Source organism: Lolium perenne, chromosome 7 (assembly GCF_019359855.2).
Source record: "Lolium perenne isolate Kyuss_39 chromosome 7, Kyuss_2.0, whole genome shotgun sequence".
Taxonomy (NCBI): Eukaryota; Viridiplantae; Streptophyta; class Magnoliopsida; order Poales; family Poaceae; genus Lolium; species Lolium perenne.
Genome location: NC_067250.2, coordinates 186,959,054 through 187,031,142, shown reverse-complemented (window position 1 = coordinate 187,031,142; position 72,089 = coordinate 186,959,054). Strand labels below are relative to the sequence as shown.

The 72,089-nt window shown below is 45.4% G+C and overlaps 2 long non-coding RNA genes across 2 annotated transcripts; both read right to left on the bottom strand.

Annotated features, from left to right (window-relative positions):
- Positions 1-29,023: 29,023 nt before the first annotated feature.
- Positions 29,024-31,883, bottom strand: LOC139833440 (uncharacterized). Its single transcript, XR_011749223.1, has 3 exons — positions 31,760-31,883; positions 30,581-30,665; positions 29,024-29,254 (listed from the first exon to the last, which is right to left on the bottom strand). It is a non-coding gene; the product is annotated as an uncharacterized lncRNA (long non-coding RNA).
- A 1,470-nt stretch (positions 31,884-33,353) lies between these two features.
- LOC139834106 (uncharacterized) lies at positions 33,354-36,160 on the bottom strand. The gene is made up of 3 exons (XR_011749463.1): positions 36,087-36,160; positions 34,913-34,997; positions 33,354-33,584 (listed from the first exon to the last, which is right to left on the bottom strand). It is a non-coding gene; the product is annotated as an uncharacterized lncRNA (long non-coding RNA).
- Between the last annotated feature and the right edge of the window lie 35,929 nt (positions 36,161-72,089).

The window sequence follows — 72,089 nt, the reverse complement described above, 5'->3', positions numbered from 1 at the left end:
TCATGCACTCGTAACGTGAAACAATTTTGTTTAGAAAGAGACAACGTGCCAGCATACTAGGGTGTGGAGGCATGTCGGCAATAGTCGGCCCTGCCTTGCGTGGAGCTGTTTTAGCTCAGAGAAAGAAAGAGTCAGCTCTTTCGTGTCGTCTAGGCAGAGAAAGCAAATACTGATTGACATGGGCATACCCTTCGGGTACCCATTATTAGTATACCTGGCTCAGCCTAATATGGAGGAAACCCAATATGGAGAGAAGGCCCAACAAGGCAACCCGAAGAAGTAGTCGACTAGGACTCTTGTAAAACCCTAGGCTGGTTGCATATATAAAGCTAGCCAGGGTACCCGAAATATAGAGGCCAACATATAGACATAGAGATAGACAACATAGCTCCGCATATGGCGGCACCCTGTAACACATCTATGATCATATACTGGATTGCTAGCAGCACGTAGGGATCCTCCACCGAGGGGACCCGAAGCTGGGTACGTCGTGTGCCTAATCTCGCTCCCGGAATCTCCATCGTCGCTCTCTCCCGAAACCCAAGTCTACAATATGTAGGCATTGCCGAGGTATTCCCTCGTCAATTGGCGCCGTCTGTGGGAATTGCGGCGACTGGATTGTGTGATCCGGGCGGGATCGATCATCATCGACAAATTTCAGATTGCATCTGGGTAGTTCATCATCAACTACTACGTCCGGCGGCCGGCCAAATTTTTTCGCGTACCTAAGCGCGTACCGATCGACGCGCCGGAGAAGTAGCTGGCAAAAAGCGTGGACTTACTCGCCTAAATCAGCTTCACGAAGAAGAAGGAGTCTTGATACCGCCGGCCGAAACCAAGTTGGTTTGTTTCAAGCCACTAGCAGGAAGCAGGGAGCATGGCTGATTGATTTCACGTGAATCACATCTCAAGAAAAGGAGCGCACGGGTTCAAGTTTCAAGGAAGAAGAAAAATCTGTCGGAAGAAGAGATTTACTGGGAAAAAAATAAGCAAGGATGCACGCGCCTTCAACAGGAGCATATACTTCCGGCGCGAGGACCTCAACAGCGAAAACTCCTGCAGCACGTTACGTCTCAATAAAGAAATACTTCGCATCAAAGCTATAAATCTGTCCGAGGGATATTACGAGGATTGTCCGGGGTGACGATAACCGCAAGATGCAAAGGAAAACAAGGCAGATCAATCGAGTGCTATCTCCATATAAGAAACAACAACATCCGCCAGGGCACAACCGCCGTCGTGCACCAGCCAGCGTGTACACTCGACATCCAATACAAGAATCATTGACTTCAACTACGTCCACCTCATCGACCGCTATTTTCCTACGTGGATCAAGTCCTCCAAGTTCATCAGCGACAAACATCCGATACAAAAAATATCAGGTGCTATGCTTCCAATTAATTACTACTTGCAAAATTTATGTACTATACCTAGGTGCGAATTCGTGCACTATAATATATCTGCAGATTGAAACAAAGTTTCGACTACTCTGCTCGGTCGACCGTGCCCGCCATGGCGCATTCGTCTTACTCGGGGGTTCGCCGGCTATGGACCCGACATCGCGGACCCGATATATTCGGGTGCTCGCCCGTCCTCTTCATCAACTATTTCCGGCCGCATATCTATTTCGACTGTGCCCACCATATGGACTATCTTTGGTGGCCAAACTATTTCGATTGCGCCCTCTTCATCAACTACTTCCGGCCAGACGCCGTGCAACTTCATCGACCGCATCCGCCACACAACCTTCTCTCACGTTGGCTCCGCCGCACACGATAATAAAGACATATTCGGTTACTTGGTGAATTTCTTTTCTTCGGCTCTGGATATATCTTCTCCGGCTCAGTGGAATTATTTTCTTCGGCTTAGTGGAATTATTTTCTTCGACTTAGTGGATTTATCTCTTCGGAACAGTGGATTTATCTTCTTCGGCTTGCTGGATTGTTTTTCTTCGGATTATTATTGGTTCACTCTTATACAATATTACCCGATGCGTTTCCGGGACAATGGATTCATCTTCTATGGTTATTACTGGAACTATTTTCTTCGGATCAATGGATTCATCTTCTATGATATCAGCGGATTGATCTTCTATGCTTACTACGGGATTCTTCGGGTCAATGGATTCATCCTCTATGATATCGACGGATCTATCTTCAATATATGCTCTATATTTAATGGCGTAATTTTCAATATGGATTCATCTTAAATACTTCATCTTGGATTCATCTTCATGGGCTCATATTATATTATGGACAATGGCTTCATCCTAAATGGCTTTACCCTATATGACGCCGCGACTCCATCAATTTCTTTCGATATCATAGCAAACACTCGGGGGCTCGACCATGATTTCGCCTCGGTCGCAACTGCGACACATCATCTAAGCAATAATCATCATATCACTCCAGCAGCGCTCGGGGACTCGGCTATTTCTTCATCAACAGTATGGCGGCATTTATTTTCGGTATTTGGTGGTTTTTACTTCAGCTCGACTTTTTCGCTGCACTCGAAGACCTCATCGCGCATCGACTTCATCGTGTCCAAAAAAGCTAAGTGTTCTTTTATTTTGCACAAAGTTGATTATCGTTTACTTTCGTCGCACCCAACACTCGGGGGCTGCGCGGCATATATTCACTTTACATATCATCGAATCCGAGCATCTGACACCGCATGCAAAAAAGAGAGTCAAGGAAAAGATAGAAAAAGTTTGTTTATTTGTGCAGGAGATAGCAAATTTCAAAGTATATAAGAGAGAACCCGACGAAATTGTTTTCAAGAGAGAACAGGACCCGACAAAATCTTCTTCAGGGAGGAACCCGACGAAATCAAAATAGCACCCGACGAAATCTTCTTCAGGAAGGAACCCGATAAAATTGTGAGAGAACCCGACAAGATTTTCTTCAAAAGAGAACCCGAAGAATTATCTCCAAGGAGGTGCCGAAGAATTATCTCCAAGGAGGTGCCGAAGAATTATCTCCAAGGAGGTGCCGAAGAATTATCTCCAAGGAGGTGCCGAAGAATTATCTTCAAGGAGGTCCCGAAAAATTACCTTCAAGGAGGTCCCGAAGAATTATCCGCAAGGTGGTCTCGAAGAATTATCTTCAGGGAGGACCCGAAATTTTTTTCTCAGGGAGGACCCGAAGAATTGTCCTCAAAGAGGACCCGAAGAAATTTTCCTGAAGGAGGAACTTGACGAAATTTTCATCAAGGAGGAACCAAAAAAAAAAAAAAAAAAAAAAAAAAAAAGGGGCGGACAAATCTTCGGGTCCATTGACCCGTCATTTGTTCTGAGCAAGAGTATCGGCGATGTGCCTGACGACAATATAGAAGAACCAATATATTCGGCTGTCTCATAAAGCCCGAGAGAAAAATATAGAAGAACCCGCAAAATGGGTCATTGCATCAGCCGAACAAGGCACTCGACAATATATTCTCAGAACGCCAAAGTTGCGATCAATTTCTGAATGCCGCAAATTTGCGAAGGTAAGACCCCAGATCCGTTCTGTCATGCGTGGCATCGCCGAAGACTGCGCTCTGCTACTTTTATCCGTATCAACAGATACGAAGAAAAATCCTAACGGACGCGTTAGGTACCCGATAAACATGACTGGGACTCGACAGAATGGTAAGACCTTAAGCGGCACCTGTCGAGTTAACACCAGTATCCCGAGATCATGTCCAGGGACGTGATCTTGAAGTAGGTTTTTGCGGATTGCCACTAGAGCAGTTAACTAGTACCTGATCCGTCAGATGAACTAGCCCCAATTACCATTATCCCTGTACAATATAGATATGGATGTCAAATAAAAATAGCAAAGACCTGGAGTCGATAAAAAAGAGGGGCTGTGCCAAGTTGTTTATTGAGTAGTACAACTCGAGCCTATGCCTAGGTGCAAGCATCTGCTCATAGGCTCGGGGGCTACTCTTATCGAGAGTATTGTTCATCCTCCCGATAAGATACAAGAAAGAGGAAAAATTGTGGTGTCGATTAAAAGCAAGTTGAGCCTACACCCAAGTGCAAATACTTGGCTGTAGCCTCGGGGGCTACTCCCATCGGGAGCGCTGGTCGCGCACCCGACAGAAAAATAACTTCGATAGCATCTACGACAATCAAGGTTTGTAGACTCAACTCGATTCTACGACTCGAGTGGAGCCTACTCCCATCGGGAGCACATGGATTTCATCAAATCCTCCAGAAATATAGTTAAGTTCTTTATCGAGTAGTACAACTTGAGTCTATGCCCAAGTGCAAGCACTTGCCCATAGACTCGGGGGCTACTCCCATCGGGAGCGCTGCCGCGCACCCGATAATTTCAAGAATCGTCGACATCATCTACGCTACACATGATCTACGACATGGACCTCGCCTTGTATTTTCTTCGACTTCGGAGATGATTATGCTTGGAGTTTCTACGCAAGTCTTCGACTTCCCTATAAACTCGGGGGCTACTGACATGGGCATACCCTTCGGGTACCCATTATTAGTATACCTGGCTCAGCCTAATATGGAGGAAACCCAATATGGAGAGAAGGCCCAACAAGGCAACCCGAAGAAGTAGTCGACTAGGACTCTTGTAAAACCCTAGGCTGGTTGCATATATAAAGCTAGCCAGGGTACCCGAAATATAGAGGCCAACATATAGACATAGAGATAGACAACATAGCTCCGCATATGGCGGCACCCTGTAACACATCTATGATCATATACTGGATTGCTAGCAGCACGTAGGGATCCTCCACCGAGGGGACCCGAAGCTGGGTACGTCGTGTGCCTAATCTCGCTCCCGGAATCTCCATCGTCGCTCTCTCCCGAAACCCAAGTCTACAATATGTAGGCATTGCCGAGGTATTCCCTCGTCACTGATGGAGCACGTATCTGCCCCAACTAATTTACTTAGGATCAAAGGTGTAGATATTTAGCTGTGCATAGCTGGTGCTATTCCGTATAAATAGCTGCTGCTATCCACTTCACACATATGTCACAACGCTTAACCGAGAGAAGAAGAGAGATCGAGAGAGTCGAGGTGAGAGCATGAAAGAAGAGTAACACCAGAGATAGTTGCCAATGAAAGTATACCATCGTACAAGCATAAGTACAAACTAGCATATATGTTGAGTAAAGAGCGAGTTGATAAGTAGCTATCGGTTTCCATCCATGCCGAGGATTATCGGTATATTGGAATCCTGTTGATATACTGAGTATGTCAAGCAGGACTATCTCTAATACAGGCAAGCAGTTCTATATTCTCTTATATATTTGTGTAAGATATGAATTTCTCTGTTAGAATTGATGATAGAATTGGTAATAGAAGTCAAATATAAACCCTAACATGTTATTCTCATGTCATGAACCTATGATCAACCCTAGTAATAACCATGTGTAGTAATTTACTATGTTATACATGTTTAACTAAATCATGCCAGTATTTGATGAATATAAACTCATCTTACTTAGGAGCAAACTAACCCATACTCAGTAAATCAAGCGTTGTTTGGAAGTACTTATTTGTCATTAAGAAATATTTTCTTTAAGAGATTATCATCTTGACATAAATATCAAGTAACCATTAACCATGTACTTTAGTACTAAAAGCTAACAACAGTTCTATACATGTGATGTCAACTACTAACTATTATGAGTTAACATGATTGATATATTTTATTACACCACTTGCTGATGATTCTAAGATAACCAAACACTAATAAGAACCTCGTTTGTGAATCACTCTAAAAGTGCAACACACCCTAAATCAATCATAACAACTCACTAATCCTAAATCATCGGGGTTAGGTTACGCTTAGAACGATTGCATCTCATATTTATGCATTATTACATCCTTGCCAATCTTTTAAACATCGTCCTTACCGGACGATGATGCTATTTCAGAATTTGGAGTTATTGCGTATCGAAGACCTTGCCTGCATAATCTTGCAGTCAAGAAAGGCAAGTTCATCACTTGCTCATGTCATTTGAGTATTTCTAGCAAATTACTTGCAAAGTATTATGGTTATCACTACTGCATAAAAATCAAAACCACTACTTTCATAACTATGAATATGACTATGTGGTGGGCAATGGAACCATGGATTGTGTTGATATGGTGGAGGTTCCATTGCACGGGTTTATATCCATCTAGGATTAAACAACAAATGTCGCCAGTGATTCTTGTGCCGTAATACCCGTGTTAACCATAAGATCCGGAGTGGGACGGAGTAGTCAAAAGTGTTTCCACCTCTCGTTCATCAACGGATGCTCATTACCGGGTGCTCATGATCTTGCGAGACTTGATGCAGGGGTGGGAACCCGTAGAAGTCCCAACGGTAATGAGGTCTATGATGGGTTGCATCTGCCGGCGTAGGAATGTATGGTAGAGCCCTGCATTGACGTCGTGGTCGGAGTCCACCCTGAAATCTATGGGAATAATGGGGCCAGCGTGGACCCAGGGTCGGAGTATGCAACAAAGGGTGGGTGTTCGAGGTAGCGGAGGAACATGATTGGCTAGACCTTATACCGGGCCTCACACCATAGGAAGTGTGGACGAGCTCGCGGCTCGGTTGGCACCAAGGTTAAGATCTCTTATGGGTAAAGCAACACACCTCTGCAGAGTGTAATGAACCGTGACCTGTCACTCCCTGTTCTGGGATATGGAACTACGAACGCGGCCGGAAAGGAGCTCCATGAAGTTCTAGTAAACCGGTGAAGGCTGTCGGACATAGTTCTTCTGAATAAAAGCAACCTTTTGAAGAAATGGTTATGAAAACTTGCATTGGTATTAGACTTTCTGGTCTAATGCCGTAGCTAGTGCATTAAACACCTCTTTCCTATAATGAACTTGTTGAGTACGCTCGTACTCATCCCACTCTTAAATCCCCTGCTTAGATATGGAGGCATCGAAGGAGAATCTACAGTGCAACTCGAAGGCCGAGGAATCAACAACTACTTCACGAGACAGGACCCTGTCAGAGGAGTCAGATACCACATCCAACAAGGAGAAAACCTAGTTTAGCCATAGAAGGGAACTAGCATCCTAAACCTAGCTCCTATTTAGCTAGAGTCTATTCTTAGCCTCTGTAGTTAGTGAAATACTCTACAAATAGAGTTCGTGATAAGACTAGACTACGAGTTGTTCTTCTGGAGTTTATTTGCAGTTTTACCTCATTGTAAAGTAGGAGGCTGTGATGATCTTATGTAACAGAGTCGATGTTGTAATTCTATAGACATGCCTTGGACCCGCATATGTTTCTGTTGTACCACTCTGAGCGATATAATACTAGTGGAACGGTGTTTCATTGGTGTTGTATCAGACTTGCATACTACACCATGCAGTGGTATGCCAGGTCACCACAATTGGTATCATTGGTTCTCTCAGTTCCTCCATCCTGTTTTAGGGCAAGCTTATCTTCGAGTCACTCCTTTAAGAGGTGTCCATCGTTTTGGTATAAAAGGCAAACTAGCTCCTCGCTATGTTGGTCCTTTCCGCATCCTTGCAAAACGAGGTACACTTGCCTACAAGTTGGAACTCCCTCCAACTTTTCCTGAAGTTCATGACGTCTTCCATGTCTCCCAACTCAAACGTTGCTTCAAAGATCCCATCCGTGGTGTTGATCACGAAACACTTGATCTCCAAGAGGATCTGACCTATCGAGAGTATCCTGTCCGTATCCTTGATGAAGCTGAGCGTAAAACTCGGCGTCAAACCATCAAATTCCTGAAAGTTCAATGGTCTCATCACTCTGAGTCAGAAGCAACCTGGGAACGAGAGGATCGTCTCCGATCTGAGTACCCTGCCTTCTTTTCTAAAACTTAGGAATCTCGGGGACGAGATTCTTGTAAGGGGGGTAGAGTTGTAACATCCCAACCTTGTGTTCATAAATAAATGAGTGATCATGTGCATCTCATGCATGTAGTTTGCATTTGAGCAAAATTTGCATCTCCATTTTCCAATTAAGCAATCAATTTCTACTTCTTCCTACATTCAAATCTTGCAAGTTTCCAAAATATACAACATGGTTTTGTTGTATGTAACAAATCCATGTATGCTATTTACTTCTCTGGCAAAATTGAGTTTCAAACAAAATTCAAACAGATTTGAAAATAGAAATTAGAAAAGAGAAACCAAAAAAAAATCAGAAAAAGAGAAAGAAGAAAAAAAAAAGGAGAAAACCCTCTCTCTCTAATCTGGGCTCAGCCCACCCCCTTCTCTCTCTTTTCCCTCACTGGCCGCAGCCCAAACATGGCCCAAGTGGCCCAACCGCACCCCTTTGCTAGCCCAACAGTTTTTCCAGGGGGCTTTTTGCAAAATTGTCGTCTTCCCCGCGCATCCAAGCAGGTGCCTGGCAGCACGCCGGCCACCCGATGGCACCGGCGGCCCAGATCATCCCCGCCGCCCCCGGCGGCTATAAAGCTCGCCGCCACCGCGCCCTGGAACCCTAGCCCCACTCTCCCCCTCCCTCGCTCTCTCCCGCGCCCCCTAGAGCCAACCCTAGCCCGCAGACGCCGGCCGGCCACCGTCGATTCCGGCGCCGGAGAGCTTCCCGGCGACCGCCGACCCCGCCGTCGCGCTCTGGTGAGGTCCCGCACCTCCCCATGCCCTCGCCTCGCTCCCTTCCCCTCTCTAGCGCCGCCGCGCGCGTGCCAATGCCCCGGCCTCCGCTCGAGCTTCGCCGCCGCCGAGCTCCGGCGGTAATAGCGGCGGCGCCGCCACCATAAACGGCTCGCCGCGTCGAGCCGCCCTTTCCCCTGCGCGCTGTGCAATTACGGGCTAAATCGCCCGATTTCATCCTCACCCGAGCTCCCAGGGAGCAATGGCGCCGCTGACGTCAGCATGACGTCAGCGTGACGTCATTATTTAATTTTCCCCTATTTTCTGTATTTTCTTATATTAATTTCTGTATTTCTTTAAATAGAAAATAATATGACAGGTGGACCCCATCTGTCAGAATTTTAAGAATTTCATAAATAATTGGAAAAGAATAAAATTATGACATGTGGGTCCAAATTGTTAAACTTTTATTATTTATTTATATAATTTTCACAAATTGTTTTAAAATGAATTAAACTTGGGAAATTCATAAATAATTCATTTTAAATCAGAAAAATATAAAATTATATATCAAAATAATCAGAAAATTAAATCCTAGTTGATTATCCATGTTTCATGCATGTTTGAAACAATTAAATGTGGAGCTTAGTAGAAACCCTAATTAACCCCTCTCATATGGCGGTGTCCGATGTCGGCACCCCTTTAATCTGATGATGCACCTAGGGTTTACCGAATTCTAATAACATGACATATCATCCATATTGTATGCGCATTGCATTATGCCATGTCGTGAATGTTTGTTTCCCTTTCCGGTATTTGGTTCTTCGCGCTAGGATCTGAGCCGGAGTCCGACGTCAACGCCACCGAAGAACAGTACTCATCCGCTGAGGGACAAGGCAAGCCCTAACCTGGTTCATCTATGTTTTCGAAATGCTTTTATCTGTGGTTCCTACATATTGCATACGATTCAACTGTCTTTTATCGATAGATAGAGTTACCCTATCTGTTGCATGTCCGACCTTTGTAGCCTCGATACCCTGATCCACTGCTCCTAGCATAACTAGGTTTGGCATGTGTGCGTCGCGAGAGCCTTTATCTCTTATGCTTAGCCATGCTTAGTTTGTTACGCTACTACTCCGGTCTTCGGACTGGAGCCTTACAATGAAATGAATCTAGCAGGACAGGTTGACGTGGTAAGTATAGAGATGATGTTGATAAACATGATTAAAGGCTCAGACGAGAGGCCACATTGGGATGTGGTGGGTTGTTTCGTTTCTGCCGACCCTAGGAACCGAGTTCTCGCCTCTTGAACCAAGACCGAGCGTACAACCACACGAGGCCCTATTATGGTACCCTCTCGACTCACTAACTTGCCTAGTAGATTCCATGAGTCACATAGTTTGCGCGTTACCTGGTCATATGCATTGCATTTTGCTTGGGGGTTCAAGGTACATAACAGGTAGGTAAGCATGGCCGTGGTGGCTGGGGGTTGCGGCCTCTGGGGAAACCCACCTCGCCTCACATCGTTAAGGACCGACTTCGGGACTTGACCCGTTACGGCGGAACAATCCTTAGCGCGTGACTCATGGTCTCGGCGACAGCAAGGTAAAGGTCGTGGTCGACCACCCTCTGCCGGCTCTCCAAGGAAGAGAGCTAAATATATATTGGCATTAAGAGTCGGTTGGCGCGTGTGGGTAAAGTTGTGCACCCCTGCAGGGTTAAATCTTTTCGAAAAGCCGTGTCCACGGTTATGGACGACTTGGGAACGGACGTGGAGATCATAGAGAACTTTAACCTAATCGTAAAACTTGGCAACCAATGTGTGCTTACGGACACCTTCTTCGGGTGTTGAGGGGGTGATCCGAGGATAGTGGTTCGAGATGATGAAGATTGGTGGATACAATATGATGATCAATAGAGATAGAGATATCGCTCTCTTATCCCCTTTCAAAGGTTCTGAGTAGTCGAGCTTCTCTTCTCTCTTATCTTACAAAGGAAAACTGGCTTTACGCAAAAGAAGATCTACCAGAAAGCCCGCATACCCGCTTTGCTAAAAGGTTGTACTAAGTCTTGCTGAGTCCCTGTACTCAGCTTTGCATGCTTTTGTTTCAGATGAAGTCGCTACAGCCGAAGGTGGTTTCTACGTTAACATCGACGGTTAGTTTGGAGTTCCCAGCAGTGACTGCGACTTATGGGCTGGGACGTCGCTTTATGTTATGGCTTCTTAAGCCCTTTGCTATCTTGTTATTTAGAATAACATATTTTGCTTCCGTTGCTTGTTGAATGTTGGGTCAGTGACCTCTGCGTGTAATAATTTGGATCTTACTCTTTTAAGAGTTGTAATATATTGTTTTGAGTCGTAGAGTCACTGTTGTGTTACCGATTCTCTCACTGTAGTCTCTCGAGCTCAAGGTTAGGCTTATGTCGGACGAAGATCTGGTATTTGTCTAACCCTGATCCCGGGGGGGGTGCCACAGGTTTTTGGTATCAGAGCAAAAATACAACTTTCGCTTAGGTCGGGGACGAGCTGGAGCAACGCCAGTTCCAGATCGACGCGGATGAGAAAGACCGGCGTCACGAGGCGGTTCGATTGCGCCCCATGGCGAGGGCCATGACGGTCGGAGTTCGCCGGAATCAGCCGGCGACGGCGAGGGCGACACAGGTCGCCAGAGAGAAGGGGATTAGGGTTCGTCGAGGCGGCGTGGTGGGAAAGGGAGTGAGCGACCGCTCGGGTCGGTTGGACCCGAGCTGGTCGAACCCAACCCACTGGGCTCCACTGACAGGCCCCGGCAAACTGATTGGGCCACTAGCAGACACGTACGTACACAGTCGGGTGATACACGTACCACCCTTACTTTTGCTCTGATACCGGCGAGATAGGCCCCGGCAAGCCATGCCGTCAAGCGCGTCGTGCTCACGGTGAGCTACCGAGTCCCCAGAGCCTCCTAGTCCTCTCCCTAGCATCCTGCAATGCCCCAGCACCGTGCACCCGCAAGTTTTTCCGCTCGGCCTCGTCGCCGGGGAAGCTCCAGTGACGATTAGCCGGCGGCGCCACCACTATTAGGTTCGCCTAGATGTCCTCTCGCGATTGAGCACACGCATGGGTCCGCGGGAGGCCTCCAACGCCGGCGACCCTCGCCACTGGCCGCCGGTGAAGGCCTGGTTGCCACCTCACCGCCACGGGGGCAGCCAGCGTGGACACGGCCCACCAGTCATGGACTGTGTGGGTGTGCTGTCCGGGTAGATTTAGGATTTTCGTTTAATTTTAAATACAGAAAATTGCTGAAACTTTGCAAATGCTTAGAAAATTCATAAAAACTCAGAAAAATATAAATGTGATATCAAAATTCTTAGAAAAGAAAACTCTATTCAATAAAAATATAAAATGAAATTTTTATTTTTAATAAAAATTTAATTGTTTAATAATGGTTATTTAAGCCTTTACTTTTATTCTTAATTGAATTAAAAAAAATTCAATAATTAGGAAAGATTATAAAATAAATAAAAACCAGTAAATAAATAAAGAAAACATTAAAACTAATTTTCTTTAATTATCAATTTGTTAAATCCTTATTAGAAGGATTTAAACTCTAATTAATAATTACCTTAATTATTGAATTCTTTAAAATTAATAAAAGGACAAATCCTATATTATTTTTATTTCATAGTTATTAATAACTTCAACTTTATTAATGAAGTTATTAATTCAAGAACTATAGAGTATTAGTAAACCCTAGTTCCATATGAAAGAAAACCAGAACCTCATCATTTCATGTGTAATCCTAAAACCCTAATGTCATTTAGCATCTAGTTCCATTATTACATGTGAACCCTAAATTGCCTCTAACCTAAACCTTAGGTTAGAACATGTGATCATAATATTTTATTTTCAATCATTGAACCCTAATAACAACTATGCCAAATATTGTGCATTACCTAACCATATTCCACTAAACCCTATTAGTATTAGACACTTCTGAACCATAGTATCCAGGAGCCAACTATACCCTATTTAAGTGGATTCCCTAATAAAAACTAGACCACCTCAACCCTAATTGTTACACTTCTTATCAATTAAGAAGTATGTTCTTCAAAAGTTATTCTTTTGAAGAAGATATGAAGTAGCCAACAACCCTGCCTAATAGGATCTAGAAACCCTAGCTATCTATCACCAACAAGATATAACAAACTTTGATAGCACCTATGTATAACCAGTTGCTTAAGATGCTTAGGCTTAACTCAACATTACAGGCCTAGGTGTTGATAAATCCAATCTTGCTTGGATCCATCTACTACTTACTCCAGAAGCAGTGGAAACCATAATAAACCCTAGAACCCCACAACCCTAATTATCATACTTGTTCTTTATTAAAGAACATGTTCTTCAAAAGTTATTCTTTTGAAGTATATGATAATTAATCATTAACCATGCTATGTAGTGTTAAAACCAACCACTGTTCATTACATGTTAAGATTATACTAAATGTTATAGTTGTGTGCTATTAATCTTATTATTATTATATATTGCAGCACCTGTTCATGATACCATGTAACCACACCTGAATAAGAACCTTGTTTGTGAATCACTCTAAAAGTGCAACACACCCTGAACTAATCATTACAACTCACTGATCCTAAATCATCGGGGTTAGGTCACGCTTAGAGCGATTGCATCTCATTCTTATGCATTATTGCATCCTTGCCAATCTTTTAAACATCGTCCTTACCAGACGATGATGCTTTTTCAGAATTTGGAGTTATCACGTATCGAAGATCTTGCCTGCATAATCTTGCAGTCAAGAAAGGCAAGTTCATCACTTGCTCATGTCATTTGAGTATTTTTATCAAATTACTTGCAAAGTATTATGGTTATCACTATTGCACAAAAATCAAAACCACTACTTTCATAACTATGAATATGACTATGTGGTGGGCAATGGAACCATGGATTGTGTTGATATGGTGGAGGTTCCATTGCACGGGTTTATATCCATCTAGGATTAAACAACAAATGTCTTGATGATTCTTGTGCCGTAATACCCGTGTTAACCATAAGATCTGGAGTGGGACGGAGTAGTCAAAAGTGTTTCCACCTCTCGTTCATCAACGGATGCGCTTTACCGTAGACACTTGTATCTGTCGGCGGCAAGCGGTAGGCTGGGGAAGCCTTAAGTCCCCACGGCAAAGTCCGTAGACACTTGTCGTTCGAAGTGCAAGCGGTAGGGTGGGGATCCCATTCTAATTCCCCACGGTATTGCGGTCTATGATGGGTTGCAGCCACCGGCGTAGGAGTGTATGGTAGAGCCCAGCACTGTTGTCGTGGTCGGGGTCCACCCTGAAATTACGGGAATAATGGGACCGACGTGGACCCAGGGTCGGCGCATGCAACAAAGGGTGGGTGTTCGAGGCAGCGGAGGAACATGATTGGCTAGACCTTATACCGGGCCTCACACCAAAGGAAGTGTGGACGAGAACTAGACTCGGTTGGCACCAAGGTTAAGATCTCTTATGGGTAAAGCAACACACCTCTGCAGAGTGTAATGAATCGTGACCTGTCACTCCCTGTTCCGGGATATGGAACTGCGAACGCGGCCGGAAAGGAGCTCCATGAAGTTCTAGTAAACCGGTGAAGGCTGACGGACATAGTTCTTCTGAATAAAAGCAACCTCTTGAAGAAATGATTATGAAAACCTGCATTGGTATTAGACTTTCTGGTCTAATGCCGTAGCTAGTGCATTAAACACCTCTTTCCTATAATGAACTTGTTGAGTACGCTCGTACTCATCCCACTCTTAAATCCCCTGCTTAGGTATGGAGGCAGCGAATGAGGATCTACAGTGCAACTCAACTGCCGAGGAGTCAACAACTACTTCAAGAGACAGGACCCTATCAGAGGAGTCAGATACCACATCCAACAAGGAGAAAACCTAGTTTAGCCATAGGAGGGAACTAGCTTCCTAAACCTAGCTCCTATTTAGCTAGAATCTATTCATAGCCCCTATAGCTAGTTAAATACTCTACAAATAGAGTTCGTGTTAGGATTAGACTACGAGTCGTTCTTCTGGAGTTATTTGCAATTTTACCTCATTGTAAAGTAGGAGGCTGTGATGATCTTATGTAACAGAGTCATTGTTGTAATTCTATAGACATGCCTTGGACCCGCATATGTTTCTGTTGTACCACTCTGAGCGATATAATACTAGTGGAACGGTGTTTCATTGGTGTTATATCAGACTTGCATACTACACCATGCAGTGGTATGCCGGGTCACCACAGCTGTAATGTCCCAGGTTTAGAGACGATCGAGGGGTAGATTTTAGAAAGGGATGTGCATTTCCTAGTAAATTCTGGGGAAATTTCGCGCTTTTAAACAAAAACTGCATCGAAGGGGAACAAGTTTCTCTCTCGACACCTTACAGGGTTAGGGTTTCGAGAGTGCGACAAACTTGCAACTCACCTAACTAAATTAGGGTTTTGAGAAGAGAGGAGAGTATTGCATTACAACTTAAGTTGCATGATTGAATTCAAACACAAGAACTTTTGAATTTCAAATTTAAACATCATATGAATATCTCATAATTCAAAATTGAGGTAATTCATTAAACAAATATTAATAATCAAGAATATAAACATTACATTTATTTAGTAAAGCTCATTAAGGAAACTTTGAGCTTTATTAATAATCACACAAGATACATTGTCTTTACAATATCCAGAATTGAAATCTAAAATATTACAACACATCACAAGAATTGAATAAATAAAAAAATAGAAAATGAAAATTACAAAGATATTGTAAATGGCTAAACTAGATAAGAAAATCTTCATGATTTTCTTGGACATCACTTGATTGAACTTCTTGAACATTTCCTTAAACCTGCATAGTAAGACAACAAAGACAAGAAAATAGGGATTATGCCAAGTGGTAAAACCACTTGGCAGGTTAGCAAATATGCTCAAATTGAGAGGATAACTCAAACACTGCCGGGGTGTCAAGCCAAAGGACCAAGTCCCAACCTATGAAGCACACAGGCAGCTCACAGGGATAGCTGCATGTCTCACAACACACACAGACCAGGGGAGAGTCACCTAAGTGACATGGTTGTGCTGTCGACCAATGAAGCAGGGTACTGGATGGTATAAAAGCTTTTCCACCAGCAAACCCTAGCTGATCATCGGCAGAATCTCCCAGGGTAAGAACTCAAGAACAGGAAGAACACATAGCTAGCCAAAACCCACCAGAGACAGTTCCACCAAGAACTGCTTACTGCTAAGCAACAAATCATGGAATAGATCAAGCATCAGCTAGCCAGGAGGAGCAGGGCAAGCAACTCAACCAGCAGATCAACACTGAAGAAAAACCTCTACACCAACATCAAAATCTAGGAGCTGGAGTGAGGTATACAACTCAACATGAACAAACCAGATGGTTTTGTTCATAAATAAGCATGTGCATCAAACACACAGAAGCAAAAGGGTGTGAGTACCCTGTTTGTGTCATCATCTGGCTACTAAGCCATATGGTGCAAGCTAGAGTAGAGAGGCCACTGGTTAATCATCTAAAGGGAACAACAGCTATGACACTTATTGCATAACTGAAGGAATCCAGCAAGAGATGAGAGCACAAGTTAGCCTAGATACACACTTAGCACCTACAGCTATTCAGGCCATCAGACTTAGACAAATCATTGTCTAATTTTGATTTCAACATCAAGAGCTACTGGTAATAATCCACTAAATGGATCACCCAGAAAGCATTTGGTGAGCCACAGCAAGCCAACAAGAGGGGAGCTACCCTGGGGCAGCACATGACTACTGCCAGGGTCACCTCAAACCCTAAAACAGCCAAACCATCAAGTCAAGCACAAATATCATCACCCAGAATGGGTTCAAAGTGGAGCTAGGGTCCCCAACTAATGTTGGCTTCCTCTAGCTCAATTAAACAAATTATAAGAGTCATCATCGCAAGTAGTTCATCTCATTTATCCAATAAACAAGGATAAGCTTTACAGATAAATGAAAGAGATAGATCACCAGTAACTGGAACACTTACTCATGATCCAATAGATCACTGGAAGCAACAACAATTGCTTGAGCCAACCACAGCACACACCAGCACAAGGCCTGGTGATGCACAGTCACCAGACTAAGCCAGACAGGCAGAGGCAGTAAATAAAGCAAGCATTGATCAAGCAGCTGTTGATCACTGGATCACCAGAGCTTGCTAAAGCATGCTAGAACCCAATTCTAAGCATTATATTGACCATATAAAATAAACAGACACATTGCCTAAGGAATTGCATCACAGATAAGCAATCAATAACCTTATAATTGTATCCAGAAGCACATCAAAGGTTTGATGAACCACTGGATCATAATAAACAAATAAACCACTTAGTGCTCATCCTTTAATCATACCAGTAAGCCAACAGCAATGCCCAGATGAGTATGCTCATGAATTTGAGCACAAGAATTAGCCACAGAAGCTCAGGCACTTGAAATTATGCACGCACTATACCCTATAATCAAGCCATAGCAATTGAAATTAACACACTTGAGGATCTGGCAAGATTATCAACAAGAACAGAGGCACAAGAATGGAATTAAGCAAGCAGTACTAGCACAGCAAGTGCTTAGGCTAGAAATTCTTACACAGAGATAGCAGTAGCACTTAGCATCATGTGCATCGCAACAGCAAGCACAGCTAGCTAGGCGCAGCAGCAGCGCAGCAGCACGGCAGGCATCTCCACGAGATGGAGTAGCCGTGGCCAGAGCTAGAGGATGGAGAAGAAGGACAGTAGAGAGAGAAAGATAGAGAGAGAGAGAGAGTGGCGCACGTACCCGAGGCGAGCAGACAATAGTCGCGGCCATGGCGGCCACGGCGGCGCGTGCCGAGTGCACGGTAGCACCTGGCCAGGCCAGGCCACGCTCAGACAAGCGCCGCAGCACCCCGCACCACTGCGGCGAGGCCCACGGCGGCGCCATCACGCCTGGAACCTCTGGAAGCAGCGAGATCGCCACGGAGCCCGTAACCCTAGCCACGGCGAGGGGGTCGGGGACGAGCTGGAGCAACGCCAGTTCCAGATCGACGCGGATGAGAAAGACCGGTTTCACGAGGCGGTTCGATTGCGCCCCATGGCGAGGGCCATGACGGTCGGAGTTCGCCGGAATCAGCCGGCGACGGCGAGGGCGACACAGGTCGCCAGAGAGAAGGGGATTAGGGTTCGTCGAGGCGGCGTGGTGGGAAAGGGAGTGAGCGACCGCTCGGGTCGGTTGGACCCGAGCTGGTCGAACCCAACCCACTGGGCTCCACTGACAGGTGGGCCCAGGGGCAAATTTGGTATTTCACAAATTCTATAAATACTGAAACTTTGAAAATTCATACTAAATGTTTAAAAGCTCCAAAAAAATAATTAAAAATATGAAAACCACTCAGTATAAAAATATCTATCATAATAAAATATGAAATAGAATTTTTGAAGTTAAACAAGAATAAGTTCAAATTTGATGATTTAAATAATCATTTAAATCACACCTTTTATTTTCAATAATGAAAATAAGTACATAAAGTATTTTGGACTAGAAAAACACCTTGACAACATTTCAAGGTTGTATTTACTCTAAATATAATATCTCCAAATTATTCTTAGTATTAACCTCTCACATGAAATAATAACGACATCTAAGGGGGAACAAACCCTAAAAATGGAATCATGCATAATTGCTTCTTTAACCATTGCCCTTATCGGACAATGATGCTATTTTTCAGAACAAGAGGACAAGGGTCAGTCCATACCTTCCAACTGCAGAACTTTGCAGTGTTCAGGCAAGTTCATCACTTGCTCATGTCATTTGAGTATTTTTATCAAATTACTTGCAAAGTATTATGGTTATCACTATTGCACAAAAATCAAAACCACTACTTTCATAACTATGAATATGACTATGTGGTGGGCAATGGAACCATGGATTGTGTTGATATGGTGGAGGTTCCATTGCATGGGCGTATATCCATCTAGGATTAAACAACAAATGTCGCCAGTGATTCTTGTGCCGTAATATCCGTGTTAACCATAAGATCCGGAGTGGGACGGAGTAGTCAAAAGTGTTTCCACCTCTCGTTCATCAACGGATGCGCTTTACCGTAGACACTTGTATCTGTCAGGGCAAGCGGTAGGCTGGGGAAGCCTTAAGTCCCCACGGCATAGTCCGTAGACACTTGTCGCTCGAAGTACAAGCGGTGGGCTGGGGAAGCCTTAAGTCCCCACGGTATTGCGGTCTATGATGGGTTGCAGCTACCGGCGAAGGAGTTTGGTTAACGAGTCCCAAAGCTGTTGTCGTGGTCGGGGTCCATCCTTAAGTGGTATAAGAGGACCGACGAGGACCCAGGGTCGGGGTATGCAACAAAGGGTGGGTGTTCGAGGTAGCGGAGGAACATGATTGGCTAGACCTTATACCGGGCCTCACACCTAAGGAAGTGTGGACGGGAAAGCTGCCCGGTTGGCACCAAGGTTAAGATCTCTTATGGGTAAAGCAACACACCTCTGCAGAGCGTAAGAACTGTGACCTGTCACTCCCTGTTCCGGGATTAAGGAACTGCGAACGCGGCCGGAAAGGAGCTCCATGAAGTTCTAGTAAACCGGTGAAGGCTGACGGACATAGCTCTTTGAAATAAAAGCAATCTCTTGAAGAAATGTTTATCAAAATTTGCATTGGTATTAGACTTTCTGGTTTAATATCGTAGCTAGTGCATAAAACACCTCTTATCTATAATGAACTTGTTGAGTACGCTCGTACTCATACCACTCTTAAATCCCATGCTTAGATTGTCTGAACCATCTGGAGGAGGACAACGACAACCATGATGGAGCCGAGATCATCGGCTACGAGGAACCAGACCTCTCAGGAGGTGTTGAAGGCGTAGACTACATCATAGTCTACGGATCCGGGGAGGCTTCCGGAGGAGAACAAGCCTAAGGATATCAGGAGGAGTAGTAGTAGCCGAGCAGCGCGAACTCTTACTATTTAGCTGCTCGTTTAAATAAATGTTTAGTTTAATGAGACAATGGTATTGTAAGTTAAGTTGGGTTCGCCTCGAACCCAGGAGTTATCCTCTCAGAACCCAAGAGGAGCTCCGAGACGACTTGTGTATGATGATTGTAATAATATGTGAATGAGTTATGGACCCTGCTATGTTCTGTTGTACTACTCTGAGGGATGTAATATTTGCGGAATGGTACTTCGCGAATGTTATATCAACGACCGGCATACTACAACATGCGAGTGGTATGCAGTGGTCACCACGCTTGGTATCGAGCAAAAGCTTTGACCTTAGGTTGGAACCTAGTAAATGGGACTAAACGTTAGGAGTCAAATAGGATTAGTAAAGAATTCTCTAAAAATATGGTGTATATTCAATTGAGAATACAACAATCATATCTTTTAGTGCGATAATTCTTTATTATCTCTATTATGATGCATTATTACTAATCTTATAATCTTTCTATTTCTACAGCCAACATGGCAAGTGCACGACCGGGAAGAAACATGAAAGTTATGGATTCCACACTGAACGAATACCAAGGAGGACTTGCTGATATCCTACGAGCCGTGTTGCTGGAATTTGGGTGTGATCCCCAGATTCCAGTAAAGAAGTACATGTTCTATGATGGACCGGTGTTGGCCAAGTGCAGAGTAGGATTTGCGACTTCCCGAATCTTTGGGAATGAGCGTAGTCATGCCAGCTGGAGAAGCTAGGACAACCAACACAGCCTATCATATAGCTGTTATGAGAGCCATAACCGACATACGGGAACATAAGACAAAAGAGCTTATGGATTCCGAGTTCTCCCATATTCCCCATAATCAGGAGGAAGAAGATCCCATGCTCAACCACTACAAATACGCCAAACGCAAACCCATAGCAGCGGCAAAATATATGGATAATAGCCGTAACTTCATATCACTACTCTTTCAGCTGAACCATCATCTGATAGGAGCTATTGATACGATGCTAGAGGAATTTACCGAACCCAAGGAGGAGAGTAGGGGGAAAGAACCTATGGAGAATGTAGTGCACACACCAGTTTATTCAGCTGGTGACTACATCAGCTTTGATCCACTTGCACGTGAACCTACACCTGCTACACTGGGAACTACCCGAATAGTTCCTATGGGGATACGAAGGCGGAGCGGAATCCGGAAACAACCAGCATTCCGAGACTCCGATCGAGAATTCTAGGGGTTGGCGTTGGGGTAGTGATACTGGAACCCATAGTACTACTGAGTACTATGATGGAGAGATGAACGATGATGCAACAACCCAGAACCAGAGCTACCCTAGTAATGAAGGAGTGGATGGAGGATATCCGACACAGGTTGAGTCGGGTATGGGTTTTGGTAACCCTTATGGTGGGGCTACAGGAGAGTACACCCGATGGGTGGACTATGATGCACTCAACGATCAGTTTGTGAATACTGATTTCTCCTTAGGGTCATCATCGGATTCGGACTACAAGCCAACGGGGAGACCCTATGTTCCAGGGTCTATCAGGAGGACGACACGTTCGACCGGATGGAAGCCTGGAATGTATCGGGAGTGAAGACCGATTAGAAGTCCACCAAGGGAGGCGTAGCTATAATACACAAGTACCACGTGTATTATAGTTTGTAATATCTGTATAAATTTGTACATATACTTTAATAAGTGAGTTTGCATACTCACATCGACTCGAGTATTGTAATAAGACCACTTATGTATGTATATACAGGGTATATGTTTTGTATGATTTGGATTTGCTTCTTGATTTCCATTGCGTGACTAGTTCTGTGCACAAAGTTGAGCTCAGAAAACTTGCGCATGGAGTAATTATGAGAATCATCTTGTGTTGCAGAACTAGGGGGATTATGTCGGGAACGTTAGGAAACGAGACGGAAGCACAGCGCATGGAGCGCGAAGCAAAGGAAAAGGAAGAGGCTGAGGGTGCAGCCAGAGATCAGTTTCCACCACCACCACCCCCCATGACGCAGCAAAATTTTATCCAGTACATGCAACTTGCGGAAGAGAGGCAGCGTGTAACACTGGAGCTGCAGAACAAATTCCTTCAGGATCTGATGCAGCAGAATAGGGTGGAGAGACCTGAGAACCAGGGAGTCACATTAGCAGACTTCCAAAACACCAAGCCGATATCTTTCGCATTCGCGCCCGAGCCGATGGACGCGGAAGATTGGTTGATGGATACTGAGCGCAAGCTCAACACTGTTGGATGCAATGACCAAGAGAAGGTCCGATATGCTACCCATCTGCTATGTGGACCTGCCGCATCATGGTGGGACAACATTGTAGCCGTGTATCCGGCAGGAAAGGTATTCACCTGGGAGGAGTTTGCAAGGAAGTTCAGGGAATCCAATGTCCCTGAAAGTATTGTGGAACTGAAGCGTCGAGAGTTTGAGAGTCTCGAGCAGAAGGATAAGGCAATCCTGACTTATGTCAGGGAGTTTTCAAAGCTGTCCCGGTATGCTGTTGAGGAAGTCAATACCGAGGACAAGAAGAAGAAGAGATTTCTGAGGGGGTTAAGTCCCCAGTTTAAGGTGCAGCTACGGATGATGAGAGCAACGGAATTCCAAGAGTTGGTGGATGCAGCCATCACTCTTGAAGATGACTTTAAACAACTGCAAGAAGAGAAGAGGAAGAAGGCCAAGTATGAGCCTAAGAGGTTTGTTAGTAACAAGCCCAATACCAGCTTGAGTTTCAAGCCACGGTATAACAACAACAACAACAACAACAACAACAACAGCAATCAGAGGAGGAACCAAGGATATCGATCGCAAATCAGATTATATGCCATTCCTGTGGTTTAAAAGGACATGTCATGAAGGATTGTAAGAAACCCAAGATCATATGCTTTGGGTGTCGTCAGGAGGGGCACATGCTGAAGGACTGCCCCAAGAAGAATAGTGGTGGAGGAGGAAATCGAGGAAACACCGGAGGGAATTGGAAGAATAAGAAGCCCTTCGGCAAGCTGAACTGTACCAGTCTGGAGGAGGTGGTCAACTCTGACCAGGCGGTGATAGGTACGCTCCAGATACTCACTCATCCTGGCAAAGTACTTTTTGATACTGGTGCAACCACATCATTCATTTCTCAACAATTCATCATCAAACATGGGATTAGTTGCACTAAGTTAGATACACCCATAACCATACTTTCTGCGGGGGGAACGATATTAGTAACCCATGCCAAACAAAAACAAGTCATTATGATCAATAAGTGCGCGTTTGACGCGGACCTGTTCATTTTACCGATGAAGGACATTGATGTCATTCTTGGTATGAACTGGTTAGAAGCTAATGGAGCATTGATCGACTGTGTAAACAAGACGGTGTCATTAAAAAGTCCCGATGGAAGTAGAATGATCTACCAAGGCGACAAACATACACAGATTGAAGTGGAGCTACAGCTGAATAGCATGAAGGAGGTGAAGTTAGAAGATATACCTGTAGTAAATGAATTCCAGGATGTGTTTCCTGCGGAATTACCTGGTATGCCACCAGATAGGGAGATAGAATTCACTATCGACCTAATCCCAGGAACAGCTCCGATTGCTAAAGCACCATATAAAATGGTTCCTAAGGAACTGAAGGAACTTAAGGAGCAATTGGATGACTTAGAACAAAAGGGATTCATTCAGGAGAGTGTTTCACCATGGGGATCACCTGTGATCTTCGTAGATAAAAGGGATGGAGGAAGAAGGATGTGCGGAGACTACAGGAATCTAAACAACGTCACAATCAAGAACAAGTATCCACTTCCAAGGATACAAGATCTATTTGATCAGGTTAGAGGAGCGGGAGTCTTTTCCAAGATTGATCTAAGATCGGGTTATCACCAGATAAAGATCAAGAAGGAGGACGTTCCGAAAACTGCCTTTGTCTCAAGGTATGGACACCATGAATACCTTGTAGTACCTTTTGGATTGACCAATGCCCCAGCAATATTCATGAATCTCATGAATAAGATTTTCATGCCATATCTAGACAAGTTTGTCATCGTATTCATCGATGATATCTTGATATATTCCAAGAACAAGGCAGAACATGCCGATCATTTGAGGTTAGTATTGCAAACACTAAGGGAACACCAACTTTATGCCAAACTCAGTAAGTGTGAATTTTGGCTAGATCAAGTGGAATTTCTTGGTCATGTCATTAGTAAAGATGGAATCGCTGTCAACCCGAGCAAGGTAGCAGCAGTTTTAGAATGGGAAGCACCCAAGACTGTCAAGGAAATCCGAGGATTCCTTGGAATGGCAGGATATTATCGGAGATTCATTGAAGGATTCTCCAAGATAGCAGGACCAATGACAAAGCTGTTAAGAAAGAACACACCATTCGTGTGGTCAGAGGAATGTGAGAAGAGTTTTCAAACTCTGAAGGAGAAACTCACTACGGCACCGGTGTTAGCAGTTCCGGAAGTTGGCAAGGATTACACCGTGTACTGTGACGCATCCAAACATGGATTGGGTTGCGTACTCATGCAAGATCGGAAAGTGATATCCTATGGATCGAGGCAACTCAGACCTCATGAAGTGAACTATCCAACACATGACTTGGAATTAGCAATGGTCGTGTTTGCATTAAAAACTTGGAGACATTTTCTCTATGGAGCTAAGTGTGAGCTCTATACAGATCATAAAAGCCTCAAATATTTCTTCACTCAGAAGGAACTCAACATGAGGCAGAAAAGATGGCTAGAATTGATCAAGGATTATGATACGACAATCAATTACACACCAGGGAAGGCTAATGTAGTAGCAGATGCCCTGAGTAGGAAGAGTACCGGAGGAGTGGAACAAGAAATATCACCGGAGCTGAGGAAGGAAATAAGCCAAGCCCAAATACAACTTTGGGAGAAGGAAGCCCATGAAGGATTATCGGCGTTGCAAGTAGCCGATGAACTTAATGTTAACTTGAAGAATGAGATAATGATGGGTCAGATGGACGATCCATTCATTGTAGAGGAGATGAGGAGAATAGATGAGGGAAGACCATCAGAATTTCACCGTGGAGAATCTGGATCTTTGTGGTTCCAGAAGAGGATTTGCGTTCCGGATATTGCTGAAATTAAGGAAGTAATACTCCGGGAAGCTCATCAAACACCCTATTCCATACATCCGGGAAGTACAAAGATGTACATGGATTTAAAGGAACTATTTTGGTGGAATAACATGAAGAGGGAGATAGCACAATATGTGGCAGAATGCCATATCTGTCAGAGAGTGAAAGCAGAACACCAGAGTCCGGCAGGGAAGTTACAACCTTTACCTATTCCAGAGTGGAAATGGGAAGAGATAGGGATGGATTTCATCACCGGACTACCCATGACTAATAAAAAGAAGGACATGATATGGGTAATCGTGGACCGGTTGACGAAAAGTGCACACTTTTTAGCGGTAAACCAGCAGGATAAAGGAGAGAAACTTATCGATCTTTACATCAAAGAGATCGTGAGTAAGCATGGAGTGCCTAAGAAGATAGTGTCGGATCGAGGATCCGTGTTCACATCAGCATTCTGGAAGCAACTTCACGAAGCTTTAGGATCCAAGTTGGATTATAGTACCGCGTATCATCCACAAACAGGTGGACAAACTGAGAGAACCAATCAGATCTTAGAAGATATGCTTAGGGCTTGTGCCCTAGACTTCGGAGGATCATGGGAGGAGCATCTACCTTTAGCAGAGTTTTCATACAACAATAGTTACCAAAGCAGCATCAAGATGGCACCATTTGAAGCTCTGTATGGGAGGAAGTGTAGATCACCAATATGTTGGTATGAAGCCGGAGCAAGCAAAGAGTTCAACCCTGATTATGTCAAGGAAAAACAACAAATCATTGACATTATCAGAGACAGGCTCAAGATAGCCCAGAGTCGGCAAAAGAGTTATGCCGATCAGAAGAGAAGGACATGGGAGCCACAAGTTGGAGACATGGTTTATCTTAAGGTAAGCCCGATGAAAGGACTCCAGAGGTTTGGAGTAAAAGGAAAGCTCAGTCCTAGATATATAGGACCTTTCAAGATACTGAGTCAGAATCGAGGTTTAGCCTTTGAATTGGATTTACCCGGAAGGCTAGATCAAGTTCATAATGTATTCCATGTGTCACAACTTCGGAAATGTTTGAAGACCCCAGATGAACCAATATCACATGAGGAGCTCGAGTTACAACCAAACTTGACATACATCGAGAAGCCAGCCAAGATTCTCGAGGAAAGCTGGAAACAACTCAGAAATAAGGCGATCAAGTATTGCAAGATACAATGGAAGCACCACCCCGAGAGGGAAGCCACCTGGGAAAAAGAGGAAGACCTGAGGAAAACATACCCCGAACTGTTCAGTAATACAACCACAACTTCGGGACGAAGTTTTCTTTAAGGGGGAAAGGCTGTAATGTCCCAGGTTTAGAGACGATCGAGGGGTAGATTTTAGAAAGGGATGTGCATTTCCTAGTAAATTCTGGGGAAATTTCGCGCTTTTAAACAAAAACTGCATCGAAGGGGAACAAGTTTCTCTCTCGACACCTTACAGGGTTAGGGTTTCGAGAGTGCGACAAACTTGCAACTCACCTAACTAAATTAGGGTTTTGAGAAGAGAGGAGAGTATTGCATTACAACTTAAGTTGCATGATTGAATTCAAACACAAGAACTTTTGAATTTCAAATTTAAACATCATATGAATATCTCATAATTCAAAATTGAGGTAATTCATTAAACAAATATTAATAATCAAGAATATAAACATTACATTTATTTAGTAAAGCTCATTAAGGAAACTTTGAGCTTTATTAATAATCACACAAGATACATTGTCTTTACAATATCCAGAATTGAAATCTAAAATATTACAACACATCACAAGAATTGAATAAATAAAAAAATAGAAAATGAAAATTACAAAGATATTGTAAATGGCTAAACTAGATAAGAAAATCTTCATGATTTTCTTGGACATCACTTGATTGAACTTCTTGAACATTTCCTTAAACCTGCATAGTAAGACAACAAAGACAAGAAAATAGGGATTATGCCAAGTGGTAAAACCACTTGGCAAAGTTAGCAAATATGCTCAAATTGAGAGGATAACTCAAACACTGCCGGGGTGTCAAGCCAAAGGACCAAGTCCCAACCTATGAAGCACACAGGCAGCTCACAGGGATAGCTGCATGTCTCACAACACACACAGACCAGGGGAGAGTCACCTAAGTGACATGGTTGTGCTGTCGACCAATGAAGCAGGGTACTGGATGGTATAAAAGCTTTTCCACCAAAGAAACCCTAGCTGATCATCGGCGTAATCTCCTGTGGTAAGAACTCAAGAACAGGAAGAACACATAGCTAGCCAAAACCCACTGTGAGACAGTTCCACCAAGAACTGCCATCGCTAAGCAACAAATCATGGAATAGATCAAGCATCGACCTAGCCGGGAGGAGCAGTGGCAAGCAACTCAACCAGCAGATCAACCTTGAAGAAAAAACCTCTACACCAACATCAAAATCTAGGAGCTGGAGTGAGGTATACAACTCAACATGAACAAACCAGATGGTTTTGTTCATAAATAAGCATGTGCATCAAACACACAGAAGCAAAAGGGTGTGAGTACCCTGTTTGTGTCATCATCTGGCTACTAAGCCATATTGTGCAAGCTAGAGTAGAGAGGCCACTGGTTAATCATCTAAAGGGAACAACAGCTATGACACTTATTGCATAACTGAAGGAATCCAGCAAGAGATGAGAGCACAAGTTAGCCTAGATACACACTTAGCACCTACAGCTATTCAAAGCCATCGACTTAGACAAATCATTGTCTAATTTTGATTTCAACATCAAGAGCTACTGGTAATAATCCACTAAATGGATCACCCAAAAGCATTTGGTGAGCCACAAAGAAGCCAACAAGAGGGGAGCTACCCTGGGCAGCACATGACTACTGCCAGGGTCACCTCAAACCCTAAAACAGCCAAACCATCAAGTCAAGCACAAATATCATCACCCAGAATGGGTTCAAAGTGGAGCTAGGGTCCCCAACTAATGTTGGCATCCCTCTAGCTCAATTAAACAAATTATAAGAGTCATCACTTTATGGCAGTTCATCTCATTTATCCAATAAACAAGGATAAGCTTTACAGATAAATGAAAGAGATAGATCACCAGTAACTGGAACACTTACTCATGATCCAATAGATCACTGGAAGCAACAACAATTGCTTGAGCCAACCACAGCACACACCAGCACAAGGCCTGGTGATGCACAGTCACAGAGACTAAGCCACAGACAGAGAGAGCGGTAAATAAAGCAAGCATTGATCAAGCAGCTGTTGATCACTGGATCACCAGAGCTTGCTAACGCATGCTAGAACCCAATTCTAAGCATTATATTGACCATATAAAATAAACAGACACATTGCCTAAGGAATTGCATCACAGATAAGCAATCAATAACCTTATAATTGTATCCAGAAGCACATCAAAGGTTTGATGAACCACTGGATCATAATAAACAAATAAACCACTTAGTGCTCATCCTTTAATCATACCAGTAAGCCAACAGCAATGCCCAGATGAGTATGCTCATGAATTTGAGCACAAGAATTAGCCACAAGAGGCTCGTGCACTTGCAATTATGCAAGAACTATACACTATAATCAAGCCATAGCAATTGAAATTAACACACTTGAGGATCTGGCAAGATTATCAACAAGAACAGAGGCACAAGAATGGAATTAAGCAAGCAGTACTAGCACAGCAAGTGCTTAGGCTAGAAATTCTTACACAGAGATAGCAGTAGCACTTAGCAGCATGTGCATCGCAACAGCAAGCACAGCTAGCTAGGCGCAGCAGCAGCGCAGCAGCACGGCAGGCATCTCCACGAGATGGAGTAGCCGTGGCCAGAGCTAGAGGATGGAGAAGAAGGACAGTAGAGAGAGAAAGATAGAGAGAGAGAGAGTGGCGCACGTACCCGAGGCGAGCAGACAATAGTCGCGGCCATGGCGGCCACGGCGGCGCGTGCCGAGTGCACGGTAGCACCTGGCCAGGCCAGGCCACGCTCAGACAAGCGCCGCAGCACCCCGCACCACTGCGGCGAGGCCCACGGCGGCGCCATCACGCCTGGAACCTCTGGAAGCAGCGAGATCGCCACGGAGCCCGTAACCCTAGCCACGGCGAGGGGGTCGGGGACGAGCTGGAGCAACGCCAGTTCCAGATCGACGCGGATGAGAAAGACCGGCGTCACGAGGCGGTTCGATTGTGCCCCATGGCGAGTGTGACGCCCCAGAACCGGTACGATGAGGATCCCAGCGAATCCGCCGAAATCCGCACGATATCGATTCTAGGAGACGCACCACCAAGCGCCTCGTACACGCCGAAGCATGCACGCGATGCGGGTGGAATCAATCACGAGCAGTAGCATTACAACGGGATTACAATAGAGCCCACAAGATACAGATATATTACAACAACGACTCCAACGAGTCAAGATACAAATAGGTACATACAAAGATCCAAATCATACAGAAGATCAAATACGTCCGAGTACGGACAAGATACAAATTTGGACTAAGAGTCCTGAAGATAACCAGTGGCGTCCATAACCCTGCCCAGGCCAAGCCGGAAGGGTAACCTCGCTAACGTCGTCTTCATCGAACATATCTTCATACCTGCCCGGTTATATCCCGTAGAAGCAGCAATAAGTACGGGTTCGTACTTAACAAGACTTCAAGACGTATAAGCAATCGTCAACCAGTCGTCCTTTGTACTTGAGGCACGCAGGGGACTTAGAGGACGCAAGAGGAACGTCATAGGCAATATGGTGGGGTTAAGCGGCAGCGCGCATGCACTAAAAACCTATAGAGACACTCTACAACAGTCGTCTACCAGAGAAGGTGAGAGAGCGCACGACTAACAGTTCTATACTCTGCAAACATAACACAACCGATGTGTTCCCCCCTCGCAAGGAAGTACTTGCAAGGGCACTCACACTGTTGACAAATTTTAACCAGTTATTATTTAAGTTGTTCTATCTTACTATGCAAGTTATTAGTATTGAAACAATAGGTGTAAGTTGTCTATGATCGAGTCATACAGCTCCAAGTCGTCCATAACCGCGGACGCGGCTTATCGATAAGATGTACACCCTGCAGGGGTTGCCCAAATGTACCCACACGCACGATCAACCCAACCGAGCAAGGGAAGGATATCACGACTCGCACTCTCCTTCACGACAACAATGTCCAGGAAGCCACCTAACCAAGTTAAACCCGAATCGAAGTCCGGCCGTATCTCCGAAGCGGACCTAGCTGTTTGCGACAGCGTACTAGGTGGTTTAAACACACACTGGGGCGATAAACCACTTCGCAGCGGCTCCGCGACCTATACGTGCATACCAGAAACAAGGGATACAAGGCACCCAGGGGCTTCCCAAAGTAAATAAGTAACAAGCTGGCATGCACGCAAACAACAAATGGTAAAACATTGCAAACTAGTTGTGGCCACTGGACAAAGCTGTAGATTCCGGCAGTGGTCGAGGGGAGACCCAGAAACATACCCACGTGTGGTTAGAGCGCTCAGTCTCGGAACAGATAACAAGAACTCGGGGTCCTAGATTTCATGGAAACACAAGTGAGCCGTCATAAAACGAGCAACTGACCCACCGATGTCTCCGCTAACAACTATTAACAAGTAACCATGATACTTTCAAAATATATAACCATAAACCATGTGGCATGATCCCCAACAGATAACCCGATAAGATAGCATAACGGCAGCACGATATAAACAGCACTAGCATGCACTACGACTCGCAAGGCAGACCCGATAACCAAACAATAGCTGTAGGAGGTTGGTGGAGGCAATATAGGCTGCTTGAGGTAACAGGTGGAAGGGACACGTGACAAGAACGCAACTCAAGGATAGCATAAGGGAGAAGGCAAAATAAAATAGGTGAGCGACTCCTGCAGGGACAGGAGTATAGGGGAAATGCTTGCCTGTTAAAGCTTGCCGAGGGACATCCGGAGAACTTGTCGTATCTCACCACACCACTTCGCGATCCTATCCGAGAAGAAGCAAATGCTGGAACACATAACGGATGCAAATCTTACTACTACGGCAAAAGAATCGGCATGATCATGATATGATATGCATGGCATGGCAAACATGATGCGGCGATGCAACTTATCCAATTTAAGCGGAATCGGAATTCCGAGACACAATTATTAGGTTCAAGTTATTTATCTACCCCACATACTAAATATTGATTAGCATAGCATTGACATGGCATGGGTGAGCTACTCAATTTAAACGAAGCGGGAAACCGTATCCGGAAATCCCAATTACTCCGCATATTAGTTATTAGGTGTGATGCAAACTACCATGGCCCGACATGATGCGAGATACAAACACATACACAAATGTCATATTCTTATTCAGTGCATTTTTCTGATAAACTTTCATATATAAAATATTTTCATTTGAACTTGTATTCAAAAAGTAGAGCCAGATTTTATATAACAAAATAAAGATGTAACATGCACAGGGGACCTGGGCTGGAGTCAGAGAGAAATGGAATGATTTTGACATGTATCTGGAAGGTGTTGTTTACGTACAGGGTGCAGACAAGGTATAGTGTATGTCCGTGGTTAACTGAAACTTGACACTAGGAACTGAAGATCGTGACAGCGGGTGTTCCTGTAGATAGCGAATGTGCACAGATTTTAAAGCGAATGCAGCGGCGAAACTGTGAGTGGTTTCGAACGAAACAAAAGAGTTTGAGCAAGAGTGTGGTGCCGTGAGTTGAATGGGATAAAAAAGGTTGGAAACGGTGCACGGTGTCGACGTGGAGCCTCGCCGGAAAACGGACGGACGAAACAGCGATACAGAATTGACACGGAATCTGTTTTCTGGATCGAACTTTGGAAGACGATGGCGACGCCGATACTGCACCGTTTTGGACGAAACAAAGATCAGGAGAAAGCTGGTGGTGGCGTTCACTTAACGGAACAATAATCCCGTGCTGAGGCGACCTGGTTCGCCGGGGATGCTCGTCGGAAGTTGACACCATGAAACAGAAAGCTGGACGTTTTCATCCACCTGGTTTTCGTTTTCCTTGATCTCTTCCGAAACGGATTTCGCGGGACATGCAGGGGAGATGTAGAAGGGCTGCTCACCCTGGGGTGCTCGACGAGGTGGAGGTGGCGACGGGGAGCCAGAAAGGGCTCGACTTGGTTCAGGTAGACGCCGGGGTTGAGCCGCCGCCAAGGTCCGGGAAGAGCCGGGCCGCGTCGAGGAAGTGCGCGCTGCTGTGAGGTGAGCATGCGCGCGACGAAGCTGATGAGGTTCGGCTTGATGACGTAAGAGACGAGCGGGGGGACGCGCGGTGCGCCGGTCGCGCGGAGACGGCGTGGCGCAGAGCTTCGGGAGACGGGGACCTGCGGCAGCGGGCGGCTATCAACGCCGGTAGCACGGCAAGAAAAAGAGGGCGGAAGAGACCGAAGAGTGGTTCTAGGGACGCGGAGCTCACCGGGGAGAGTCGGGCGACGTCCAGGACGTCCGTGATGGTGGCGCTCTGCGGCGTCGGGTGAGAGGAAGAGAGGAGTGGCGGCGGGGAGGAAAGAAGGTGGAAGGTTAGGGTTTGGTAGGGATGCAGGGTAGCTCTGTTTATAGAGAGAGAGGAGCGACAAGGGGATCGCCGTCCCATCGAGCTGCATGGTTACGTGGCTCCGATGGGATGCGTGCCGTACGAAGAAGAGGATGCCAGGAGGGTCGGTCGAGGTGGGCTGAATAGAGAGATGGGCCAAACCGTGAGGCCATGTCGCTGGGCTGAGGCTCAATTGCCCAAACGTGGTTGCAGGTTGATTGCTTCCTTCGGCCATCTTTGAGATTTCAGGAATTTTCAGAAGACAAAGATGGAGAAGAATTGATCGACAAGAATATGGAGTGATGAGAAAAGGAGAAGAGGTCACGCCTTGCAACGTTTGAAATTTTTTTCGAAATAGCAGGGACACCGAGGAGGGTTTAATATATAAACCATATGAGAGGGAAAAGAAAATAAATAGTTTTTATTTCAAAATAATTTTATTTGATAAAATCTTGTGGATGATATGATGCATATGCCATGATGATGCACAAAAGAAAATAACAAACAAAAATCTAATATGGGGATTTGTTCTGGGTCGCTACAATCGACACCACTAACAAGGAATCTCGCCCCGAGATTCCACGTCAACCTAAGGGGAGGTTGGTTAAACTATCGGATCTTCTTGTGGCGTGTCGTTCTCCTCGACACCACTAACAAGAGTTATTGCTCCGTTGATGATGATGAACTTTCGTCGGAACCTCCAAAGATCGGACCTAATAGGTGAGGGGCAAGGATCGTCCAACCAACGTCGGAACCTAAGACTCAGAGAAACAGATAAGAGAAGATTCAAAACTCGCAAAGGTAAGAGGAGAAAGAATACATGTAAGGAGAAAAATCAGAGGAACTATCCAACGAATTTTATAAAATAGTTTGGACGCTTTAAACTTAACGACCGTTGGCAAGGTTATCCTACAGGCTGGACTAGTGGGGTACCGTCAACCTGATGCTCTGATACCAACTTGTGACGCCCCAGAACCGGTACGATGAGGATCCCAGCGAATCCGCCGAAATCCGCACGATATCGATTCTAGGAGACGCACCACCAAGCGCCTCGTACACGCCGAAGCATGCACGCGATGCGGGTGGAATCAATCACGAGCAGTAGCATTACAACGGGATTACAATAGAGCCCACAAGATACAGATATATTACAACAACGACTCCAACGAGTCAAGATACAAATAGGTACATACAAAGATCCAAATCATACAGAAGATCAAATACGTCCGAGTACGGACAAGATACAAATTTGGACTAAGAGTCCTGAAGATAACCAGTGGCGTCCATAACCCTGCCCAGGCCATGCCGGAAGGGTAACCTCGCTAACGTCGTCTTCATCGAACATATCTTCATACCTGCCCGGTTATATCCCGTAGAAGCAGCAATAAGTACGGGTTCGTACTTAACAAGACTTCAAGACGTATAAGCAATCGTCAACCAGTCGTCCTTTGTACTTGAGGCACGCAGGGGACTTAGAGGACGCAAGAGGAACGTCATAGGCAATATGGTGGGGTTAAGCGGCAGCGCGCATGCACTAAAAACCTATAGAGACACTCTACAACAGTCGTCTACCAGAGAAGGTGAGAGAGCGCACGACTAACAGTTCTATACTCTGCAAACATAACACAACCGATGTGTTCCCCCCTCGCAAGGAAGTACTTGCAAGGGCACTCACACTGTTGACAAATTTTAACCAGTTATTATTTAAGTTGTTCTATCTTACTATGCAAGTTATTAGTATTGAAACAATAGGTGTAAGTTGTCTATGATCGAGTCATACAGCTCCAAGTCGTCCATAACCGCGGACGCGGCTTATCGATAAGATGTACACCCTGCAGGGGTTGCCCAAATGTACCCACACGCACGATCAACCCAACCGAGCAAGGGAAGGATATCACGACTCGCACTCTCCTTCACGACAACAATGTCCAGGAAGCCACCTAACCAAGTTAAACCCGAATCGAAGTCCGGCCGTATCTCCGAAGCGGACCTAGCTGTTTGCGACAGCGTACTAGGTGGTTTAAACACACACTGGGGCGATAAACCACTTCGCAGCGGCTCCGCGACCTATACGTGCATACCAGAAACAAGGGATACAAGGCACCCAGGGGCTTCCCAAAGTAAATAAGTAACAAGCTGGCATGCACGCAAACAACAAATGGTAAAACATTGCAAACTAGTTGTGGCCACTGGACAAAGCTGTAGATTCCGGCAGTGATCGAGGGGAGACCCAGAAACATACCCACGTGTGGTTAGAGCGCTCAGTCTCGGAGCAGAGATAACAAGAACTCGGGGTCCTAGATTTCATGGAAACACAAGTGAGCCGTCATAAAACGAGCAACTGACCCACCGATGTCTCCGCTAACAACTATTAACAAGTAACCATGATACTTTCAAAATATATAACCATAAACCATGTGGCATGATCCCCAACAGATAACCCGATAAGATAGCATAACGGCAGCACGATATAAACAGCACTAGCATGCACTACGACTCGCAAGGCAGACCCGATAACCAAACAATAGCTGTAGGAGGTTGGTGGAGGCAATATAGGCTGCTTGAGGTAACAGGTGGAAGGGACACGTGACAAGAACGCAACTCAAGGATAGCATAAGGGAGAAGGCAAAATAAAATAGGTGAGCGACTCCTGCAGGGACAGGAGTATAGGGGAAATGCTTGCCTGTTAAAGCTTGCCGAGGGACATCCGGAGAACTTGTCGTATCTCACCACACCACTTCGCGATCCTATCCGAGAAGAAGCAAATGCTGGAACACATAACGGATGCAAATCTTACTACTACGGCAAAAGAATCGGCATGATCATGATATGATATGCATGGCATGGCAAACATGATGCGGCGATGCAACTTATCCAATTTAAGCGGAATCGGAATTCCGAGACACAATTATTAGGTTCAAGTTATTTATCTACCCCACATACTAAATATTGATTAGCATAGCATTGACATGGCATGGGTGAGCTACTCAATTTAAACGAAGCGGGAAACCGTATCCGGAAATCCCAATTACTCCGCATATTAGTTATTAGGTGTGATGCAAACTACCATGGCCCGACATGATGCGAGATACAAACACATACACAAATGTCATATTCTTATTCAGTGCATTTTTCTGATAAACTTTCATATATAAAATATTTTCATTTGAACTTGTATTCAAAAAGTAGAGCCAGATTTTATATAACAAAATAAAGATGTAACATGCACAGGGGACCTGGGCTGGAGTCAGAGAGAAATGGAATGATTTTGACATGTATCTGGAAGGTGTTGTTTACGTATGGTGCAGACAAGGTATAGTGTATGTCCGTGGTTAATCGAAACTTGACACTAGGAACTGAAGATCGTGACAGCGGGTGTTCTGTAGATAGCGAATGTGCACAGATTTTAAAGCGAATGCAGCGGCGAAAGCGTGAGTGGTTTCGAACGAAACAAAAGAGTTTGAGCAAGAGTGTGGTGCCGTGAGTTGAATGGGATAAAAAGGTTGGAAACGGTGCACGGTGTCGACGTGGAGCCTCGCCGGAAAACGGACGGACGAAACAGCGATCTGAATTGACACGGAATCTGTTTTACGGATCGAACTTTGGAAGACGATGGCGACGCCGATACTGCACCGTTTTGGACGAAACAAAGATCAGGAGAAAGCTGGTGGTGGCGTTCACTTAACGGAACAATAATCCCGTGCTGAGGCGACCTGGTTCGCCGGGGATGCTCGTCGGAAGTTGACACCATGAAACAGAAAGCTGGACGTTTTCATCCACCTGGTTTTCGTTTTCCTTGATCTCTTCCGAAACGGATTTCGCGGGACAGGCAGGGGAGATGTAGAAGGGCTGCTCACCCTGGGGTGCTCGACGAGGTGGAGGTGGCGACGGGGAGCCCGAAAGGGCTCGACTTGGTTCAGGTAGACGCGGGGTTGAGCCGCCGCCAAGGTCCGGGAAGAGCCGGGCCGCGTCGAGGAAGTGCGCGCCGCCGTGAGGTGAGCAAGCGCGCGACGAAGCTGATGAGGTTCGGCTTGATGACGTAAGAGACGAGCGGGGGGACGCGCGGTGCGCCGGTCGCGCGGAGACGGCGTGGCGCAGAGCTTCGGGAGACGGGGACCTGCGGCAGCGGGCGGCTATCAACGCCGGTAGCACGGCAAGAAAAAGAGGGCGGAAGAGACCGAAGAGTGGTTCTAGGGACGCGGAGCTCACCGGGGAGAGTCGGGCGACGTCCAGGACGTCCGTGATGGTGGCGCTCTGCGGCGTCGGGTGAGAGGAAGAGAGGAGTGGCGGCGGGGAGGAAAGAAGGTGGAAGGTTAGGGTTTGGTAGGGATGCAGGGTAGCTCTGTTTATAGAGAGAGAGGAGCGACAAGGGGATCGCCGTCCCATCGAGCTGCATGGTTACGTGGCTCCGATGGGATGCGTGCCGTACGAAGAAGAGGATGCCAGGAGGGTCGGTCGAGGTGGGCTGAATAGAGAGATGGGCCAAACCGTGAGGCCATGTCGCTGGGCTGAGGCTCAATTGCCCAAACGTGGTTGCAGGTTGATTGCTTCCTTCGGCCATCTTTGAGATTTCAGGAATTTTCAGAAGACAAAGATGGAGAAGAATTGATCGACAAGAATATGGAGTGATGAGAAAAGGAGAAGAGGTCACGCCTTGCAACGTTTGAAATTTTTTTCGAAATAGCAGGGACACCGAGGAGGGTTTAATATATAAACCATATGAGAGGGAAAAGAAAATAAATAGTTTTTATTTCAAAATAATTTTATTTGATAAAATCTTGTGGATGATATGATGCATATGCCATGATGATGCACAAAAGAAAATAACAAACAAAAATCTAATATGGGGATTTGTTCTGGGTCGCTACAGCGAGGGCCATGACGGTCGGAGTTCGCCGGAATCAGCCGGCGACGGCGAGGGCGACACAGGTCGCCAGAGAGAAGGGGATTAGGGTTCGTCGAGGCGGCGTGGTGGGAAAGGGAGTGAGCGACCGCTCGGGTCGGTTGGACCCGAGCTGGTCGAACCCAACCCACTGGGCTCCACTGACAGGTGGGCCCAGGGGCAAATTTGGTATTTCACAAATTCTATAAATACTGAAACTTTGAAAATTCATACTAAATGTTTAAAAGCTCCAAAAAAATAATTAAAAATATGAAAACCACTCAGTATAAAAATCTCTATCATAATAAAATATGAAATAGAATTTTTGAAGTTAAACAAGAATAAGTTCAAATTTGATGATTTAAATAATCATTTAAATCACACCTTTTATTTTCAATAATGAAAATAAGTACATAAAGTATTTTGGACTAGAAAAACACCTTGACAACATTTCAAGGTTGTATTTACTCTAAATATAATATCTCCAAATTATTCTTAGTATTAACCTCTCACATGAAATAATAACGACATCGGAAGGGGGGAACAAACCCTAAAAATGGAATCATGCATAATTGCTTCTTTAACCATTGCCCTTATCGGACAATGATGCTATTTTTCAGAACAAGAGGACAAGGGTCAGTCCATACCTTCCAACTGCAGAACTTTGCAGTGTTCAGGCAAGTTCATCACTTGCTCATGTCATTTGAGTATTTTTATCAAATTACTTGCAAAGTATTATGGTTATCACTATTGCACAAAAATCAAAACCACTACTTTCATAACTATGAATATGACTATGTGGTGGGCAATGGAACCATGGATTGTGTTGATATGGTGGAGGTTCCATTGCATGGGCGTATATCCATCTAGGATTAAACAACAAATGTCGCCAGTGATTCTTGTGCCGTAATATCCGTGTTAACCATAAGATCCGGAGTGGGACGGAGTAGTCAAAAGTGTTTCCACCTCTCGTTCATCAACGGATGCGCTTTACCGTAGACACTTGTATCTGTCAGGGCAAGCGGTAGGCTGGGGAAGCCTTAAGTCCCCACGGCATAGTCCGTAGACACTTGTCGCTCGAAGTACAAGCGGTGGGCTGGGGAAGCCTTAAGTCCCCACGGTATTGCGGTCTATGATGGGTTGCAGCTACCGGCGAAGGAGTTTGGTTAACGAGTCCCAAACTGTTGTCGTGGTCGGGGTCCATCCTTAAGTGGTATAAGAGGACCGACGAGGACCCAGGGTCGGGGTATGCAACAAAGGGTGGGTGTTCGAGGTAGCGGAGGAACATGATTGGCTAGACCTTATACCGGGCCTCACACCTAAGGAAGTGTGGACGGGAAAGCTGCCCGGTTGGCACCAAGGTTAAGATCTCTTATGGGTAAAGCAACACACCTCTGCAGAGCGTAAGAACTGTGACCTGTCACTCCCTGTTCCGGGATTAAGGAACTGCGAACGCGGCCGGAAAGGAGCTCCATGAAGTTCTAGTAAACCGGTGAAGGCTGACGGACATAGCTCTTTGAAATAAAAGCAATCTCTTGAAGAAATGTTTATCAAAATTTGCATTGGTATTAGACTTTCTGGTTTAATATCGTAGCTAGTGCATAAAACACCTCTTATCTATAATGAACTTGTTGAGTACGCTCGTACTCATACCACTCTTAAATCCCATGCTTAGATTGTCTGAACCATCTGGAGGAGGACAACGACAACCATGATGGAGCCGAGATCATCGGCTACGAGGAACCAGACCTCTCAGGAGGTGTTGAAGGCGTAGACTACATCATAGTCTACGGATCCGGGGAGGCTTCCGGAGGAGAACAAGCCTAAGGATATCAGGAGGAGTAGTAGTAGCCGAGCAGCGCGAACTCTTACTATTTAGCTGCTCGTTTAAATAAATGTTTAGTTTAATGAGACAATGGTATTGTAAGTTAAGTTGGGTTCGCCTCGAACCCAGGAGTTATCCTCTCAGAACCCAAGAGGAGCTCCGAGACGACTTGTGTATGATGATTGTAATAATATGTGAATGAGTTATGGACCCTGCTATGTTCTGTTGTACTACTCTGAGGGATGTAATATTTGCGGAATGGTACTTCGCGAATGTTATATCAACGACTGGCATACTACAACATGCAGTGGTATGCAGGGTCACCACAGTTGTAACATCCCAACCTTGTGTTCATAAATAAATGAGTGATCATGTGCATCTCATGCATGTAGTTTGCATTTGAGCAAAATTTGCATCTCCATTTTCCAATTAAGCAATCAATTTCTACTTCTTCCTACATTCAAATCTTGCAAGTTTCCAAAATATACAACATGGTTTTGTTGTATGTAACAAATCCATGTATGCTATTTACTTCTCTGGCAAAATTGAGTTTCAAACAAAATTCAAACAGATTTGAAAATAGAAATTAGAAAAGAGAAACCAAAAAAAAATCAGAAAAAGAGAAAGAAGAAAAAAAAAGGAGAAAACCCTCTCTCTCTAATCTGGGCTCAGCCCACCCCCTTCTCTCTCTTTTCCCTCACTGGCCGCAGCCCAAACATGGCCCAAGTGGCCCAACCACACCCCTTTGCTAGCCCAACAGTTTTTCCAGGGGGCTTTTTGCAAAATTGTCGTCTTCCCCGCGCATCCAAGCAGGTGCCTGGCAGCACGCCGGCCACCCGATGGCACCGGCGGCCCAGATCATCCCCGCCGCCCCCGGCGGCTATAAAGCTCGCCGCCACCGCGCCCTGGAACCCTAGCCCCACTCTCCCCCTCCCTCGCTCTCTCCCGCGCCCCTAGAGCCAACCCTAGCCCGGCAGACGCCGGCCGGCCACCTGCCGAGTCCGGCGCCGGAGAGCTTCCCCGGCGACCGCCGACCCCGCCGTCGCGCTCCTGGTGAGGTCCCGCACCTCCCCATGCCCTCGCCTCGCTCCCTTCCCCTCTCTAGCGCCGCCGCGCCGTGCCAATGCCCCGGCCTCCGCTCGAGCTCGCCGCCGGCCGAGCTCCGGCGGCCAATAGCGGGCGGCGCCGCCACCAAACGGCTCGCCGCGTCGAGCCGCCCCTTTCCCCCCTGCGCGCCCGTGCAATTACGGGCTAAATCGCCCGATTTCATCCTCACCCGAGCTCCCAGGGAGCAATGGCGCCGCTGACGTCAGCATGACGTCAGCGTGACGTCATTATTTAATTTTCCCCTATTTTCTGTATTTTCTTATATTAATTTCTGTATTTCTTTAAATAGAAAATAATATGACAGGTGGACCCCATCTGTCAGAATTTTAAGAATTTCATAAATAATTGGAAAAGAATAAAATTATGACATGTGGGTCCAAATTGTTAAACTTTTATTATTTATTTATATAATTTTCACAAATTGTTTTAAAATGAATTAAACTTGGGAAATTCATAAATAATTCATTTTAAATTAGAAAAATATAAAATTATATATCAAAATAATCAGAAAATTAAATCCTAGTTGATTATCCATGTTTCATGCATGTTTGAAACAATTAAATGTGGAGCTTAGTAGAAACCCTAATTAACCCCTCTCATATGGCGGTGTCCGATGTCGGCACCCCTTTAATCTGATGATGCACCTAGGGTTTACCGAATTCTAATAACATGACATATCATCCATATTGTATGCGCATTCCATTATGCCATGTCGTGAATGTTTGTTTCCCTTTCCGGTATTTGGTTCTTCGCGCTAGGATCTGAGCCGGAGTCCGACGTCAACGCCACCGAAGAACAGTACTCATCCGCTGAGGGACAAGGCAAGCCCTAACCTGGTTCATCTATGTTTTCGAAATGCTTTTATCTGTGGTTCCTACATATTGCATACGATTCAACTGTCTTTTATCGATAGATAGAGTTACCCTATCTCTGTTGCATGTCCGACCTTTGTAGCCTCGATACCACGATCCACCGCTCCTAGCATAACTAGGTTTGGCATGTGTGCGTCGCGAGAGCCTTTATCTCTTATGCTTAGCCATGCTTAGTTTGTTACGCTACTACTCCGGTCTTGACTGGAGCCTTACAATGAAATGAATCTAGCGGGACAGGTTGACGTGGTAAGTATAGAGATGATGTTGATAAACATGATTAAAGGCTCGACGAGAGGCCACATTGGGATGTGGTGGGTTGTTTCGTTTCTCGCCGACCCTAGGAACCGAGTTCTCGCCTCTTGAACCAAGACCGAGCGTACAACCACACGAGGCCCTATTATGGTACCCTCTCGACTCACTAACTTGCCTAGTAGATTCCATGAGTCACATAGTTTGCGCGTTACCTGGTCATATGCATTGCATTTTGCTTGGGGGTTCAAGGTACATAACAGGTAGGTAAGCGTGGCCGTGGTGGCTGGGGGTTGCGGCCTCTGGGGAAACCCACCTCGCCTCACATCGTTAAGGACCGACTTCGGGACTTGACCCGTTACGGCGGAACAATCCTTAGCGCGTGACTCATGGTCTCGGCGACAAAGAAGGTAACGGTCGTGGTCGACCACCCTCTGCCGGCTCTCCAAGGAAGAGAGCTAAATATATATTGGCATTAAGAGTCGGTTGGCGCGTGTGGGTAAAGTTGTGCACCCCTGCAGGGTTAAATCTTTTCGAAAAGCCGTGTCCACGGTTATGGACGACTTGGGAACGGACGTGGAGATCATAGAGAACTTTAACCTAATCGTAAAACTTGGCAACCAATGTGTGCTTACGGACACCTTCTTCGGGTGTTGAGGGGGTGATCCGAGGATAGTGGTTCGAGATGATGAAGATTGGTGGATACAATATGATGATCAATAGAGATAGAGATATCGCTCTCTTATCCCCTTTCAAAGGTTCTGAGTAGTCGAGCTTCTCTTCTCTCTTATCTTACAAAGGAAAACTGGCTTTACGCAAAAGAAGATCTACCAGAAAGCCCGCATACCCGCTTTGCTAAAAGGTTGTACTAAGTCTTCCTGAGTCCCTGTACTCAGCTTTGCATGCTTTTGTTTCAGATGAAGTCGCTACAGCCGAAGGTGGTTTCTACGTTAACATCGACGGTTAGTTTGGAGTTCCCAGACGGCCTGCGACTTATGGGCTGGGACGTCGCTTTATGTTATGGCTTCTTAAGCCCTTTGCTATCTTGTTATTTAGAATAACATATTTTGCTTCCGTTGCTTGTTGAATGTTGGGTCAGTGACCTCTGCGTGTAATAATTTGGATCTTACTCTTTTAAGAGTTGTAATATATTGTTTTGAGTCGTAGAGTCACTGTTGTGTTACCGATTCTCTCACTGTAGTCTCTCGAGCTCAAGGTTAGGCTTATGTCGGACGAAGATCTGGTATTTGTCTAACCCTGATCCCGGGGGGGTGCCACAGGTTTTGGTATCAGAGCAGGACTGCCTGTAGGAAACCCTTGTTCACTGGTCGATGTTGAGTCTAGTGGTTGCGAAAACTATTTGAAAGCTAAAGATTACTTGCAAAACTCTGAATAGGATTCTTTTTACTCCTTACCTGGTGTCACTCTAATGCTGAGTCATCTTACCTGGTTTTGATTGGAAAAAGATTTCACTTCTTTCCTCTCAATTCAAATCTCTGGGATACACGGGTTTGGGTTATTTTTCTCCAGTACTCCGTATATGGTTGCCTGTCTCAGAGTTTCCAGAATGCCTCAGTTAATCTGAAGCATTGTCCCTTTATTCTTTCTTCGGGTGCTTAGCATCCAATTGTTTGTCTTTATGCGACATGGTGATGCTATGTCATCTTTGCATTCCATCTTCATGGTTTGTGAGTCGGTTGGTAGTGTGTACATTTTGTATGCTTGTTTAACTACTATGATCGATACGATGATATATCCTCATATCACATGTCTTGTCTTTCAGCATGCTCATTGCATTCGGTACATGCTATCCTTCCGTTGAATCTTTCCGGTGAATCCGTGTCTCATGGTTTTTGTCTTCTCCTCAGGATGTCAGGCGGTACTAGAAGTGGTGCTGGCCGTGGTCGTGGTCATGGCCGTGGCAATGGTCGTGGAGATGGCCACGAGGAGAATCTGACCTTCCTCCTCCTCCTTCTATGGTCCAACTTATGGCCATGTATGAAGCCAATCGCGCAGACAACATTAGGCTCCTTGAAAGGATTGAGCGTAACACAGCTCAGCGTCATGAGGAACAAGTGGGGATCCGAAGCTTCATCCGCCTCACCCCACCAGTGTTCAGTTATTCCACTGAGCCACTTGATGCTGACTACTGGCTCCGTACCATCGAGCGCAAGCTTGAGGTTGCCCACGCTGCTCAAGCAGATTGGGTGAACTTTGCCACCTACCATCTTGAAGGAGCTGCTGGTTCATGGTGGGAAAACTTCCTGTTGATGCAGCCTGCCGGTCATGTCGTAACTTGGCCAGAGTTCAAAGCTGCTTTCCGTGCATATCATATCCCAGAGGGTCTGATGGATGAGAAAAGAGAAGAGTTTCTGAAGCTGACGCAGGGCAGTGGTTCTATCTGTGATTACCAAGGTAATTTCTATCGTCTTGCCTGCTATGCTCCTGAAGAAACTTCCACTGATGCCAAGAAGCAAGCCTTATTCCGCAAGGGACTGGATCCTGAGCTTCGTCGAGATCTTCATCTCCTGGACTTCCCAACCTGCCAAGATCTTGTCAACAAGGCTATGAAGGCAGAAAGAGGAAAGGTGGAGTATGAGGAAACTCGCAAGCGTCCCCGAGATACTTCTCAGTCTTCTGGATCAGGCAATCAGCGCCGTCGTGTTTTCATTCCATACAGTGCTGTGCCTCGTGCTCCTAATGCACCAAAGCCTTCTGGTTATGCTCCTCGCCCACAAGCTCCAAACAATGCCGGCGGAACAAACTATCGTCCTGCTATGGGTACTCCAGGCAGTGGTGCGTGCTTCACTTGTGGTCAACCTGGTCACTACATGAAAGAGTGCCCCCACAATACTTAGCTCGTGGTGCTCCACCACCAAAGAAGTTTACCAAGCCTCAAGTTGCTGGTCAGGGTCGTCTGACCCATGTCACTGCTGAAGAAGCTGAAGCAGATCCAAGCGTCATAATGGGTACGCTTCGAATCAACTCCATTATAGCTAAAGTTCTGTTTGATTCTGGAGCATCGCATTCATTCATATCCCAAGAGTTTGCTCAGTTGCATGGGATAACCTTTGTGAAGTTGCCTACTACTCTAATGGTTCAGTCCCCGGGTTCCACTTGGCGAACCAATATGGTTAGTCATGGGAATAAAATCGAGATTGGATATCTTCTTTTTCCAATTCCCCTCATTGCCCTCAAGTCAACCGACATTGATATCATTTTGGGCATGGATTGGCTAGCTAAATATCAGGCTGTCATTGATTGTGGAGCCAGGTCTCTTACTCTGACCGATCTTTCCGGAAGCTCCATTCTGTATTGGTCTTCGGCAGCAACATCTCCATCAGCAGTACATATTCCTGATGCTGAGTTGTATTCCCTTGATGTCTTACCTCCGCTTGAAATTTCTGATGTTCCGGTGGTTTGTGACTTCCCTGATGTCTTCCCGGAAGAATTACCTGGCATGCCACCTGATAGAAGCGTGGAGTTTGTCATCGATCTGGTTCCTGGAACTGCTCCTGTATCTCGACGTCCTTATCGTATGCCTCGAGAAGAGTTGGTTGAATCGAAGAAGCGAGTTGGAAGAGTTAGAAGGAAAAAGGTACATCCAACCTAGTACTTCTTCTTGGGGATGTCCTGCACTTTTGTCAAGAAGAGGGATACCAATGTTCCGCGTCCGGTTGTTGATTACCGGCCGCTCAACGCAAAGAACCATCAAGAACAAGTATCCTCTACCTTGAATCAATGATCTTTTTGATCAATTGAGTGGTGCCACAGTCTTTTCCAAGATGGATTTGAGATCAGGCTACCATCAAATCAAAATCCGAACGGAGGACATTCCAAAAACGGCGTTCATGACTCGTTATGGTCTTTACGAGTACACCGTCATGTCCTTTGGCCTCACAAATGCTCCAGCCACTTTTATGCGGCTCATGAACTCAGTGTTTATGGAGTATCTTGACAAATTCGTCATTATCTACATTGATGATATTCTGGTCTACTCCAAAACCGAAGAAGAACACACCGAACACCTACGTTTGGTGCTGACCAAGCTTCGTGAACATCGTCTCTATGCCAAGTTTTCTAAATGTGAGTTCTGGCTACAAGAGCTCATCTTTCTTGGCCATGTGGTCTCTGCAAAAGGTGTTGCAGTTATTCCTGATAAAGTTCAATCCGTTCTTGACTGGAAGACTCCTAAGTCAGCCAAAGAGATTCGGAGTTTTCTTGGATTGGCGGGTTATTACCGTCGATACATCGAGAATTTCTCTAAGATTGCCAAACCAATGACTGATCTTCTGAAGAAAGATAAGAAGTTTGAGTGGTCAGAAAAGGCTGAAGAAAGTTTCTAGACACTGAAAATAAAGCTGACTACCGCTCCGGTACTTGTCCTTCCAGACACAAGCAAAGACTTTGTCATCTTCTGTGATGCCTCTCTTCAAGGGCTCGGATGTGTGTTGATGCAAGATGGCCATGTAGTGGCTTATGCCTCTCGACAGTTGTAACCACATGAGCTCAATTATCCAACTCATGATCTAGAGCTTGCAGCTGTGGTCCATGCTCTTAAGCAATGGCGACCTTACCTTTACGGTAATTGTTGCGAGTTATACTCGGATCATCAAAGCCTAAAGTATCTCTTCACCCAACCAGATCTGAATCTCAGGCAGACAAGATGGTTGGAACTCATCAAGGACTATGATTTGGGTCTTAACTATCAGCCCGGCAAGGCCAACGTCGTTGCTGACGCGCTAAGTCGGAAGTCATATTGCAACAATCTGATGCTCAAGCAATGTCAACCTGCCCTCCATGAGGAATTTGCAAGACTCAATCTTGAAGTTGTTCCTCAAGGATTCCTTGCCAACTTAGAGGTGAAATCCTCTCTTGAAGACCAGATCAAATCCGCTCAGAAGCGTGATTTGGGTATCACTAAGATCAAAGAGAACATTGTTAGCGGAGATGCTAAATGTTTCTCCGTCAACGATCAAGGTGTTGTATACTTTGGTAACCGCTTGGTGGTGCCGAAGAAAAAGAACCTGAGAGAGCTTATCCTCCGAGAAGCTCATGAGTCTCCTCTATCTATTCATCCTGGAAGTACAAAGATGTATCAGGATCTTCGCCAAAGGTTCTGGTGGACCCGGATGAAAAGAGAAATTGCTCGCTTTGTAGCTGAATGCGACGTTTGTTGTCGTGTAAAAGCTGAGCATCAAAGACCAGCTGGTACTCTTCAACCTCTATCTACTCCTGAATGGAAATGGGATGAAATTGGCATGGATTTCATTACCGGACTTCCCAAAACTCCAAAGGGAAATGACTCCATATGGGTAGTGGTGGATCGTCTATCCAAGGTTGCTCATTTTCTTCCTGTTCGGGAAAGTATTCGTGCTAGTCAACTAGCAGATCTCTATATATCCCGGATAGTCTCTCTTCATGGTGTTCCGAAGAAGATCATCTCCGATCGTGGAAGCTTGTTTACCTCGAAATTCTGGGAAAGTCTTCAAAACTCCATGGGAACAAAACTTTCCTTCAGCACGGCCTATCATCCCCAAACCGGTGGTCAAACCGAAAGGGTGAATCAAATCCTTGAAGACATGCTCAGAGCCTGTGTTATATCCTTCGGCAAGAATTGGGAAAAGTGCCTTCCATTTGCTGAATTCTCCTATAACAACAGTTTCCAATCTAGCCTGGGCATGGCTCCTTTTGAAGCTCTTTATGGACGGAAATGTCGAACCCCTCTGAATTGGTCAGAAACCGGTGAAAGACAGTTCTTTGGACCGGACATGATCAAGGAAGCAGAAGATCAAGTTGGCATTATCCGAGAACGTTTGAAAGCTGCTCAGTCTCGTCAAAAGAGCAATTATGATCATCATCATCAAGAAGTTCGCTATGAAGTTGGCGAGCAAGCTTATCTTCGAGTCACTCCTTTAAGAGGTGTCCATCGTTTTGGTATAAAAGGCAAACTAGCTCCTCGCTATGTTGGTCCTTTCTGCATCCTTGCAAAACGAGGTACACTTGCCTACAAGTTGGAACTCCCTCCAACTTTTCCGGAAGTTCATGACGTCTTCCATGTCTCCCAACTCAAACGTTGCTTCAAAGATCCCATCCGTGGTGTTGATCACGAAACACTTGATCTCCAAGAGGATCTGACCTATCGAGAGTATCCTGTCCGTATCCTTGATGAAGCTGAGCGTAAAACTCGGCGTCAAACCATCAAATTCCTGAAAGTTCAATGGTCTCATCACTCTGAGTCAGAAGCAACCTGGGAACGAGAGGATCGTCTCCGATCTGAGTACCCTGCCTTCTTTTCTAAAACTTAGGAATCTCGGGGACGAGATTCTTGTAAGGGGGGTAGAGTTGTAACATCCCAACCTTGTGTTCATAAATAAATGAGTGATCATGTGCATCTCATGCATGTAGTTTGCATTTGAGCAAAATTTGCATCTCCATTTTCCAATTAAGCAATCAATTTCTACTTCTTCCTACATTCAAATCTTGCAAGTTTCCAAAATATACAACATGGTTTTGTTGTATGTAACAAATCCATGTATGCTATTTACTTCTCTGGCAAAATTGAGTTTCAAACAAAATTCAAACAGATTTGAAAATAGAAATTAGAAAAGAGAAACCAAAAAAAAATCAGAAAAAGAGAAAGAAGAAAAAAAAAAGGAGAAAACCCTCTCTCTCTAATCTGGGCTCAGCCCACCCCCTTCTCTCTCTTTTCCCTCACTGGCCGCAGCCCAAACATGGCCCAAGTGGCCCAACCGCACCCCTTTGCTAGCCCAACAGTTTTTCCAGGGGGCTTTTTGCAAAATTGTCGTCTTCCCCGCGCATCCAAGCAGGTGCCTGGCAGCACGCCGGCCACCCGATGGCACCGGCGGCCCAGATCATCCCCGCCGCCCCCGGCGGCTATAAAGCTCGCCGCCACCGCGCCCTGGAACCCTAGCCCCACTCTCCCCCTCCCTCGCTCTCCCGCGCCCCCTAGAGCCAACCCTAGCCCGCAGACGCCGGGCCGGCCCCCGTCGAGTCCGGCGCCGGAGAGCTTCCCCGGCGACCGCCGACCCCGCCGTCGCGCTCCTGGTGAGGTCCCGCACCTCCCCATGCCCTCGCCTCGCTCCCTTCCCCTCTCTAGCGCCGCCGCGCCGTGCCAATGCCCCGGCCTCCGCTCGAGCTCGCCGCCGGCCGAGCTCCGGCGGCCAATAGCGGGCGGCGCCGCCACCAAACGGCTCGCCGCGTCGAGCCGCCCCTTTCCCCCCTGCGCGCCCGTGCAATTACGGGCTAAATCGCCCGATTTCATCCTCACCCGAGCTCCCAGGGAGCAATGGCGCCGCTGACGTCGCATGACGTCAGCGTGACGTCATTATTTAATTTTCCCCTATTTTCTGTATTTTCTTATATTAATTTCTGTATTTCTTTAAATAGAAAATAATATGACAGGTGGACCCCATCTGTCAGAATTTTAAGAATTTCATAAATAATTGGAAAAGAATAAAATTATGACATGTGGGTCCAAATTGTTAAACTTTTATTATTTATTTATATAATTTTCACAAATTGTTTTAAAATGAATTAAACTTGGGAAATTCATAAATAATTCATTTTAAATTAGAAAAATATAAAATTATATATCAAAATAATCAGAAAATTAAATCCTAGTTGATTATCCATGTTTCATGCATGTTTGAAACAATTAAATGTGGAGCTTAGTAGAAACCCTAATTAACCCCTCTCATATGGCGGTGTCCGATGTCGGCACCCCTTTAATCTGATGATGCACCTAGGGTTTACCGAATTCTAATAACATGACATATCATCCATATTGTATGCGCATTGCATTATGCCATGTCGTGAATGTTTGTTTCCCTTTCCGGTATTTGGTTCTTCGCGCTAGGATCTGAGCCGGAGTCCGACGTCAACGCCCACCGAAGAACAGTACTCATCCGCTGAGGGACAAGGCAAGCCCTAACCTGGTTCATCTATGTTTTCGAAATGCTTTTATCTGTGGTTCCTACATATTGCATACGATTCAAGCTGTCTTTTATCGATAGATAGAGTTACCCTATCTCGTTGCATGTCCGACCTTTGTAGCCTCGATACCCCGATCCTTGCTCCTAGCATAACTAGGTTTGGCATGTGTGCGTCGCGAGAGCCTTTATCTCTTATGCTTAGCCATGCTTAGTTTGTTACGCTACTACTCGGTCTTGGACTGGAGCCTTACAATGAAATGAATCTAGCAGGACAGGTTGACGTGGTAAGTATAGAGATGATGTTGATAAACATGATTAAAGGCTCAGACGAGAGGCCACATTGGGATGTGGTGGGTTGTTTCGTTTCTGCCGACCCTAGGAACCGAGTTCTCGCCTCTTGAACCAAGACCGAGCGTACAACCACACGAGGCCCTATTATGGTACCCTCTCGACTCACTAACTTGCCTAGTAGATTCCATGAGTCACATAGTTTGCGCGTTACCTGGTCATATGCATTGCATTTTGCTTGGGGGTTCAAGGTACATAATGTAGGTAAGCGTGGCCGTGGTGGCTGGGGGTTGCGGCCTCTGGGGAAACCCACCTCGCCTCACATCGTTAAGGACCGACTTCGGGACTTGACCCGTTACGGCGGAACAATCCTTAGCGCGTGACTCATGGTCTCGGCGACAGCAAGGTAAAGGTCGTGGTCGACCACCCTCTGCCGGCTCTCCAAGGAAGAGAGCTAAATATATATTGGCATTAAGAGTCGGTTGGCGCGTGTGGGTAAAGTTGTGCACCCCTGCAGGGTTAAATCTTTTCGAAAAGCCGTGTCCACGGTTATGGACGACTTGGGAACGGACATGGAGATCATAGAGAACTTTAACCTAATCGTAAAACTTGGCAACCAATGTGTGCTTACGGACACCTTCTTCGGGTGTTGAGGGGGTGATCCGAGGATAGTGGTTCGAGATGATGAAGATTGGTGGATACAATATGATGATCAATAGAGATAGAGATATCGCTCTCTTATCCCCTTTCAAAGGTTCTGAGTAGTCGAGCTTCTCTTCTCTCTTATCTTACAAAGGAAAACTGGCTTTACGCAAAAGAAGATCTACCAGAAAGCCCGCATACCCGCTTTGCTAAAAGGTTGTACTAAGTCTTGCTGAGTCCCTGTACTCAGCTTTGCATGCTTTTGTTTCAGATGAAGTCGCTACAGCCGAAGGTGGTTTCTACGTTAACATCGACGGTTAGTTTGGAGTTCCCAGGCAGCAGCCTGCGACTTATGGGCTGGGACGTCGCTTTATGTTATGGCTTCTTAAGCCCTTTGCTATCTTGTTATTTAGAATAACATATTTTGCTTCCGTTGCTTGTTGAATGTTGGGTCAGTGACCTCTGCGTGTAATAATTTGGATCTTACTCTTTTAAGAGTTGTAATATATTGTTTTGAGTCGTAGAGTCACTGTTGTGTTACCGATTCTCTCACTGTAGTCTCTCGAGCTCAAGGTTAGGCTTATGTCGGACGAAGATCTGGTATTTGTCTAACCCTGATCCCGGGGGGGTGCCACAGGTTTTGGTATCAGAGCAGGACTGCCTGTAGGAAACCCTTGTTCACTGGTCGATGTTGAGTCTAGTGGTTGCGAAAACTATTTGAAAGCTAAAGATTACTTGCAAAACTCTGAATAGGATTCTTTTTACTCCTTACCTGGTGTCACTCTAATGCTGAGTCATCTTACCTGGTTTTGATTGGAAAAAGATTTCACTTCTTTCCTCTCAATTCAAATCTCTGGGATACACGGGTTTGGGTTATTTTTCTCCAGTACTCCGTATATGGTTGCCTGTCTCAGAGTTTCCAGAATGCCTCAGTTAATCTGAAGCATTGTCCCTTTATTCTTTCTTCGGGTGCTTAGCATCCAATTGTTTGTCTTTATGCGACATGGTGATGCTATGTCATCTTTGCATTCCATCTTCATGGTTTGTGAGTCGGTTGGTAGTGTGTACATTTTGTATGCTTGTTTAACTACTATGATCGATACGATGATATATCCTCATATCACATGTCTTGTCTTTCAGCATGCTCATTGCATTCGGTACATGCTATCCTTCCGTTGAATCTTTCCGGTGAATCCGTGTCTCATGGTTTTTGTCTTCTCCTCAGGATGTCAGGCGGTACTAGAAGTGGTGCTGGCCGTGGTCGTGGTCATGGCCGTGGCAATGGTCGTGGAGATGGCCACGAGGAGAATCCTGACCTTCCTCCTCCTCCTTCTATGGTCCAACTTATGGCCATGTATGAAGCCAATCGCGCAGACAACATTAGGCTCCTTGAAAGGATTGAGCGTAACACAGCTCAGCGTCATGAGGAACAAGTGGGGATCCGAAGCTTCATCCGCCTCACCCCACCAGTGTTCAGTTATTCCACTGAGCCACTTGATGCTGACTACTGGCTCCGTACCATCGAGCGCAAGCTTGAGGTTGCCCACGCTGCTCAAGCAGATTGGGTGAACTTTGCCACCTACCATCTTGAAGGAGCTGCTGGTTCATGGTGGGAAAACTTCCTGTTGATGCAGCCTGCCGGTCATGTCGTAACTTGGCCGAGTTCAAAGCTGCTTTCCGTGCATATCATATCCCGGAGGGTCCGATGGATGAGAAAAGAGAAGAGTTTCTGAAGGCGACGCAGGCGGTTGGTTCTATCTGTGATTACCAAGGTAATTTCTATCGTCTTGCCTGCTATGCTCCTGAAGAAACTTCCACTGATGCCAAGAAGCAAGCCTTATTCCGCAAGGGACTGGATCCTGAGCTTCGTCGAGATCTTCATCTCCTGGACTTCCCAACCTGCCAAGATCTTGTCAACAAGGCTATGAAGGCAGAAAGAGGAAAGGTGGAGTATGAGGAAACTCGCAAGCGTCCCCGAGATACTTCTCAGTCTTCTGGATCAGGCAATCAGCGCCGTCGTGTTTTCATTCCATACAGTGCTGTGCCTCGTGCTCCTAATGCACCAAAGCCTTCTGGTTATGCTCCTCGCCCACAAGCTCCAAACAATGCCGGCGGAACAAACTATCGTCCTGCTATGGGTACTCCAGGCAGTGGTGCGTGCTTCACTTGTGGTCAACCTGGTCACTACATGAAAGAGTGCCCCCACAATACTTCTGTTCGTGGTGCTCCACCACCAAAGAAGTTTACCAAGCCTCAAGTTGCTGGTCAGGGTCGTCTGACCCATGTCACTGCTGAAGAAGCTGAAGCAGATCCAAGCGTCATAATGGGTACGCTTCGAATCAACTCCATTATAGCTAAAGTTCTGTTTGATTCTGGAGCATCGCATTCATTCATATCCCAAGAGTTTGCTCAGTTGCATGGGATAACCTTTGTGAAGTTGCCTACTACTCTAATGGTTCAGTCCCCGGGTTCCACTTGGCGAACCAATATGGTTAGTCATGGGAATAAAATCGAGATTGGATATCTTCTTTTTCCAATTCCCCTCATTGCCCTCAAGTCAACTGACATTGATATCATTTTGGGCATGGATTGGCTAGCTAAATATCAGGCTGTCATTGATTGTGGAGCCAGGTCTCTTACTCTGACCGATCTTTCCGGAAGCTCCATTCTGTATTGGTCTTCGGCAGCAACATCTCCATCAGCAGTACATATTCCTGATGCTGAGTTGTATTCCCTTGATGTCTTACCTCCGCTTGAAATTTCTGATGTTCCGGTGGTTTGTGACTTCCCTGATGTCTTCCCGGAAGAATTACCTGGCATGCCACCTGATAGAAGCGTGGAGTTTGTCATCGAGCTGGTTCCTGGAACTGCTCCTGTATCTCGACGTCCTTATCGTATGCCTCGAGAAGAGTTGGTTGAACTGAAGAAGCAGTTGGAAGAGTTAGAAGGAAAAAGGTACATCCAACCTAGTACTTCTTCTTGGGGATGTCCTGCACTTTTTGTCAAGAAGAGGGATACCAATGTTCCGCGTCTGGTTGTTGATTACCGGCCGCTCAACGCAGTAACCATCAAGAACAAGTATCCTCTACCTCGAATCAATGATCTTTTTGATCAATTGAGTGGTGCCACAGTCTTTTCCAAGATGGATTTGAGATCAGGCTACCATCAAATCAAAATCCGAACGGAGGACATTCCAAAAACGGCGTTCATGACTCGTTATGGTTTTTACGAGTACACCGTCATGTCCTTTGGCCTCACAAATGCTCCAGCCACTTTTATGCGGCTCATGAACTCAGTGTTTATGGAGTATCTTGACAAATTCGTCATTATCTACATTGATGATATTCTGGTCTACTCCAAAACCGAAGAAGAACACACCGAACACCTACGTTTGGTGCTGACCAAGCTTCGTGAACATCGTCTCTATGCCAAGTTTTCTAAATGTGAGTTCTGGCTACAAGAGCTCATCTTTCTTGGCCATGTGGTCTCTGCAAAAGGTGTTGCAGTTATTCCTGATAAAGTTCAATCCGTTCTTGTTGGAAGACTCCTAAGTCAGCCAAAGAGATTCGGATTTTTCTTGGATTGGCGGGTTAGTACCGTCGATACATCGAGAATTTCTCTAAGATTGCCAAACCAATGACTGATCTTGAAGAAAGATAAGAAGTTTGAGTGGTCGAGAAAAGGTGAAGAAAGTTTCCAGGACAACGAAAATAAAGCTGACTACCGCTCCGGTACTTGTCCTTCCAGACACAAGCAAAGACTTTGTCATCTTCTGTGATGCCTCTCTTCAAGGGCTCGGATGTGTGTTGATGCAAGATGGCCATGTAGTGGCTTATGCCTCTCGACAGTTGAAACCACATGAGCTCAATTATCCAACTCATGATCTAGAGCTTGCAGCTGTGGTCCATGCTCTTAAGCAATGGCGACCTTACCTTTACGGTAATCGTTGCGAGTTATACTCGGATCATCAAAGCCTGAAGTATCTCTTCACCCAACCAGATCTGAATCTCAGGCAGACAAGATGGTTGGAACTCATCAAGGACTATGATTTGGGTCTTAACTATCAGCCCGGCAAGGCCAACGTCGTTGCTGACGCGCTAAGTCGGAAGTCATATTGCAACAATCTGATGCTCAAGCAATGTCAACCTGCCCTCCATGAGGAATTTGCAAGACTCAATCTTGAAGTTGTTCCTCAAGGATTCCTTGCCAACTTAGAGGTGAAATCCTCTCTTGAAGACCAGATCAAATCCGCTCAGAAGCGTGATTTGGGTATCACTAAGATCAAAGAGAACATTGTTAGCGGAGATGCTAAATGTTTCTCCGTCAACGATCAAGGTGTTGTATACTTTGGTAACCGCTTGGTGGTGCCGAAGAAAAAGAACCTGAGAGAGCTTATCCTCCGAGAAGCTCATGAGTCTCCTCTATCTATTCATCCTGGAAGTACAAAGATGTATCAGGATCTTCGCCAAAGGTTCTGGTGGACCCGGATGAAAAGAGAAATTGCTCGCTTTGTAGCTGAATGCGACGTTTGTCGTCGTGTAAAAGCTGAGCATCAAAGACCAGCTGGTACTCTTCAACCTCTATCTACTCCTGAATGGAAATGGGATGAAATTGGCATGGATTTCATTACCGGACTTCCCAAAACTCCAAAGGGAAATGACTCCATATGGGTAGTGGTGGATCGTCTATCCAAGGTTGCTCATTTTCTTCCTGTTCGGGAAAGTATTCGTGCTAGTCAACTAGCAGATCTCTATATATCCCGGATAGTCTCTCTTCATGGTGTTCCGAAGAAGATCATCTCCGATCGTGGAAGCTTGTTTACCTCGAAATTCTGGCCAAAGTCTTCAAAACTCCATGGGAACAAACCTTACCTTCAAAGACGGCCTATCATCCCCAAACCGGTGGTCAAACCGAAAGGGTGAATCAAATCCTTGAAGACATGCTCGAGCTCGTGTTATATCCTTCGGCAAGAATTGGGAAAAGTGCCTTCCATTTGCTGAATTCTCCTATAACAACAGTTTCCAATCTAGCCTGGGCATGGCTCCTTTTGAAGCTCTTTATGGACGGAAATGTCGAACCCCTCTGAATTGGTCAGAAACCGGTGAAAGACAGTTCTTTGGACCGGACATGATCAAGGAAGCAGAAGATCAAGTTGGCATTATCCGAGAACGTTTGAAAGCTGCTCAGTCTCGTCAAAAGAGCAATTATGATCGTCATCATCAAGAAGTTCGCTATGAAGTTGGCGAGCAAGCTTATCTTCGAGTCACTCCTTTAAGAGGTGTCCATCGTTTTGGTATAAAAGGCAAACTAGCTCCTCGCTATGTTGGTCCTTTCCGCATCCTTGCAAAACGAGGTACACTTGCCTACAAGTTGGAACTCCCTCCAACTTTTCCTGAAGTTCATGACGTCTTCCATGTCTCCCAACTCAAACGTTGCTTCAAAGATCCCATCCGTGGTGTTGATCACGAAACACTTGATCTCCAAGAGGATCTGACCTATCGAGAGTATCCTGTCCGTATCCTTGATGAAGCTGAGCGTAAAACTCGGCATCAAACCATCAAATTCCTGAAAGTTCAATGGTCTCATCACTCTGAGTCAGAAGCAACCTGGGAACGAGAGGATCGTCTCCGATCTGAGTACCCTGCCTTCTTTTCTAAAACTTAGGAATCTCGGGGACGAGATTCTTGTAAGGGGGGTAGAGTTGTAACATCCCAACCTTGTGTTCATAAATAAATGAGTGATCATGTGCATCTCATGCATGTAGTTTGCATTTGAGCAAAATTTGCATCTCCATTTTCCAATTAAGCAATCAATTTCTACTTCTTCCTACATTCAAATCTTGCAAGTTTCCAAAATATACAACATGGTTTTGTTGTATGTAACAAATCCATGTATGCTATTTACTTCTCTGGCAAAATTGAGTTTCAAACAAAATTCAAACAGATTTGAAAATAGAAATTAGAAAAGAGAAACCAAAAAAAAATCAGAAAAAGAGAAAGAAGAAAAAAAAAAGGAGAAAACCCTCTCTCTCTAATCTGGGCTCAGCCCACCCCCTTCTCTCTCTTTTCCCTCACTGGCCGCAGCCCAAACATGGCCCAAGTGGCCCAACCGCACCCCTTTGCTAGCCCAACAGTTTTTCCAGTGGGCTTTTTGCAAAATTGTCGTCTTCCCCGCGCATCCAAGCAGGTGCCTGGCAGCACGCCGGCCACCCGATGGCACCGGCGGCCCAGATCATCCCCGCCGCCCCCGGCGGCTATAAAGCTCGCCGCCACCGCGCCCTGGAACCCTAGCCCCACTCTCCCCCTCCCTCGCTCTCTCCCGCGCCCCCTAGAGCCAACCCTAGCCCGCAGACGCCGGGCCGGCCACCGTCGATTCCGGCGCCGGAGAGCTTCCCCGGCGACCACCGACCCCGCCGTCGCGCTCCTGGTGAGGTCCCACACCTCCCCATGCCCTCGCCTCGCTCCCTTCCCCTCTCTAGCGCCGCCGCGCCGTGCCAATGCCCCGGCCTCCGCTCGAGCTCGCCGCCGGCCGAGCTCCGGCGGCCAATAGCGGGCGGCGCCGCCACCAAACGGCTCGCCGCGTCGAGCCGCCCCTTTCCCCCCTGCGCGCCCGTGCAATTACGGGCTAAATCGCCCGATTTCATCCTCACCCGAGCTCCCAGGGAGCAATGGCGCCGCTGACGTTAGCATGACGTCAGCGTGACGTCATTATTTAATTTTCCCCTATTTTCTGTATTTTCACGAACCCTAATCCCCTTCTCTCTGGCGACCTGTGTCGCCCTCGCCGTCGCCGGCTGATTCCGGCGAACTCCGACCGTCATGGCCCTCGCCATGGGGCGCAATCGAACCGCCTCGTGACGCCGGTCTTTCTCATCCGCGTCGATCTGGAACTGGCGTTGCTCCAGCTCGTCCCCGACCCCCTCGCCGTGGCTAGGGTTACGGGCTCCGTGGCGATCTCGCTGCTTCCAGAGGTTCCAGGCGTGATGGCGCCGCCGTGGGCCTCGCCGCAGTGGTGCGGGGTGCTGCGGCGCTTGTCTGAGCGTGGCCTGGCCTGGCCAGGTGCTACCGCGCACTCGGCACGCGCCGCCGTGGCCGCCATGGCCGCGACTATGGTCTGCTCGCCTCGGGTACGTGCGCCACTCTCTCTCTCTCTCTATCTTTCTCTCTCTACTGTCCTTCTTCTCCATCCTCTAGCTCTGGCCACGGCTACTCCATCTCGTGGAGATGCCTGCCGTGCTGCTGCGCTGCTGCTGCGCCTAGCTAGCTGTGCTTGCGGTTGCGATGCACATGCTGCTAAGTGCTACTGCTATCTCTGTGTAAGAATTTCTAGCCTAAGCACTTGCTGTGCTAGTACTGCTTGCTTAATTCCATTCTTGTGCCTCTGTTCTTGTTGATAATCTTGCCAGATCCTCAAGTGTGTTAATTTCAATTGCTATGGCTTGATTATAGTGTTCATAAATAAAGGAACCAAAACTCATTTATTATATAGTTGTGTGCTATTAATCTTATTATTACATGTTAAGATTATACTAAAACCTGATCAATTTCTAGTTAAGTTGCATGATTGAATTCCCTTGTCCTCTTGTTCTGAAAAATAGCATCATTGTCCGATAAGGGCAATGGTTAAAGAAGCAATTATGCATGATTCCATTTTTAGGGTTTGTTCCCCCCTTCCGATGTCGTTATTATTTCATGTGAGAGGTTAATACTAAGAATAATTTGGAGATATTATATTTAGAGTAAATACAACCTTGAAATGTTGTCAAGGTGTTTTTCTAGTCCAAAATACTTTATGTACTTATTTTCATTATTGAAAATAAAAGGTGTGATTTAAATGATTATTTAAATCATCAAATTTGATCTTATTCTTGTTTAACTTCAAAAATTCTATTTCATATTTTATTATGATAGAGATTTTTATACTGAGTGGTTTTCATATTTTTAAATTTTTTTTTTTGAAGCTTTTAAACATTTAGTATGAATTTTCAAAGTTTCAGTATTTATAGAATTTGTGAAATACCAAATTTGCCCCTGGGCCCACCTGTCAGTGGAGCCCAGTGGGTTGGGTTCAACCAGCTCGGGTCCAACCGACCCGAGCGGTCGCTCACTCCCTTTCCCACCACGCCGCCTCGACGAACCCTAATCCCCTTCTCTCTGGCGACCTGTGTCGCCCTCGCCGTCGCCGGCTGATTCCGGCGAACTCCGACCGTCATGGCCCTCGCCATGGGGCGCAATCGAACCGCCTCGTGACGCCGGTCTTTCTCATCCGCGTCGATCTGGAACTGGCGTTGCTCCAGCTCGTCCCCGACCCCCTCGCCGTGGCTAGGGTTACGGGCTCCGTGGCGATCTCGCTGCTTCCAGAGGTTCCAGGCGTGATGGCGCCGCCGTGGGCCTCGCCGCAGTGGTGCGGGGTGCTGCGGCGCTTGTCTGAGCGTGGCCTGGCCTGGCCAGGTGCTACCGTGCACTCGGCACGCGCCGCCGTGGCCGCCATGGCCGCGACTATTGTCTGCTCGCCTCGGGTACGTGCGCCACTCTCTCTCTCTCTCTATCTTTCTCTCTCTACTGTCCTTCTTCTCCATCCTCTAGCTCTGGCCACGGCTACTCCATCTCGTGGAGATGCCTGCCGTGCTGCTGCGCTGCTGCTGCGCCTAGCTAGCTGTGCTTGCGGTTGCGATGCACATGCTGCTAAGTGCTACTGCTATCTCTGTGTAAGAATTTCTAGCCTAAGCACTTGCTGTGCTAGTACTGCTTGCTTAATTCCATTCTTGTGCCTCTGTTCTTGTTGATAATCTTGCCAGATCCTCAAGTGTGTTAATTTCAATTGCTATGGCTTGATTATAGTGTATAGTTCTTGCATAATTGCAAGTGCCTGAGCCATCTTGTGGCTAATTCTTGTGCTCAAATTCATGAGCATACTCATCTGGGCATTGCTGTTGGCTTACTGGTATGATTAAAGGATGAGCACTAAGTGGTTTATTTGTTTATTATGATCCAGTGGTTCATCAAACCTTTGATGTGCTTCTGGATACAATTATAAGGTTATTGATTGATTATCTGTGATACAATTCCTTAGGCAATGTGTCTGTTTATTTTATATGGTCAATATAATACTTAGATTTGGGTTCTAGCATGCGTTAGCAAGCTCTGGTGATCCAGTGATCAACAGCTGCTTGATCAATGCTTGCTTTATTTATCGCTCACTGCATCCGGCTTAGTCTGGTGACTGTGCATCACCAGGCCTTGTGCTGGTGTGTGCTGTGGTTGGCTCAAGCAATTGTTGTTGCTTCCAGTGATCTATTGGATCATGAGTAAGTGTTCCAGTTACTGGTGATCTATCTCTTTCATTTATCTGTAAAGCTTATCCTTGTTTATTGGATAAATGAGATGAACTGCTTGCAGTGATGACTCTTATAATTTGTTTAATTGAGCTAGAGGGATGCCAACATTAGTTGGGGACCCTAGCTCCACTTTGAACCCATTCTGGGTGATGATATTTGTGCTTGACTTGATGGTTTGGCTGTTTTAGGGTTTGAGGTGACCCTGGCAGTAGTCATGTGCTGCCCCAGGGTAGCTCCCCTCTTGTTGGCTTGCTGTGGCTCACCAAATGCTTTCTGGGTGATCCATTTAGTGGATTATTACCAGTAGCTCTTGATGTTGAAATCAAAATTAGACAATGATTTGTCTAAGTCTGATGGCCTGAATAGCTGTAGGTGCTAAGTGTGTATCTAGGCTAACTTGTGCTCTCATCTCTTGCTGGATTCCTTCAGTTATGCAATAAGTGTCATAGCTGTTGTTCCCTTTAGATGATTAACCAGTGGCCTCTCTACTCTAGCTTGCACCATATGGCTTAGTAGCCAGATGATGACACAAACAGGGTACTCACACCCTTTTGCTTCTGTGTGTTTGATGCACATGCTTATTTATGAACAAAACCATCTGGTTTGTTCATGTTGAGTTGTATACCTCACTCCAGCTCCTAGATTTTGATGTTGGTGTAGAGGTTTTTCTTCAGTGTTGATCTGCTGGTTGAGTTGCTTGCCCTGCTCCTCCTGGCTAGCTGATGCTTGATCTATTCCATGATTTGTTGCTTAGCAGTAAGCAGTTCTTGGTGGAACTGTCTCTGGTGGTTTTGGCTAGCTATGTGTTCTTCCTGTTCTTGAGTTCTTACCCTGGGAGATTCTGCCGATGATCAGCTAGGGTTTGCTGGTGGAAAAGCTTTTATACCATCCAGTATCCTGCTTCATTGGTCGACAGCACAACCATGTCACTTAGGTGACTCTCCCCTGGTCTGTGTGTGTTGTGAGACATGCAGCTATCCCTGTGAGCTGCCTGTGTGCTTCATAGGTTGGGACTTGGTCCTTTGGCTTGACACCCCGGCAGTGTTTGAGTTATCCTCTCAATTTGAGCATATTTGCTAACCTGCCAAGTGGTTTTACCACTTGGCATAATCCCTATTTTCTTGTCTTTGTTGTCTTACTATGCAGGTTTAAGGAAATGTTCAAGAAGTTCAATCAAGTGATGTCCAAGAAAATCATGAAGATTTTCTTATCTAGTTTAGCCATTTACAATATCTTTGTAATTTTCATTTTCTATTTTTTTATTTATTCAATTCTTGTGATGTGTTGTAATATTTTAGATTTCAATTCTGGATATTGTAAAGACAATGTATCTTGTGTGATTATTAATAAAGCTCAAAGTTTCCTTAATGAGCTTTACTAAATAAATGTAATGTTTATATTCTTGATTATTAATATTTGTTTAATGAATTACCTCAATTTTGAATTATGAGATATTCATATGATGTTTAAATTTGAAATTCAAAAGTTCTTGTGTTTGAATTCAATCATGCAACTTAAGTTGTAATGCAATACTCTCCTCTCTTCTCAAAACCCTAATTTAGTTAGGTGAGTTGCAAGTTTGTCGCACTCTCGAAACCCTAACCCTGTAAGGTGTCGAGAGAGAAACTTGTTCCCCTTCGATGCAGTTTTTGTTTAAAAGCGCGAAATTTCCCCAGAATTTACTAGGAAATGCACATCCCTTTCTAAAATCTACCCCTCGATCGTCTCTAAACCTGGGACATTACAGCCTTTCCCCCTTAAAGAAAACTTCGTCCCGAAGTTGTGGTTGTAATACCTGAACAGTTCGGGGTATGTTTTCCTCAGGTCTTCCTCTTTTTCCCAGGTGGCTTCCCTCTCGGGGTGGTGCTTCCATTGTATCTTGCAATACTTGATCGCCTTATTTCTGAGTTGTTTCCAGCTTTCCTCGAGAATCTTGGCTGGCTTCTCGATGTATGTCAAGTTTGGTTGTAACTCGAGCTCCTCATGTGATATTGGTTCATCTGGGGTCTTCAAACATTTCCGAAGTTGTGACACATGGAATACATTATGAACTTGATCTAGCCTTCCGGGTAAATCCAATTCAAAGGCTAAACCTCGATTCTGACTCAGTATCTTGAAAGGTCCTATATATCTAGGACTGAGCTGTCCTTTTACTCCAAACCTCGGAGTCCTTTCATCGGGCTTACCTTAAGATAAACCATGTCTCCAACTTGTGGCTCCCATGTCCTTCTCTTCTGATCGGCATAACTCTTTTGCCGACTCTGGGCTATCTTGAGCCTGTCTCTGATAATGTCAATGATTTGTTGTTTTTCCTTGACATAATCAGGGTTGAACTCTTTGCTTGCTCCGGCTTCATACCAACATATTGGTGATCTACACTTCCTCCCATACAGAGCTTCAAATGGTGCCATCTTGATGCTGCTTTGGTAACTATTGTTGTATGAAAACTCTGCTAAAGGTAGATGCTCCTCCCATGATCCTCCGAAGTCTAGGGCACAAGCCCTAAGCATATCTTCTAAGATCTGATTGGTTCTCTCAGTTTGTCCACCTGTTTGTGGATGATACGCGGTACTATAATCCAACTTGGATCCTAAAGCTTCGTGAAGTTGCTTCCAGAATGCTGATGTGAACACGGATCCTCGATCCGACACTATCTTCTTAGGCACTCCATGCTTACTCACGATCTCTTTGATGTAAAGATCGATAAGTTTCTCTCCTTTATCCTGCTGGTTTACCGCTAAAAAGTGTGCACTTTTCGTCAACCGGTCCACGATTACCCATATCATGTCCTTCTTTTTATTAGTCATGGGTAGTCCGGTGATGAAATCCATCCCTATCTCTTCCCATTTCCACTCTGGAATAGATAAAGGTTGTAACTTCCCTGCCGGACTCTGGTGTTCTGCTTTCACTCTCTGACAGGTATGGCATTCTGCCACATATTGTGCTATCTCCCTCTTCATGTTATTCCACCAAAATAGTTCCTTTAAATCCATGTACATCTTTGTACTTCCCGGATGTATGGAATAGGGTGTTTGATGAGCTTCCCGGAGTATTACTTCCTTAATTTCAGCAATATCCGGAACGCAAATCCTCTTCTGGAACCACAAAGATCCAGATTTTCCACGGTGAAATTCTGATGGTCTTCCCTCATCTATTCTCCTCATCTCCTCTACAATGAATGGATCGTCCATCTGACCCATCATTATCTCATTCTTCAAGTTAACATTAAGTTCATCGGCTACTTGCAACGCCGATAATCCTTCATGGGCTTCCTTCTCCCAAAGTTGTATTTGGGCTTGGCTTATTTCCTTCCTCAGCTCCGGTGATATTTCTTGTTCCACTCCTCCGGTACTCTTCCTACTCAGGGCATCTGCTACTACATTAGCCTTCCCTGGTGTGTAATTGATTGTCAGATCATAATCCTTGATCAATTCTAGCCATCTTTTCTGCCACATGTTGAGTTCCTTCTGAGTGAAGAAATATTTGAGGCTTTTATGATCTGTATAGAGCTCACACTTAGCTCCATAGAGAAAATGTCTCCAAGTTTTTAATGCAAACACGACCGCTGCTAATTCCAAGTCATGTGTTGGATAGTTCACTTCATGAGGTCTGAGTTGCCTCGATCCATAGGATATCACTTTCCGATCTTGCATGAGTACGCAACCCAATCCATGTTTGGATGCGTCCACAAGTACACGGTGTAATCCTTGCCAACTTCCGAATCGCTAACACCGGTGCCGTAGTGAGTTTCTCCTTCAGAGTTTGAAAACTCTTCTCACATTCCTCTGACCACACGAATGGTGTGTTCTTTCTTAACAGCTTTGTCATTGGTCCTGCTATCTTGGAGAATCCTTCAATGAATCTCCGATAATATCCTGCCATTCCAAGGAATCCTCGGATTTCCTTGACAGTCTTGGGTGCTTCCCATTCTAAAACTGCTGCTACCTTGCTCGGGTTGACAGCGATTCCATCTTTACTAATGACATGACCAAGAAATTCCACTTGATCTAGCCAAAATTCACACTTACTGAGTTTGGCATAAAGTTGGTGTTCCCTTAGTGTTTGCAATACTAACCTCAAAATGATCGGCATGTTACGCCTTGTTCTTGTAATATATCAAGATATCATCGATGAATACGATGACAAACTTGTCTAGATATGGCATGAAAATCTTATTCATGAGATTCATGAATATTGCTGGGGCATTGGTCAATCCAAAAGGTACTACAAGGTATTCATGGTGTCCATACCTTGAGACAAAGGCGCTTTCGAACGTCCTCCTTCTTGATCTTTATCTGGTGATAACCCGATCTTAGATCAATCTTGGAAAAGACTCCCGCTCCTCTAACCTGATCAAATAGATCTTGTATCCTTGGAAGTGGATACTTGTTCTTGATTGTGACGTTGTTTAAATTCCTGTAGTCTCCGCACATCCTTCTTCCTCCATCCCTTTTATCTACGAAGATCACAGGTGATCCCCATGGTGAAACACTCTCCTGAATGAATCCCTTTTGTTCTAAGTCATCCAATTGCTCCTTAAGTTCCTTCAGTTCCTTAGGCCCCATTTTATATGGTGCTTTAGCAATCGGAGCTGTTCCTGGGATTAGGTCGATAGTGAATTCTATCTCCCTATCTGGTGGCATACCAGGTAATTCCGCAGGAAACACATCCTGGAATTCATTTACTACAGGTATATCTTCTAACTTCACCTCCTTCATGCTATTCAGCTGTAGCTCCACTTCAATCTGTGTATGTTTGTCGCCTTGGTAGATCATTCTACTTCCATCGGGACTTTTTAATGACACCGTCTTGTTTACACAGTCGATCAATGCTCCATTAGCTTCTAACCAGTTCATACCAAGAATGACATCAATGTCCTTCATCGGTAAAATGAACAGGTCCGCGTCAAACGCGCACTTATTGATCATAATGACTTGTTTTTGTTTGGCATGGGTTACTAATATCGTTCCCCCCGCAGAAAGTATGGTTATGGGTGTATCTAACTTAGTGCAACTAATCCCATGTTTGATGATGAATTGTTGAGAAATGAATGATGTGGTTGCACCAGTATCAAAAAGTACTTTGCCAGGATGAGTGAGTATCTGGAGCGTACCTATCACCGCCTGGTCAGAGTTGACCACCTCCTCCAGACTGGTACAGTTCAGCTTGCCGAAGGGCTTCTTATTCTTCCAATTCCCTCCGGTGTTTCCTCGATTTCCTCCTCCTCCACTATCTTCTTGGGGCAGTCCTTCAGCATGTGCCCCTCATGACGACACCCAAAGCATATGATCTTGGGTTTCTTACAATCCTTCATGACATGTCCTTTTAAACCACAGGAATGGCATATAATCTGATTTATGATCGATATCCTTGGTTCCTCCTCTGATTGTTGTTGTTGTTGTTGTTGTTGTTGTTGTTATACCGTGGCTTGAAACTCAAGCTGGTATTGGGCTTGTTACTAACAAACCTCTTAGGCTCATACTTGGCCTTCTTCCTCTTCTCTTCTTGCAGTTGTTTAAAGTCATCTTCAAGAGTGATGGCTGCATCCACCAACTCTTGGAATTCCGTTGCTCTCATCATCCATAGCTGCACCTTAAACTGGGACTTAACCCCTCGTAAATCTCTTTCTTCTTCTTGTCCTCGGTATTGACTTCCTCAACAGCATACCGGGACAGCTTTGAAAACTCCCGACATAAGTCAGGATTGCCTTATCCTTACGCTCGAGACTCTCAAACTCTCGACGCTTCGCTTCCACAATACTTTGTGGACATTGGATTCCCTGAACTTCCTTGCAAACTCCTCCTGTGTGAATACCTTTCTGCCGGATACACGGCTACAATGTTGTCCCACCATGATGCGGCAGGTCCACATAGCAGATGGGTAGCATATCGGACCTTCTCTTGGTCATTGCATCCAACAGTGTTGAGCTTGCGCTCAGTATCCATCAACCAATCTTCCGCGTCCATCGGCTCGGGCGCGTATGCGAAAGATATCGGCTTGGTGTTTTGGAAGTCTGCTAATGTGACTCCCTGGTTCTCAGGTCTCTCCACCCTATTCTGCTGCATCAGATCCTGAAGGAATTTGTTCTGCAGCTCCAGTGTTACACGCTGCCTCTCTTCCGCAAGTTGCATGTACTGGATAAAATTTTGCTGCGTCATGGGGGGTGGTGGTGGTGGAAACTGATCTCTGGCTGCACCCTCAGCCTCTTCCTTTTCCTTTGCTTCGCGCTCCATGCGCTGTGCTTCCGTCTCGTTTCCTAACGTTCCCGACATAATCCCCCTAGTTCTCGCAACACAAGATGATTCTCATAATTACTCCATGCGCAAGTTTTCGAGCTCAACTTTGTGCACGTAACTAGTCACGCAATGGAAATCAAGAAGCAAATCCAAATCATACAAAACATATACCCTGTATATACATACATAAGTGGTCTTATTACAATACTCGAGTCGATGTGAGTATGCAAACTCACTTATTAAAGTATATGTACAAATTTATACAGATATTACAAACTATAATACACGTGGTACTTGTGTATTATAGCTACGCCTCCCTTGGTGGACTTCTAATCGGTCTTCACTCCCGATACATTCCAGGCTTCCATCCGGTCGAACGTGTCGTCCTCCTGATAGACCCTGGAACATAGGGTCTCCCCGTTGGCTTGTAGTCCGAATCCGATGATGACCCTAAGGAGAAATCAGTATTCACAAACTGATCGTTGAGTGCATCATAGTCCACCCATCGGGTGTACTCTCCTGTAGCCCCACCATAAGGGTTACCAAAACCCATACCCGACTCAACCTGTGTCGGATATCCTCCATCCACTCCTTCATTACTAGGGTAGCTCTGGTTCTGGGTTGTTGCATCATCGTTCATCTCTCCATCATAGTACTCAGTAGTACTATGGGTTCCAGTATCACTACCCCAACGCCAACCCCTAGAATTCTCGATCGGAGTCTCGGAATGCTGGTTGTTTCCGGATTCCGCTCCGCCTTCGTATCCCCCATAGGAACTATTCAGGTAGTTCCCAGGTGTAGCAGGTGTAGGTTCACGTGCAAGTGGATCAAAGCTGATGTAGTCACCAGCTGAATAAACTGGTGTGTGCACTACATTCTCCATAGGTTCTTTCCCCCTACTCTCCTCCTTGGGTTCGGTAAATTCCTCTAGCATCGTATCAATAGCTCCTATCAGATGATGGTTCAGCTGAAAGAGTAGTGATATGAAGTTACGGCTATTATCCATATATTTTGCCGCTGCTATGGGTTTGCGTTTGGCGTATTTGTAGTGGTTGAGCATGGGATCTTCTTCCTCCTGATTATGGGGAATATGGGAGAACTCGGAATCCATAAGCTCTTTTGTCTTATGTTCCCGTATGTCGGTTATGGCTCTCATAACAGCTATATGATAGGCTGTGTTGGTTGTCCTAGCTTCTCCAGCTGGCATGACTACGCTCATTCCCAAAGATTCGGGAAGTCGCAGTCCTACTCTGCACTTGGCCAACACCGGTCCATCATAGAACATGTACTTCTTTACCGGAATCTGGGGATCACACCCAAATTCCAGTAACATGGCTCGTAGGATATCGCAAAGTCCTCCTTGGTATTCGTTCGATGTGGAATCCATAACTTTCACGTTTCTTCCCGGTCGTGCACTTGCCATGTTGGCTGTAGAAATAGAAAGATTATAAGATTAGTAATAATGCATCATAATAGAGATAATAAAGAATTATCGCACTAAAAGATATGATTGTTGTATTCTCAATTGAATATACACCATATTTTTAGAGAATTCTTTACTAATCCTATTTGACTCCTAACGTTTTGTCCCATTTACTAGGTTCCAACCTAAGGTCAAAGCTTTTGCTCTGATACCAACTGTGGTGACCCTGCATACCACTGCATGTTGTAGTATGCCAGTCGTTGATATAACATTCGTGAAGTACCATTCCGCAAATATTACATCCCTCAGAGTAGTACAACAGAACATAGCAGGGTCCATAACTCATTCACATATTATTACAATCATCATACACAAGTCGTCTCGGAGCTCCTCTTGGGTTCTGAGAGGATAACTCCTGGGTTCGAGGCGAACCCAACTTAACTTACAATACCATTGTCTCATTAAACTAAACATTTATTTAAACGAGCAGCTAAATAGTAAGAGTTCGCGCTGCTCGGCTACTACTACTCCTCCTGATATCCTTAGGCTTGTTCTCCTCCGGAAGCCTCCCCGGATCCGTAGACTATGATGTAGTCTACGCCTTCAACACCTCCTGAGAGGTCTGGTTCCTCGTAGCCGATGATCTCGGCTCCATCATGGTTGTCGTTGTCCTCCTCCAGATGGTTCAGACAATCTAAGCATGGGATTTAAGAGTGGTATGAGTACGAGCGTACTCAACAAGTTCATTATAGATAAGAGGTGTTTTATGCACTAGCTACGATATTAAACCAGAAAGTCTAATACCAATGCAAATTTTGATAAACATTTCTTCAAGAGATTGCTTTTATTTCAAAGAGATATGTCCGTCAGCCTTCACCGGTTTACTAGAACTTCATGGAGCTCCTTTCCGGCCGCGTTCGCAGTTCCTTAATCCCGGAACAGGGAGTGAAAGGTCACAGTTCTTACGCTCTGCAGAGGTGTGTTGCTTTACCCATAAGAGATCTTAACCTTGGTGCCAACCGGGCAGCTTTCCCGTCCACACTTCCTTAGGTGTGAGGCCCGGTATAAGGTCTAGCCAATCATGTTCCTCCGCTACCTCGAACACCCACCCTTTGTTGCATACCCCGACCCTGGGTCCTCGTCGGTCCTCTTATACCACTTAAGGATGGACCCCGACCACGACAACAGTTTGGGACTCGTTAACCAAACTCCTTCGCCGGTAGCTGCAACCCATCATAGACCGCAATACCGTGGGGACTTAAGGCTTCCCCAGCCCACCGCTTGTACTTCGAGCGACAAGTGTCTACGGACTATGCCGTGGGGACTTAAGGCTTCCCACCTACCGCTTGCCCCGACAGATACAAGTGTCTACGGTAAAGCGCATCCGTTGATGAACGAGAGGTGGAAACACTTTTGACTACTCCGTCCCACTCGGATCTTATGGTTAACACGGATATTACGGCACAAGAATCACTGGCGACATTTGTTGTTTAATCCTAGATGGATGTAAGCCCATGCAATGGAACCTCCACCATATCAACACAATCCATGGTTCCATTGCCCACCACATAGTCATATTCATAGTTATGAAAGTAGTGGTTTTGATTTTTGTGCAATAGTGATAACCATAATACTTTGCAAGTAATTTGATAAAAATACTCAAATGACATGAGCACGTGATGAACTTGCACGAACACTGCAAAGTTCTGCAGTTGGAAGGTATGGACTGACCCTTGTCCTCTTGTTCTGAAAAATAGCATCATTGTCCGATAAGGGCAATGGTTAAAGAAGCAATTATGCATGATTCCATTTTTAGGGTTTGTTCCCCCCTTCCGATGTCGTTATTATTTCATGTGAGAGGTTAATACTAAGAATAATTTGGAGATATTATATTTAGAGTAAATACAACCTTGAAATGTTGTCAAGGTGTTTTTCTAGTCCAAAATACTTTATGTACTTATTTTCATTATTGAAAATAAAAGGTGTGATTTAAATGATTATTTAAATCATCAAATTTGAACTTATTCTTGTTTAACTTCAAAAATTCTATTTCATATTTTATTATGATAGAGATTTTTATACTGAGTGGTTTTCATATTTTTAATTATTTTTTTGGAGCTTTTAAACATTTAGTATGAATTTTCAAAGTTTCGTATTTATAGAATTTGTGAAATACCAAATTTGCCCCCGGGCCCACACGTCGCTGGAGCCCAAAGTGGGTTGGGTTCGACCAGCTCGGGTCCAACCGTCGCGTGCGGTCGCTCACTCCCTTTCCCACCACGCCGCCTCGACGAACCCTAATCCCCTTCTCTCTCGGCGACCGTGTCGCCCTCGCCGTCGCCGGCCGATTCCGGCGAACTCCGACCGTCATGGCCCTCGCCATGGGGCGCAATCGAACCGCCTCGTGACGCCGGTCTTTCTCATCCGCGTCGATCCGGAACCGGCGTTGCTCCAGCTCGTCCCCGACCCCCTCGCCGTGGCTAGGGTTACGGGCTCCGTGGCGATCTCGCTGCTTCCAGAGGTTCCAGGCGTGATGGCACCGCCGTGGGCCTCGCCGCAGTGGTGCGGGGTGCTGCGGCGCTTGTCTGAGCGTGGCCTGGCCTGGCCAGGTGCTACCGTGCACTCGGCACGCGCCGCCGTGGCCGCCATGGCCGCGACTATTGTCTGCTCGCCTCGGGTACGTGCGCCACTCTCTCTCTCTCTCTATCTTTCTCTCTCTACTGTCCTTCTTCTCCATCCTCTAGCTCTGGCCACGGCTACTCCATCTCGTGGAGATGCCTGCCGTGCTGCTGCGCTGCTGCTGCGCCTAGCTAGCTGTGCTTGCTGTTGCGATGCACATGCTGCTAAGTGCTACTGCTATCTCTGTGTAAGAATTTCTAGCCTAAGCACTTGCTGTGCTAGTACTGCTTGCTTAATTCCATTCTTGTGCCTCTGTTCTTGTTGATAATCTTGCCGGATCCTCAAGTGTGTTAATTTCAATTGCTATGGCTTGATTATCGTGTCTAGTTCTGGCATACTTGCAAGTGCACGAGCCATTGTGGCTAATTCTTGTGCTCAAATTCATGAGCATACTCATCCGGGCATTGCTTTGTTGGCTTACTGGTATGATTAAAGGATGAGCACTAAGTGGTTTATTTGTTTATTATGATCCAGTGGTTCATCAAATCTTTGATGTGCTTCTGGATACAATTATAAGGTTATTGATTGCTTATCTGTGATGCAATTCCTTAGGCAATGTGTCTGTTTATTTTATATGGTCAATATAATGCTTAGAATTGGGTTCTAGCATGCGTTAGCAAGCTCTGGTGATCCAGTGATCAACAAATGCTTGATCAATGCTTGCTTTATTTATCGCCTCTGCTGTCTGGCTTAGTCTCAGTGATCGTGCATCACCAGGCCTTGTGCTGGTGTGTGCTGTGGTTGGCTCAAGCAATTGTTGTTGCTTCCAGTGATCTATTGGATCATGAGTAAGTGTTCCAGTTACTGGTGATCTATCTCTTTCATTTATCTGTAAAGCTTATCCTTGTTTATTGGATAAATGAGATGAACTGCTTGCAGTGATGACTCTTATAATTTGTTTAATTGAGCTAGAGGGATGCCAACATTAGTTGGGGACCCTAGCTCCACTTTGAACCCATTCTGGGTGATGATATTTGTGCTTGACTTGATGGTTTGGCTGTTTTAGGGTTTGAGGTGACCCTGGCAGTAGTCATGTGCTGCCCAGTGGTAGCTCCCTCTTGTTGGCTTGCTTTGTGGCTCACCAAATGCTTTACGGGTGATCCATTTAGTGGATTATTACCAGTAGCTCTTGATGTTGAAATCAAAATTAGACAATGATTTGTCTAAGTCTGATGGCCTGAATAGCTGTAGGTGCTAAGTGTGTATCTAGGCTAACTTGTGCTCTCATCTCTTGCTGGATTCCTTCAGTTATGCAATAAGTGTCAAAGCTGTTGTTCCCTTTAGATGATTAACCGGTGGCCTCTCTACTCTAGCTTGCACCATATGGCTTAGTAGCCGATGATGACACAAACAGGGTACTCACACCCTTTTGCTTCGTGTGTTTGATGCACATGCTTATTTATGAACAAAACCATCCGGTTTGTTCATGTTGAGTTGTATACCTCACTCCAGCTCCTAGATTTTGATGTTGGTGTAGAGGTTTTTCTTCAGTTGTTGATCTGCTGGTTGAGTTGCTTGCCCCTGCTTCCTCCGGCTAGCCGATGCTTGATCTATTCCATGATTTGTTGCTTAGCGATGGCAGTTCTTGGTGGAACTGTCTCCAGTGGGTTTTGGCTAGCTATGTGTTCTTCCTGTTCTTGAGTTCTTACCTGGGAGATTCTGCCGATGATCAGCTAGGGTTTGTGGTGGAAAAGCTTTTATACCATCCAAGTATCCTACTTCATTGGTCGACAAAGACAACCATGTCACTTAGGTGACTCTCCCGGTCTCGTGTGTGTGTTGTGAGACATGCGGCTATCCCCGTGAGCTGCCCGTGTGCTTCATAGGTTGGGACTTGGTCCTTTGGCTTGACACCCAAGCACCGTTTGAGTTATCCTCTCAATTTGAGCATATTTGCTAACCTGCCAAGTGGTTTTACCACTTGGCATAATCCCTATTTTCTTGTCTTTGTTGTCTTACTATGCAGGTTTAAGGAAATGTTCAAGAAGTTCAATCAAGTGATGTCCAAGAAAATCATGAAGATTTTCTTATCTAGTTTAGCCATTTACAATATCTTTGTAATTTTCATTTTCTATTTTTTTATTTATTCAATTCTTGTGATGTGTTGTAATATTTTAGATTTCAATTCTGGATATTGTAAAGACAATGTATCTTGTGTGATTATTAATAAAGCTCAAAGTTTCCTTAATGAGCTTTACTAAATAAATGTAATGTTTATATTCTTGATTATTAATATTTGTTTAATGAATTACCTCAATTTTGAATTATGAGATATTCATATGATGTTTAAATTTGAAATTCAAAAGTTCTTGTGTTTGAATTCAATCATGCAACTTAAGTTGTAATGCAATACTCTCCTCTCTTC